Genomic DNA, 72089 nt, shown 5'->3' with positions numbered 1-72089 from the left:
ACTTATCAGAAGTTACCCTACATTTTTAATGACATTTGATAAAATATTACAGTTGCTGTGATTCCTTTCTGTGTCAATGAAAACATAATTCTTTCATACTTACTTTAGCTGTTCACTTCAACCACACTACTTTCACAGCCACAATAAAAGGCATCTCAAAATAAAGAATGATTCCTCCCCAATCATTCAATTGTAAAAGTCAGTCCTTGTCGTAAACATTTCACAGTAAAAGGCATAGACAAACAATGCCTCTAAATTTAAATAAAACTACTTGGCTCCACACCCAACCGGAAACATTGTTTTGATCTGACTCCATTTGTTCTAACCCTCTGGTGGAGACACTGACAATAGCGAATTATCTCGATTATGAAAAATTGGATGTCGTCTGATCAGACTATTTAAACTAAAAACAATTAGTTCGGAGGGAAATTTACTAGCCTAAGGCTAGCAGCGACTACCGCTGATTTTGAGTCCTGTATTATTCTGTAATTCTACTCTTATTTCTCATTATGTAAAAACAAACACTTTGAAGAACGCCAAATTCGGTTATCCAAGTAAAACTACTAGCAATGCTGATCATCATGTACTCAAATCAAGAAGGTTGTGGATTATAACACACACTCTCTCTCACACACACACAGACACAGACACACACACACAAACATATATATATATATATATATATATATATATATATATATATATATATATATATATATATATATATATATATATATATCCTATAATTCCAACATATTAAATATTATGACCAACCAGCTGCTTATATGCCCATAAAAGATCTGCAAGGTGGATTAGCCAGTTTTTGCAAATTGTTTGGTTTGTACTAATGTTAAGTGGATGTGTAAGGTTGATTTTGACTACATTCAGTTCATTTACATCAGATTTTTCGTATCGATTGGTATTTTTATTTCAAATTATCACATGATTAATATCTAACACTTTTTTGCATATGAACTTCTTGTTCTCATTTTCTAGTGTTATACAACCATAATGAAACTGCTAGAAGCAGTGGAAAACAGCCAGATAATACTTCCAACCGATACTGAACACAAGGGGGTAGAAGATAAATGGTCAAAAGATAACAGGCCAGGTGACAACTCTGGTACAGATATAAATAGTAAAGGATGACTTTTATCACCTGAAATGAAGTTCACTTGGGGGATATAAATGGTAAGGGATGACTTTTAGCACTGAAATGAAGTTCACATGGGGGATATAAATGGTAAGGGATGACTTTTATCACCTGAAATGAAGTTCACTTGGGGGATATAAATGGTAAGGGATGACTTTTAGCACCTGAAATGAAGTCCACTTGGGGGATATAAATGGTAAGGGATGACTTTTATCACCTGAAATGAAGTCCACTTGGGGGATATAAATGGTAAGGGATGACTTTTATCACCTGAAATGAAGTTCACATGGGGGATATAAATGGTAAGGGATTACTTTTATCACCTGAAATGAAGTTCACTTTGGGGATATAAATAGTAAGGGATGACTTTTAACACTGAAATGAAATTCACTTGGGGGATATAAATGGTAAGGGATGACTTTTATCACCTGAAATGAAGTTCACTTGGGGGATATAAATGGTAAGGGATGACTTTTAACACTGAAATGAAGTTCACTTGGGGGATATAAATGGTAAGGGATGACTTTTATCACCTGAAATGAAGTTCACTTGAGGGATATAAATGGTAAGGGATGACTTTTAACACCTGAAATGAAGTTCACTTGGGGGATATAAATGGTAAGGGATGACTTTTAACACTGAAATGAAATTCACTTGGGGGATATAAATGGTAAGGGATGACTTTTAACACTGAAATGAAGTTCACTTGGGGATATAAATGGTAAGGGATGACTTTTAGCACCTGAAATGAAGTTCACTTTGGGGATATAAATGGTAATGGATGACTTTTAACACTGAAATGAAGTTTACATGGGGGATATAAATGGTAAGCGATACCTTTTAGCACCTGAAATGAAGTTCACATGGGGGGATAAAATTGTAAGGGATGACTTTTAGCACCTGAAATAAAGTTCACATGGGGGATATAAATGGCAAGGGATACCTCTTAGCACTTGAATTAAAGTTCAGATGGGGGGGGGATATATGCATCATTGTGTTTCTACATGTACTAGTATGTCTGTTCAGGAATATTATACAGTGATTCATACAACACGTAATGTGTCACCGCAGCCTTCCGTGTACTGTAGAGGGATCATTTAGTGCCAAACTTGCCATGCCTTTGTATTGAATTCCTTTTCATTTTTATAGCTTTTGAAAAACACCCAATTTTATCCACATTTGTTTGGGAGTTTTAGGACAATATTACGCCAATTTCTAATACAAACGTTTTTATATTATATTTACTAATATATTTGGTTCATGTTTGACTTCAAATACATAATACATAAAAGTAACTAGGTTTCCAATGTAAAACTTTTGAAAAACTTCATATATATATATATATATATATATATATATATATATAGATAGATAGATATTGTGTAGAAGGTGAAACTGCTTCCCACCCACAGACGTCATCAGGCGAGAGTCCATCTTTCTACGGATACTTCGTCCCTTATCTCGGAACACCCTCCAGACCACTCCAGATGGCGCGGCTGCAGCAGTGAGCAAGTACTGCCCGTCTGTGTTGGCTGCCATATTTTGTCTTCGCGTATGATCCAGAGCCAACTAGACGCTTTCTCTGAGGTCCTGCCCAGTGCTGCCACGGCTGTCTTGAGTGCCCTTCCTTATATTCAATGCTCTTATTTTTTTATTTTTTTTTTATTTCTTTTTTGCTTGTTTTGTTTGTTTCGTGATTGCCTTTGACAACGATTTATTGACAGTCGAAGCTGTTTCGGCTAGTTTAAAACTTGTTTTGCACAGTTCGTTGTCATTTTTTTATAATTGTTTTGATTAATCCGTAACATACGCGATCCCTTGCTAGATCCAATGTATTTGAAAGTTTGAATGATGACAGTCACATGTACACAACTGAACATGAACAAAACAGAGCCTATATCACGATGTTACGGCGTGGAGAAAACAGAGCGGCTAAAAGATGATACCGTTTAATGGGTAATGAGATGACAAGACATTGTTAAAGATGTGGAGCGTAACCCACGCAACAAGTCAATGACCGTCACAAATTCACTACTAGACATTAACAAAATATAACCTATAATCATATCAGCTTATGACGTGAGAGAAAAATAAGTTTACAATAATAAACTCGTCATGGTAAAAGTGTGAGATAAACAATTCATTAGCCAAAGAACACCGACAAGTGGCGCGGGGAAGGTAATGCCAAAGAAAATGTACAGTTTGATGTGAAGGAGGAAGAAAAGCAAATGATAACATTTCTATAAAGGTTTTATATTATTCGTTGTTAATAAGCTTGGACTTGTTTTTACAGAGTTTTTTTTTAAAAAACTTGCGCAACAAATTTTAAGTGCACATACTTTAGAGGCATTTTATTTGCAATGGACAAATAATTGTACAGGTTTGAAACTGTGCCCCAAAACGCACAATGTATATTTGTATGCACATTAATTTGATTCTGTCTTTATTATGGATCAGAATTATAATGAAAATCCGGGAGAAACAATCGAGAACTTAAGAATGTAATACAGGATTTTACAAAATTACAGACTCTAATACATTGCCAGATTAACAGAAACAAAACTTAGTCAAAAACACAATGAATGCGAATTAATGCGTGTTTAGATGTATGAAAGCAACGTCAGGATGTCACTTATGAATAAAATTGTACCAATAACTGCGCGCTGAGATTCAACAATCTAAACAAATTCAAAATCATATGTAAAATAAAAAATGATCAATAATATCATTGTGATACAAGGCTGTGTTGGCAAAAAGATAAAACTAATCGATAACAGCTCTGTGGTGCAAGACAATGCTGACAAAAAGGCAAAAATGAGAGCATCTCTGTGATGCAAGTCAGTGCTGGCAAAAAGACACAGATGCAGAGTCATTTAAAGATTAATTTTAAGTGGTAACACTGTAAACAAAATAAAAGAAAACGGATATATTCAATAATGAAAATACCACTGAAATGGGCACAGAAATTATTAGAGTATTCTCACACCATTCCGTTTGTTTGTACCCCACCCACCCCGATCATTTAAAAACAGAATGCATCAAGGATATAAATATGCACAAAATTTAGTCATTCCATTCATTGATTTATAAGTTCTAACCTGATTGTATCAGGTAGTCCCAAACAATAAATATCTACTTGTTGGCGTTTCGAATCAAAAGGGTGTTTCTTGAACAACACGGTAGACATATTTGCTCTGGCCAGTCTATGTTTTCGAGCAACATATGTTATGTTCTTAATCATCCTTGAAAATCTCAGTAATTCCGTAAATTGATTTACATCTCTTTGAATACAAGTATACAAGAGTTCGGCCTATTTAGTTATTCCACTTGTTTTAGAAATATTAAAACTAGACACTGCAAATAGTGGACGCAGACGACAGTTATTATTGACATAGACTATTCTTGCAATTAGAAATGAACATCAGAATGATCTGTTTTCTTGCTTACATTGGGAACTTCCGTCTGCGTTGAAACGCCAATAATTCGGCGGTGTTGGGGTCCCCGTGGTGACAGTCAGGTTAGAAGTTAAACATTAGTAATAGTAAAGGGAATGAAATTACTAAGTGGTGTGCATTTTTTATATCCTTTATATAATCATGAACTATATTTATCCAGATTGTATTCTGATGGTCTATGTAGATTTTTTTTTTTTGGTGGGGGGAGTATTTAAAATTAACTCTACAGAGTAAAACGGAACTCTATGAAAATTATATTTGCATATGCTTGTTTCTTAAACCATTAAGGAAATTTTATCGTTCAATTTTTAAATCATTCAGGTAGATGTCATCATTTGAATTTTTAAACCATTCAGGTAAATGTCTTTATTATTTGAATTCTATCCGAAGGGCTGGTGATTATCTATGCACAATATCAAGCATTTCATTATCTCAGACACGAAGTGTTTGAAAGAACATTTCCATCGCCGGTTGCGTTCACCTCTGTTAATTAAGTTAATGGGTCAGTTTATACGAATACAATCTCTATGCTCAGATTGCTAATTGTATTTAATAGGCTGTTTTAGTTAAATGTTTTAAAACTAAATTATGATCTTTTTTTAGGTATGGTTCAGTGTCATTGAAAAATGGATTCAAATCACTCTTACCACCAATCGATCTGTACTCGTTGCAATTTCTCTTGTACGAATATCTAAGTCTTTTAGTGATGAGATTGCTTAAGGTTTGTTATTCATTCACCTTAATTCGTTTTGTCCTTAAAGGTATATTAGATGAACCTTCAATTTATTGTTTGCTTTCTTTAGAATCATTGAATCAAGTATGGAGGTGTTCATGAGTGATTTATTTAAACAAAATAATTTGCAATAAATATTTCAGTACTATCTGTTTAGAAATATGCGTGAAAGACAGGACGAATACAATTTAGATTTCTTGTCAGTTTCATGACAAAAGTTGAATCCAGTGAATAAAGTAATTTGAATTTATATCTGTCATTTATCGATTCAGAGTTTAAATGTGTTTCTCATGATGAGGCATTTAGTCCAAACACATGTCCATTTTTAGCAGGTGTTTGCTCTAAAAAGTACTTTTGTATTTATGTAAGTATTATTTAAGAGAATACCAACTCCTGAAGAATAAAATAAATGTGTGTTTGTGATGTTATGTTTTAAAATTTACCCTAAACTCAAGTTCTGTCAAATGGATGGCTGATAAGATTTTTTGCCGCATTTGATTTCTATAAATACTTTATTTCATCTGTAGAACTGTAATGATATTTCTGACGTTTCACTAAAAGTATGCTTTTTCTTGAGGTCTGGCCGTGTTCAGCTGCAAAATGAAATTAAATGTTGCTGCCATGTAATGGTAAAGTTTGAGATAGTTGATTTTCCTGAGAAGGTACATAACTCTGTTAGAATATTAATTCATTTGGCTGGTGTGAATTTAATTGAAAGGGGGTTTGTATTTGACATTATTTATGCTGCTTAAAATTTTCAATTATTTTTGTGCTCTAATAAGTTTACAATCAAAGACTATCACGTTGTCTTGAAAACCGGGTTTATTTTGTTTTACATAAAGTTGGAGTGTTCTTCCACCGTCGATGATAATTAATATAATGGTTAGTTGCAAATGAACATTCTTGTCCCCCTACAATGGAAAGTGGTGATTTAGAAATGTACAATAATTGTTCTCAGAATATTCTAGTACCCGTACACAAGTTGATAATAATTTCGAAAATATATAAGTGTGTTTGTTCTGTAACGTTCTCCCCACCCCCCTTCGCCCATCCCACAACCCACTACTTAGATATATTAGTGATGATATTGATTTTTTGGGGGATTATTGATATTACAAAAATGTGCCCCAAAAAGTCTTGGCCTATCAATAACTACTGACTTGATAAAGCCTTCTGTTCGTTATATGGCGATTTATGCAAAGGTGTGATTGGTACTTAAAAAGTTTAAAATATTTGTATTGACTTTCTTTTGTTTGTTTATTCTGCCGATCGATAGTCAAATTAACATTGTATAAAATTATCTTCAACTGAAAGACGGTACTCTATGTTTCCATCTACTCCATACAACATACCGGCGCATGAACCTACTTCATGACGGGCTTCCTGTAGGATTGCAGCAGCATCCAAATTTTGCCATGTCCTCCATACAGCCATGCTTTATCTCCAAGTGATTTTTTTTTTGAATCCCGTTTTCAAAGATATGCTGAGGTGAAGACGATTTGAAAGCCACCGGCATTTGGCAGTGCAAATTTTCTACAGTATGAACACCATACTTAAGGATTCGCACATAAAAAACGAAAAGCATCAAGGATATTACAATAATGTAAAAAAAACCCAGACATTTCATTCATCAATTTATCGCCGGGGCGTGGGGGGGGGGTCTTAACACTATCACTTTTTTGGCGTTTCAAACCAAACAAAAACTCTCTAAGTAAGACAAGCAGACAGCAAACTGCTCACTGTCTTTTTCTGGTTTCTAGAACATTTTCATTAAAAGCTATTGTCTTTGTCTAATATATGTAATATCTGGTTGTAAAAATATTTCTAAAACAAACTGAAGAAATAATACATACGAACTATTGATTACATGTAAGCGTAACTCCAGTTTACGGAATTGCTTATGATTATCAAAGACAGTGAACCATATTACATCTATTGCTTGAAAACATATACTCGAGCACGCGAATATGGCGACCGTGCTACTAAAGAACTCTGGTTTGATTCGAAATGCCAACAAGTTGACATGGCTACATTCAGATTAGAAATTATAAATTGATGAATATCATGACTAAGTTTTGTGCATTTTCTGAACCCAAAAATATTATTTAATCTCAGAGTTATAAAGTCTCCACGAATTGCAGAGATGCAAATTTTTTTTTAAAGATCCAGTAATCTGTCCCGTGATTTCAGGTTATTCAATGTTCTGTAATTATATACATCTATATCACGATCTTGAACTAAGTTCCAGTCTGCACAGATAACAGTGATAGGATTTTCATACTCCTTGGTAACTGACTCAGCTACATAGAAACATGATGGAGAATCTTCATTTGGACAAATCATATTTATAAATTTTATTTGGTGATTATCAGCTTATATATCAAGAGCAAATATATTTCCTTTGATATCCTTGAATCGTCTTGAAACTTTAAAATCTTTATTACAAGCGAAGATCTGCTTGTACCAAACTAAAGTAACATTTATATCCCCACTCCGTTTCAACATATGGTTCGATTGCTTCTGTGAAATGAGTATCTTGTAAACAATGTATGAAACATATTTTTTATATATAAAATTTAACACAACTTTTCGTTTTTGCCTATCTCCTATTCCCATTGAATTTAAAGATAAAATACTAACAATTTTGCTCAAGGATGAAGCAAATAGTACAATTCTTACAAATATATCCATATAGCATAACTTAGCAATAAAGAGCTACATACTGTGCAGAATCTCCTGAATGACCAAGAAAGAACAAGATTTTAAAATGTTTAAACATAAGAAGTGATGGAGAATTAAATTAAAACTCACATAGATTACAAGAAAAAACTGTCATAGTCAAGGTCCAAGCACGCTTCATTTTGGAAAGTGAAAGACGGTGAATTTATATATACATAAGCATATTGATTTGATTTATCCATCTAAGCAATAAATGTCTTCTATTAATAATATTTTACATATATTTCCTCTTCAAAGGATAAGCATGTTAATACATCAACACACTTCCTCTGTAAATGTACTTCATTTAATATACTTGCATCATTTATGCCCTATTAACTTTATACTTAAACGTTTTAAATTACTTAACTTTAATTAGCACGCTCAGAATTGATTGGAGGGTGAAAGTTCCTTTCCAAATTGTGACCGGCACGGTTGATATCCGCTACCAGTAATGTCAGGAACAAGCGGAGATCTGCTTGTTGGTCTACTAGGGTTGATAAATATTTTCCCAATACTGGCGCCCCCACCCCCTCTCCGCCCATCAACAAATAACCACTAAAATCTCACGAAGCTTTAAATGGACACATAAATGCAAATAGCATATACCTTATGTTTATTACTGTACATATTAACTACTGTAAATAACAATCGTCTGCAATAAAGTTTCCTATGGCTGAATTAGTGTCTAAAAACAGTTTTCCCATGGCTGAATTAGACAGCTTCATCGCAAACCATGGACGAAAATCAACTAAATGAGCTTGGTTGTCACCTGTGTCTTGCGACGATGACCAATGTGTAACAGGCTTATATCTACCAATATCAGGAAGCCAGTCCTAAACGAAATGCCAGAAAGAACACGTCATATAGTCAGTTTTAAATATGCAATTCATGAATTCAAACATGAACACATTTCATAAAATCCATTGTTTAAGTGAAAGTCGCGAATACAGGGATAATAACCTAGCGTTGTTAATTACCTTTAGCGGGGGGGGGGGGGGGGGGGAAGAGCACCTGAATTCGTAAGAAAAGCGTTACCTTAGTTTTGTTTGGGGCAAGTCACTGATTGGGCAACGAACTTTGAAAAACCAAATGGATGAATGGTTTGATGGATATATTTCTGATCTTATCGCCCTTACCAGCCGTTGTCAGTGTATTTAGTGGCAGTAGTATAGTGGGGTAAACCAGCAAGTTGTTCTCCACCTTTTTTTTTTTTTGACTGTCCGCCGCCAGTCAAACAACAAAAAAAAAAGGTGGAGAACAACTTGCTGGTCTATATAGTGGGGCTGTATACGGACAATAGAAATCCAGTCAAAAAGGTCATTTGGCTGTATACAGACAAGATTTATACGGACAAAAGGTTGGAATTGTATAGGGACAATAGGAATTGAGCAGGTGAGGTGACATCATGGTACTGGCCACTGGAAACAATGTTGCCAAGGGGCTGACCTCAATCGGACCAAACAGCGGGAGAAAAAAAAAACTAGAACGCTTGGCGGGGCGGGACTGGCGGGACATAGACAGATATAGCACATACAGACATAGATTGATGAACATCAAATACAAATGTGTTAAAGAGAATAAATATCTTTTCGAGGCATATGAGTGGTCCTAAAAAGGGCCTTTGGTTTTCTTGTTCTAATTTCTTCTTGTCCTCCACTAACTTCTTATTTTCTGTTTTACATTCTTCTTCTTTTTCTTTGTTTTCTTTCCCTTTGTTTGTTTGGTACTGATTTTTCATTGGTATTAAGGGCGTGCACTTCATGCTGTTTGTTTTGATGTCCGGTCGTGGCATGGGAAGAGAGGGTGGAAAGGCGGTTCCAAGGTCACAGGTTGGTACTCCTAGACTTCAGGGTATAGGGTCTAAATTGTCGTCCTAGACAATTTTGAAAATAAAACTGTGCTGTTTTGAGTTTAGAATTTAGCTTAGAAGAGGTATCTTAGGTGACAGTTTTTAGTCAAGTTTGCCTTGTGTGGATTGTCCTGATGGTCTTGGACTTTTGAGACCACCTTATATGTAGGATTCGCTTCTTACTGACGTACGTGTCTAAATTATTGTTGTTTTATTTGCAGCGTTGTGCTGCTGGGCCTGATGGTCGTTGGTGTTTATGACCACCCTATAGATGTTAATTTGAGGTCTTTCTTTCCTAAAGTTGTTTCTAGGTTTGCTACTTTGTGCAGCGGGCCTTGATGGTCTTAGGTGTTGGACCACCTTATATGCTTTAATTTTGGGGGCCTCCAGTTTCTCTTGGTATATATATATTACTGTCACCTTTGGCTAAAGTATTCTCAGAAGGTATTAGTGGTGTTACGTGCATGCTAGATTCTCAGGTATAGTTTAAAGAAAGGGAAAAAGGGGTGGTTAGATTGAATATATAAAAGAGAAATAAAGATAAGAAAATGTGTTTTTTTTTAATAAAACGAAATTTTGTATTTTTCCCACCTTCTCCGAAGGAAAAGGGTGGAAAACAACAAATTCCCCTTTTTCTTTTTTTTCTTTTTCTTTTTCTCCTCTTCTTATTTCTGTTCCTTGTTGCCTTATTTATCAGGTGTTATTTTATGTGGTTAGATTTGTTTGGTGTTATTTTCTTTTTAGGCTAAGTCTATTTGATTAAAACAGATATTTTTGCCGAGTACACGGGTCGCTAAGACATGTCAAAGACATCTGATCTTATTTTTTCCCTAAATTTGAGTTTCTTAGCCTGTATACTAGTTTTGTGATGTTTATTTTCAGGCTAAATATATTTGGATAAGAATCCTTTCACTTTACTCTCCGTGTGCACTTATTTTTGTTTATCCCGGTACTCGTAACCGTAATTTTTAGGACCACCACTAGCAAAACTTAGGATCTTGTCGTCGGCGGTGGGTTTCGTCCGTCTAGGCTCCTAAACGGTCTCCTTCGATGTCAGGGTGACGTTGACCCAGGCGATCGATGTAGATGCAACTGTCCGTGTCAAAGTACAGGACGCGATCTCCTAACAGTTCTAAAGCTTCGTACAATTTTAAACGAGCATAGGCTGACACGTAGGCTTCTACAAAGTCCATTTCTTCTTCGTAATTGACTAAAATCATGTGATCACGAAGGACGTCTACGTGTTTCATGTATTTGGGTCTGTGATCACGAAGGACGTCTACGTGTTTCATGTATTTGGGTTTGTGGTGAATCACTGGAAGTAACGGGAAGGTTCTGTCAAATACTCTGTCTTTGGCAAACACGGTTGTTGTGCCCTTTCGCCCCACAAGCAATTTAACATCACTTTGGCAAACGATCGTCTTCCTTCGTTTTTCTCCACGTGGTCTAAAGTGATGTCTTCCTGCTCACAGCATTTCTCTATGAATTTCATTTGGTCTTCGGGAGTGTGGCACCAGGAAGGATAGCAGCTGACTTCTTGTTTCAGTTTCAAAAAGGCATCCACGTAGTCTGCGAAAATGCTTTTCTGAGTCTCGTCGCTCTTGTGGTATTTTTATTGTTTTGTTATCTAGGTCCATAGCTTTAAACAATTCCACGCTGACCCACGTTCCCGTCAAGGGTGTGCTGACAAGGTCGGTCTTGGTTGCACCTTTCGGCACAAGTACGGCACAAGGGAAACATCAGTTTTCTTTGGCAATGGTGAGGTAAAACGGGATGGTACAAGTCCATGGACTTTGCACTTGATCAATCTTTTGTATTGTCGAATGTTGTCCAGATCGATGTGTTCTGTCAGCAATTGAGGGCGCCCTGTGATAAAGCGACAATATTTGCACACGTAAGGATACAGCGAACACACAGCCAAGCATTTTATTTCTTCTCATTTCTCCTCGTCAGTTCGGTACAGCAAACAGGTGGCATTTGTCAATCCTCCGTACAAACTATGCTGTGGGTTCAGTGGGTCCACCAACTTGTAACTTTCCACGATGCGTTTAAACTCGGGATCGGTTTTAAAACAGTGATCGTACTCGTGTTCCCACATTTCCACCACTTGGTATCCTTGCTGTTCTAACTTCAAGCGCCGCTGACAAGTGGCCTGGTACAAGTCTTCCATGGTCTGTTGTAAAAACTGATTTTTACTGTCACGTTCAGGGTAGCAGAGGCGACACCCGTGAAATAAGCAACCGTTAAACTCGTACACGATCTGATGGTCTTCTAAGTAGCAGCCATCCACCGGATGCGTTATGATGGTCTTTTCGCCTCTTCCATTGCGGGCATGTTGAATACATTTGTCTTCCTTGTCGCACAAGTTATGTAACCAGCGTATGGCTTTGACCGAGTATAGACGTTTGATAAAACTGGTCGTTTAAGGGCTTATTATAGCCAGGGTGTTTTCGGGCATGAATCGTAGGCGGTACACTAAGGAACGCGACTTGGTAATAGTGCAGGCTTCTTTGAAAGGATCGGCCCCTCCGTGTTCCATGAACAGTTCTAGAAATTGTCCACAGCAACGACGTAAAATGTCCACGTCGGAACGACAATACTTTAACATTTCTTCCTGAAAGTCTTAAGGGTCCGAGGCGTGAGCCTGGTACCAAGCGTAGAAAGCTACTCGTTGTTCGGTACGCATGTTGTCGGCGTCGTAGTAGTAAGTCTCAGGCAAATGGAGTAGAACGGCATGTTGATTGGCTGCGGTATTGAAAAGTGCGGAAAAATAGCCTTTGGTAATTGCCTTCATTCCAAACGTTTTAGGCATTCGGTTCAAATGTATGGCCAAGTAACTCATCGAATTTTTAAACTACACTAGTCCAACTTGCATGTAGATGAGTTTGGCTCCGTTCAAAGTCACTTTAGGACATTCGGTACTCTGCTCCATATAGTATCTCAAAAGAAACTGTCCATCGCATCCCGAGAAATTGTGAGCCATCACCGTGGCATGGAGATGGCAATATCCGTAACGTTGCATGTCCTCTTGGCTCACATCTCGTCGATGGGGTTTAAGATCCATTGGGCGAAATCGGCTAGCGTGTTCGGTCAACGAAATATTTTTCACCTCCTCCTGGAATCTTGCTGCAGTGAGGCCAATGACTAAAGATAGGTTCTTGGATGCACTTCTCGCACGCTCGGTGAGCCACGCAAAAATGAGGAATGTGAATGCCAGTCTCCTGCATGCATTCGAAATTCGAAAAAGATGAAATTCCCTTTCTTCTGGTCATCCTCTTCCTCTTGATGTTTGGAATGGTATTTTTGAATGTAGCATTGGTGTTCCAAGTCCACAATTTGGTGACAAATGTGACATCGTTTCTTTCCTGAACATACTTGTGCCTTTGCATTATTGGTTCGGATGCCTTGCCCACAAGTAGGGCACAATTTCAGGAATTGGCAAGCACTTTTCTGCTGTGAACCTTGCGTTTTCAGATGTTCTTGGTAATAGGTAGAGCTGACAAAAGTGCGCTGACAAGTTGGGCAATGCACTTGTTGTTGCCCTTCATCAATATAGGGTTAAGAGGCCAATATCCGTCACATTTCGATCCACAATGCTTGTGTTGCTCTCGATTGTTATAGCCATAGTCACATTTCTCACAGTAATAACTGTATCACAGGAATGGGGCAATACTGGTGATGGTACCAAAATGTTCATCGTGATGATAGACGTGAATGTATTTTCCGTCTGTGAAATCTTTGCCTCGAAACAACAGATGTCAGCGCACTTCTTGAGGGTGTACTTTCAAGGTGTAGCATGGAGCGAAGTCGTCTTGCAATTTTTGCACTACAGGAATGCCGCAGGGTGTGTCTTTGGATAGCCCCGCTTGCTATAACAGGAGTTTTGCGTCTCTTCGTTGTTTGGTTGGATTTTTGAATAGTTTTCCAAGCTCTTTTCCATTCTACCTGTCGTTTTTTGTCGGCATACGTTCGTCCCACCACAATGGCACAGGCTAAACACATCTTGTCTTGAGGGTTGTTAATTCGGACGAGGCTACGTTTGATGCTGCGAAGGTCGTCCACCAATAACACCTTTTTGCGTCCTGTCCCTTGGGGAAGAGAAACGTGGGTCACAAACAGAGTCGCTTTTCCATTTTTGATGCGAAACTTGTCGTTGGATTGTTGCAAGTGTTGAAGCTTGTCGACGACTTTGGAAGGTATCAGTTCTGGCGGGCTGCTAAACTCGATCCGAACGGGGGAGTTCAAACTGTCGTGATGAATGGAAAGCCTCAAGCGATCGTCTTCTTTGGCTTCACGTTGCCGTTTCAGTTTGGTTAACAAAGAATCCCACACCTCAGTGATGAACCCCTCTGCTTTCTCCAACGGTTCTTCGGACTTGAATCTTTAAACTTCACATGTAAGCTGTACGTGTAAGCCGTAGTTCTAAATTTTATAGAGGAACCCTTTTCCGTCTCTTGAGTGTGGTAGTACTTTTGATGAGTTAAAGATGGTGAAATTTGGTTGGGTGTAGACTCTCTAAGTCTGGATTCTGGTTCACTGATGTCATCTTTAAGATCGCTGGCATGAATTTGAGCCAAGACTTCAGCTACTGTGCGAGGCGATAAATCACTTTTCTGCCTCCTACTTTCTTCTCCTATCTCCACGAAATGATGCGATCGTTTCAACTTGACTGAAACACGTCAAATGACTTAATTTTAAACGCCATTGGTCCCTATATCCATGTCAGACCAGTGTCTTCCCTATATAAAGGGTCAATGTCTTCCCTCCCAGTACTCATTTCACTCTCAAACCTACCAGAATGATGGAAGAGCCCACACAGGTCGAACTTCTGATCAGAGCTTTGCGAGGTGTCATACGAAAGTTTTCTTAGACAAGCCGACGCACTTCTTCCCCTCCTTTTGAGATAAAAGTCAAGATACTTGCTATATATGTAAGAAGAAATGACATTGGACTAAAGAGTGTCCAGACCGTCAGAAAAGCAAGAAAGGTGTCAGAAGAGACAAAAGTCAAGATACCTGTTTCATTGTCAAGAGAAAGGATATTGGTCTTCAGAATGCTCTAAGCAGCAACAGGAGCAAGAGGAAGAGAGGGGATCAGAACAGGAAAAGAGCTACCCTCCCGAAAGGAAGAACCCAGGCACGTCCAGAAAGAGAAAAAAGAGAAGAAAAGAAGACGATGAGTAAGTGAGGAAGAAGAGGAGGAAAACCTATGAAAGTGAAGAAATTCAAAACACAAAGAGGGTGAAGTAAAGAAACAGAAGAAATCTATGAACTTTTTAAAGTGTTGTGTTGTGAACTGGATTGTAAAATTTGTACCAGAATAGACGAGACAGAAAGTTAAACGTCTCTTGGTTTTGATTTTTTAGAATATGGACCTATACTCACGCATTCATACACGTACATCATTGGGCAAAAAAGGTATTGTGAGTTTTAATTGATTTTGGCAAAATAAATGCTATCGAGAGAAGTGGGTGGCACTGAAAAGGAATGTTGAGTGTTGTTTGTTTTTTTAAAACTCAGGAACGGGAGGTAATCCGCTTTAACTGCCTTAAGCCTTTGCTAAGGCCTACTGTTGAACTTGCTCCTGTCGACGATTTGGTAGAAATCACTAGTGTTTGGTATCTCAGGCATAGCAGGTGTGTTGACGGGGTTGGACTGTTTGGCCCAGAAGGTCTTTTTCTCTTGGGCGCATTAAATAATAATTAAATACATTTCTTTCAGACTCCTTAACTCTGTCAAAATGGCTAAGAGTAGCGTCACCGCTTGACTTTCAATGTCATCCTTCTCTCCTTGAGATTGTTTCGTCTCTGATGCTTCTTCTTCATGTCGTTTCCTTCTTCTTGCTTCTTCTTCTTTATGATGTTGCTGTTGAAGGAGAAAAGTTTGTTCTGCTTCTTTCCTCTGCTGAAAAATTTCTCCAATTCTTCTTTCCTTCTCTTGTTACGTATATCTGATTTAATTCATATATATTTTAATGTAATTGTTTGTCAGTTTCAAATTTTTTATATTCTATTATATGCTATTATAATGTAAATGTATTCACTAGAGATGACACTTTTTCAGAAAATTATTTGACCTTGACTGTTAGTTTGTAAACACCAGGTGTTGATCTAAATTCTGATCTTGTTTCAGAACTTGTAACTACTTTCATAAACAAGTTCTTTTTTATTTTAAAATGATTGGTTGTTCCCAAGGTCATGATGGGACTACATGATTTAAGATGTAAACAAATATCTTTTAATTTTTATTTCTTGGAGTAAAATGATTGGTTTTCGTCATGGTCATTTTTGGTGTACGTGACATAAGCACAATCACGTGACCATACCCCCTTTCGATTTCGCAATTCCGGTTTTTCCATTACGCGCATTTGTTAGTTTTAATAGAGATGCTTTGAGAGAGATTTCTCAGTTTGGGGCTTTTTACACTGATGTCAGGTTATTTTGTTGTATCCAGACTGATAGTTCTAATTTTTTTCAGATCACTTGGATTTCAAAAGGATTAATTATTTTTTCTCTGGAAATATTTTTAGGAATACTCGCACAGAATTCTGGAAAGTCATTGCTTATACATTTAATTTGGATTTCCAACACCGGAGTGCCATTATTTGTATTTCTACAAGGAAAGATAAGCACAGTACTGACTACAGCATACGTCATCGTCATCCATCTTGGATTTTCCATCAGGATTTGAACTTGAAATTATTAGAACATTTATTACTAGGACTTTTGCAATTTAATTCGTGGATTATTCTTAGATTATTTTTGGATTTTATTCTTGAAACCGTAAGTTTTTCTTTTTTCACTTTTACAGAATTTTTCCAGGAAAATAAATTATGTGTTAAATTTTCAAATGCTTGTTGTTTTCACTCTTTCTGTGTTACTGTTTATTCGAGCCTAAACACGTAACACTCTGTTTAAAATCCTCGACGTGTAGTAAAGAAGAAGGTGGCAAAGGTGCTGCTACCGGAACAAATTCTTGCGAAAAAGAGAGAAAATCCACTAAATCGCAATTAAAATCGGTCTCTTCTGGAAGTAGGACTGTGTTGACGTTGGTAGCCGCTGCTATGCCATCGCTTCTCGTCTCCACGGCCGGTGCACATTCATCGTCTTCTTAGATTCCGTATCTATATAGGGAATGTGACGTCAGAGGCAGTTCTCTTCGGATTGGAAGACAGACTCCGCAATGAGACTAAATGTTGTAGCGCGTGTTAGGATTGGCGAAAAATCTCAATCCGTTTCGATCCACTCTTCCGCTATAAATAACCACGGTTCACTGCATTCCCTTCACCTGTTCTCGTCACAAGATGTGGACTAACGTTGAATCATGTGCTCTCGTATTGTCGATGCTGTTCCGTACGGACTTACCCATGTATGTCAGATCATCATGGACAATCATCCAGATCACCGATACGAGCTCTTGGAAAAGAAGAATCTATGTGGAGAGACAAGGCTGTCTGAAGAGAATCCTCATCTACGGTCCGGAAGTCAGAAGAAATTTGAGGAAGAGAAGAAGACCTATGCGATGCCCTCTATGTTAACAAAATGATGTGAACAACAAAAGGCCCTTTTCAGAACCACTCATATGCCTCTAAAATATATTTATTCTCTTTGCCATATATGTGTTTTGGTGTTCGTCAATCTATGTATGTTGTATGTGTTATATATAAATATGTTCCGCCCCGCCAAGCGTTCTAGGTTTTTTCCCCGCTATTTGATCCGATTGAGGCCAGCCCCTTGCAACATTGTTTCCAGTTGCCAGTACCACGACGTCAGCTCACTTGTTCCATTCCTATTGTCCCTATACAATTCCAACCTTTTGTCCGTATATAGTCCCAGCCTTTTGTCCGTATAAATCTTGTCCGTATACAGCCCCATGACCTTTTTGACTGGATTTTCCATTGTCCGTATACAGCCCCACTATACTACTAGTGGCACATTGTGTTAAATCAACCATCGTTGAATAAAATTACATAATCGGGGAATCTACAAGGCTATCTTCTTTGAAACCTTTTGTATAATCTATATATATCTCGTCATTCAGATGTTTGTATTGCTCCACTGAGTCAATAAAAAATTAACCCGAATCATATATAAATAGACTTCACGCATTTCAACAGCAATACAGACTGGCACCTATAGCTTCAAACTGAAGCAGTTCAAAAGCAGGTGCTAATAAGAGAATAGAACACAAGTGTATATTTACCGGTACATAGTGAACGTCATTTTAGAATCCTCCTTGTAAACAATGATGGAAGAAAATACGAATGAAAACTGTCAGCAATTTATCCAAGAATACGACTTGAAAACAACGCGAAAGGTTGATGATTTTACAGATCTGTCATCAACTGCATCCAACATGACACTCAGATCCAACAAATCTGTTTCAAAAGAGAACAATGATATCGCCATTAATCTGGATATCACAGATGGCCCTACGGAAAGGGAGGTTGTGTCAGACATCTCACGGCATTACAAAGACATTTTGGAAACACTAGGTGAAAATCCATCAAGGGAGGGTCTTTTGAAAACTCCAGAAAGGGCAGCGAAAGCTTTACTCTTCTTCACTAAAGGATATAAAGCGAACATCAGAGGTATTGTAAAATACGAACAGACACACAAACAAACAGAGATACTTAATACTTAAATCTACCTTTTTAGTTATCGATGAACATGAATGAAGCTAAATAATTTTCTTTTTTTATATTAAAAACTACGATCTATCCGGTTTCAATGCAGTTTTAATTCTGTCACTATTCAATCAGACTCTAATACCCGTGTCAGTCCAAAGTTTTAACGTTTTCTTATGCATGTCCTCCTTTCATTAACTAAGGTTTTTATAATGTCTATTGTTCAGTGTAAACGCACCAGATGCAAAGTTTCCACTAAAAATATGAAGTAATAACCATATTATTACATCAGTAGTACCATTTTTGACGGTAATCACCACACAATTTTTTTGCAACGGACAAAGAACAGAAAAGTAGTAGCTCCTAAAAAAGAATATTTAAAACAAGATATTTGGTGGCCAATGGCTATTTTTTGGCTGGATAATGGGAACACGGATGGTAGATCAAACATTAGATAAGTAACGTAAACAAAGGATTCCTATTATAATTTATTCACATGAAAGACAATATAAATACAGTATACATATAAATACTACATACATACATACATACATACATACATACATACATACATACATGCATGCATGCATACATACATACATACATACATACATACATACATACATACATGCATGCATGCATGCATGCATGCATGCATACATACATACATACATACGTACGTACATACATACATACATACATGATATCCAGTGTCTATTAATTTACTGTCAATCACAAATTTTGAGAGATTTAGGCAGGAAACTATATTTGCAAAATTAATTTTCGTTAAAAGTAATAAAGTAAAGCACTGAGGATAAGTTACTCATACAAAAAAATTGATTTTACTAATAACCTGAACTGACTTATTCTCAAACATTGAATGACGCTAAAATGCACAATTATTACCCGTTGTTGAATTAAGTTTTCGAATCAGTCAAAACTTTTAAACTAAACGTGTTTTAAATAGTAAAAGTGCCATATTAGCTGCTTGACGCCACAAAATTTAGGCCACAATGTCACACAAAAGTCATAGAGGTCACAAGAGTTTAATATGTATAGATTACTGTCCTCTTTACCTTGTCTAAATCACTGACTTTAAACCGGGTTACAGTGTTCTTCTCCCGGATCCATCCGATTCTGAAATTTGTCAAACCCTGTGTAACAGTTTGGGTTAGAAAAATCCATTCATCATATATCCCGTAATTGTGACAAGTATTACATGGGATACAATGCCCGAATATATGTTAAAGAAATTATACACATTTCCTTTTATTCAGATTAAAGTTGTTTGTCCTTTGTGGACAAGTATATTTAATATTAAGGATTACAGTTGCATGCTTTGCAATACATTAGCAATAAAATGAATACAGCGTTACCTCTTGAAAATTGCATTGCATTGGGATGATGTGGGTGTTGTTGTGCATTCATCTGAAGACTGTGTAATCGAATTTTTTGATTTCTTATTTTGGAACGTGGTAGGACGGAAAATAGGGCAGGGGTTGCATCAGATTGGAATATTTTGTTGTCACACATCTGCCAACCATCGCATTAAATGCTTTAGGTTTGTATCTCTAGTGGTGTGAAACTCGTCACTTCTGTAACATGACGCCAATCATTTATGTAAGAAGTCTCAGTCCCAATCAACACTTAATTAACGTGGTACAGTCCCATTCTACACGTCTTCTGCACTATGGCACAGTCCCATTCCACTCATCTGTAACGTCATACAGTTATATTCCACACTTTTGTAATATGGCACATCCCCATTCGACAATTTTGTTGCAGGGCACAGTACCATGCTGTCCTTTGAAGTTCAATCTCATAACTATATCAAGTTGTTTACCTTCATGCTATGTTACACATCATAGATACACTAATGGACCCGTGCATTCAAGTATGAACATATGGTATCATGTAATTTCTGATGTGTGATGTGATTTTGATTTTTAAAGTAGATTTAACAATTTTTCAGTCATATTGCTACGATGTCTGCAATGTGCCAGTTTAAAGTGATGTCTAGCACGGGGACATCATGCCGCAGTCACATTATCTTGACACCAGTCCGACCAGTCCTAACACTAACCTCTTATGGCTGAACGCCAAGCGAGGCACGTGTTAGTACCATTTTTGTAAGTCTCTGGTATGGCTCGGCCGGGGATCGAACCCACGACCTCCCACATCAGAGGCGGACGCTCTAACCACTAGGCCACCGGAGCGGTGTGTAATTTCTGATTTATATGAGCAGATGGTATCAGATCTGTATAAACAGATGACATGTAATTTCTGATCTTTATAAAACACATAGTATCATATAATTTCTTATCTGAAGCGACCGCTACGGTGGCCTAGTGGTTAGAGCGTCTGCCTCGGATGCGGGAGGTCACGGGTTCGAAACCCGGCCAAGTCATACCAAAGACTTATTAAAGAAATCTACTAACATCTGCCTCGCTAGGCGATCAACATTAAGAGGTTAGTGTTAAGACTGGTTGGCCTGGTGTCAGGATAATGTGACTGGGTGGGACATCATGCTGCGTGTCTGCGGCATGATCCCCCAGTGCTCGACATCACTATAAACTGCCACACTGCCGACATCGTAGCGATATGACTGAAAAATTTGTTCAAGCTACGTTAAAAGTCCATATCACAAACGTTTAACTTGTTTTAAGGCTGAATCAACGTGATGTAAAGCATATTCGAAACATTTGACTTGTGTTAAGGCTGATTCAACGTGTTATTTCTTTAAAGAATGATTCAAGGTGTTGTAAAGCATATTCTAAATATTTGACTTCTTTTAAGACTGATTCGATGTGTTGTAAAGCATATTCGAAACATCTGACTTGTTTTAAGGTTGATTCAACGTGTTACTTCTTTAAAGAATGATTTAAGGTGTTGTAAAGCATATTCTAAGTATTTGTCTTTTTTAAGACTGATTCGATGTGTTGAAAAGCATATTCGAAATATTTGACTTGTTTTAAGGCTGATTCAACGTGTTGTAAAGCATATTTAAAATATCTGACTTGTTTTAAGACTGATTTAACGTGTTGTTAAGCATGTTCAGAAAATTTTACTTCTTTTAAGACTGATTCAACGTGTTGAAAAGCATATTCGAAATATTTTACTTGCATTTAAGGTGATTCAACGTGTTGTAAAGCATATTCGAAACAACTGACTTCTTTTAAGACTGATTCAACGTGTTGTAAAGTATATTCGAAATATTTTACTTGTTTTAAGGCTGACTGAGCGCGTTGTAAGGCACATTCAAAGTAATTTACTTCTTTTAAGACTGATTAAAAGTGTTGTAAATTATATTGGAAACATTTTACGTGCTTTAAGCTTCAATTTATAGAAAAAATATTGAGGATACTTTACTAAACAGGTGCAGCATTGCTTTCGGAAAAAATTAATAAGCAAGCATGGATTATCTTCCAGCTAAAACTAACCTTTTATGACAACGCTTGTTAATTATAGGAACAGATAACACAAACTAGTAATGAACGGAAAGTGCATGTGGTATGTGCCTAATTATTGCAATTATTGAATGTCTTCAACGGATATTTTACTTATTTTAAAATAATGTCAACTTATTTGTTTGTAGAAGCATCTGTCGTATAAGCAAACACAATAAACTATCCGATAGCTCAATCTCATTTCAGTGCTCACATTTTAGCTAATTTCGCCTAAGTTCAGGTGAGTTTACGGTGTGGTACCGCCTCTGGCGTGCATCGTCCATCGTCTGTCACCAATCACTGTACCAATTTATTTAAACCCAAATGGCGAACATAATACTGGCTTGAAGAGCTTTCATATTTGTACAAAACGACGAAGTCATCCAGTATGGCCGACGGTACTGAAATATTAGAACCTTAACAATTTATCAAAACGCACTCAACAGAATTTAATAGATGTCACACAATTTACTCAGGCATGAAAATTATTGACATATATATAATGGAATGCGGACCCGTTTCTAAAAATGGAATAATATTCATAATGCCTATATGATTTAATGTCCCCGTCGCTGAAAAATACAAAAACTTTTAAATTACTTCTTCTCATACCCGACTGAACAGACTTGAACATCCTGGATTAAAAGTGTTTCTAATTTTAACAAAAAAGATATCAATGTTCCATAAAATACTGCTAAGCTGCTAAAAGTATATTTTTTTCTCTCAACAAATTCTTTCCTAAAAACACTCATCGTAATTTCACCACATTTGATACTAAGCATCATGGCATATAAGGATTTAACACAATTTTGTACAAATAATGTGGATTCGTTGTCAAATGTTTTGCACTTCTTAAAAAGTAAAATCTTTTGAACGACTTCTACTCAAAAAGCACTCAACAGAATTTTACAGGCTTTGGTCGAAACCATTATGGCACGAAGGCACTTGACGTTTGTGTATACTGAGTGATTTGTGTTAAACGAATTTACATTTCAGAAAGTCTATAATATAGGATCATTATTCTCGATGGCTATATTCTGTTGATTTTTTATTTAGATGAAGTTGTTCTAGTTTTTTATTTTAGTAACAGCGGCTAAAATTCTTTGTACAAACACCAAGCCCCATTCGTGCCATGATGAATTTTACAGAATGAAACTTGAGAGAAGTTTGATATCCACATGAACCAATAAACATTTATGTGATCTTCCTTACCTTATATTTTTCTCAAATATATCATACAGAAGCTTGTATTGATACTCAATATTTGTTTTTCACCCTTCCTTAGATCTAATCTAGTTTGATTTAGCTTTATAGTTTGTAATATTATCTATTGCCTTAATTTCTTCAGATGTGTAATTTCTTATAATGCTGTCATTGTGTACATTGTTGTCATTTCTTACAATGCTATGTCACTGTGTACATTGTAATAATTTCTTACCATGCTGTCATTGTGTACACTGTAATCATTTCTTACCATGCTATGTAATTGTGTACACTGCAGTAATTTCTTACCATGCTTTGTCATTGTGTACACTGTGATCATTTCTTACCATGCTATGTCATTGTGTACACTGTAATCATTTCTTACCATGCTATGTCATTGTGTACACTGTAATCATTTCTTAACATGCTGTCATTATGTACACTGTAGTCATTTATTACCATGCTACGTCATTGCGTACATTGTAGTCATTTCTTAACATGCTACGTAATTGTGTGCATTGCAGTCATTTCTTAACATGCTACATCACTGCGTGCAGTGTAGTCATTTCTTACAATGATATGTCATTGTGTACACCGTAGTCATTTCTTAACATGCTATGTCAAAGTGTAAACAGTAGTCATTTCTTACCATATTGTCATTGTGTACACTGTAATCACTTCTTACCATGCTATGTCATTGTGTACACTGCAATCATTTCTTACCTTGCTGCCATTGTGTACACTGTAATCATTTCTTACCATATGTCATTATGTACACCGTAGTCATTTCTTAACATGCTATGTCAAAGTGTACACTGTAGTCATTTCTTACATGCTGTCATTGTGTACACTGTAATAATTTCTTACCATGCTGTCATTGTGTACACTGTAATCATTTCTTACCATGCTATGTCATTGTGTGCACTGTAACTGTAATCATTTCTTACCATGCTGTCATTGTGTACACTGTAGTAATTTCTTACCATGCTATGTCATTGTGTACGCTGTAGTAATTTCTTACCATGCTATGTCATTGTGTACACTGTAGTCATTTCTTACCATGCTATGTCATTGTGTACACTGTAGTCATTTCTTATCATGCTACGTCATTGCGTACATTGTAGTCATTTCTTACCATGCTACATCATTGAGTACATTGCAGTCATTTCTTACCATGAAATGTCTTTGCGAACAGTGTAGTAATTTCTTTCCATGCTACGTCATTGTATACACTGTAGTAATTCCTTACCATGGTACGTCATTGTGTACTCTGTAGTAATTTCTTACCATACTGTTTCATTGTGTACATTGTAGTCATTTCTTAACATGCTATGTCATTGTGTATATTAATTTCTTTCCATGCTACGTCATTGTGTACATTGTAGTCTTTTCTTAACATGCTATGTCATTGTGTATATTGTATTAATTTCTTACAATCCTATGTCATTGTGTACACTGTAGTCATTTCTCACCATGCTATGGCATTGTGTACACTGTAGTCATTTCTTATCATGCTACGTCATTGCGTACATTGTAGTCATTTCTTACCATGCTACGTCATTGAGTACATTGCAGTCATTTCTTAACATGCTACATCATTGTGTACACTGTAGTCATTTCTTAACATACTACGTCATTGTACATTGTAGTCGTTTCTTACCATGCTACGTCATTGTGTACACTGTAGTCATTTCTTATCATGCTACGTCATTGCGTACATTGTAGTCATTTCTTACCATGCTACGTCATTGTGTACATTGTGGTCATTTTTAACATGCTACGTCATTGCGTACATTGTAGTCATTTCTTACCATGCTATGTCACTGTGTACACTGTAGTCATTTCTTACCATGCTATGTTATTATGTACACTGTAGTAATTTCTTACCATGTTACGTCATTGTGTACACTGTAGTAATTTCTTACCATACTATTTCATTGTGTACATTGTAGTCATTTCTTAAAATGCTATGTCATTGTGTATATTGTAATAATTTCTTACAATGCTATGTCACTGTGTACACTGTAGTCATTTCTCACCATGCTACGTCATTGTGTACACTGTATTCATTTCTTGACATGCTATGTCATTGTGTACACTGTATTCATTTCTTGACATGCTATGTCATTGTGTACACAGTATTCATTTCTTGACATGCTACGTCATTGTGTACACTGTAGTCATTTCTTATCATACTACGTCATTGTGTACATTGTAGTTATTTCTTACAATGCTACGTCATTGTGTACATTGTAGTCATTTCTTGACATGCTATGTCATTGTGTACACTGTAGTAATTTCTTGACATGCTATGTCATTGTGTACATTGTAGTCATTTCTTGACATGCTATGTCATTGTGTACACTGTATTCATTTCTTGACATGCTATGTCATTGTGTACACTGTATTCATTTCTTGACATGCTATGTCATTGTGTACACTGTAGTCATTTCTTGACATGCTATGTCATTGTGTACACTGTATTCATTTCTTGACATGCTATGTCATTGTGTACACTGTATTCATTTCTTGACATGCTACGTCACTGTGTACACTGTAGTCATTTCTTATCATACTACGTCATTGTGTACATTGTAGTTATTTCTTACAATGCTACGTCATTGTGTACATTGTGGTCATTTCTTGACATGCTATGTCATTGTGTACACTGTAGTCATTTCTTGACATGCTATGTCATTGTGTACATTGTAGTCATTTCCTACCATGCTATGTCCAAGTGTACACTGTAGTCATTTCTTACAATGAGGTGTCCTTGTGTACACTGTAGTCATTTCTTACAATGCTGTCTCATTGTATCATTGGATACATTGTAGTCGCCTTACCAACTTATGTGTCCCATTTTAAATTGTTAATTTGGGATATTTTAAACATACTTTTCTCCTCAGGTATAGTATTTTCAGCTGGTTTCCAGCTGTTAAACGATTGCTCATATAATATGGTCATCAACATATTTTCAACTTGTTCATAAAACATAATCTCTCTATCCTCTCGATTCATTTTATAAAGAACTGTATCTCCAAAACGTTTGCTAGATTTTAAATATTTATTTGTTACAGTTAGGATGGTAGCTCCTTTCAGAATTGTTTTTGTTTTGCCCGTCAAACGTGCGGGATTTACCGCCATAATATTTTTCTTTTCTTTTAAGTTTGACTGATAAAATTATAGGTGACACATACATGTAATGAGACCATATTTTATAACGGATGTTATGTAACATTTGGTTTCGTCAAGCATGACGTATAGAGATACTGTAATACTAAAATATATATAAAAAATTCAAAGCTTATCAGCGTAATAGCTCAGTATAAATTTTTGCATTAGCCAATAAAAACTTATTCGGAACAATTCTCCATCAAAGACGACAAAACTAAAATAAAATTTCTAGCGCACTGCCCCAGTCAATTACATAAAAAAAAAATGAAATTTCAAATACCATGAAGTACAGCACGTATTTACAATGTATTCGATTCTTTCGATTCTACAGCTTTCATAAAGATGATAGGAAAGTTTCACATGATTTACATGAAACCAACACTGTCAGCATCATGAGATAAGGTGTATGGCCTACAAGTTTTAATGGGATAAATGTGTGGCCAAAACGAGTTGCATAACAATTTAACATCTAAGGGAAACAAATCTTGAACAAAGAAATCATGTGTTGTTTTAGAAAACATGTTGTCTTACGATTACAAGTAATGAGGATAACAATGGAAAGCATCATCAGCCATGATAGCAAGAACGGTTGAACAGTGCAGTACGAGGAAGAAAAAGCTATTTATTTGATCTGCTAACACACACACACACACACACACACACACACACACACACACACATATGAAAAAGAAGAATCTTACATGTAAAAAAGAGTTTATTTCGAATAAATAAATTTTTATTTTAAATATGAAATCATTTCTTCACGTATTTTTAATGCTCCCTTGCTTATGTTTTATGTTTTATTTTTATACATATGTCAAAATATAATTTTATGCTGCAACGGCTTGCCACTATTAGTTTTGGCTATACAAATGTTTTGGGATAATATGTTGGGGAAGCAGTGAAGACATAATATCTGCAGAATTTACTCTTGGTTCATCACAAACACAAGCCTTCGATTTTATTTATTATTTATATGCATGAAAGAAGAGAAAAGACTTAATTTAGATTAAAATTAATAACCTCTACTCATAACATAACACTGTTGGCCAAACTTAAGAAATACTTCACTCCTGATGTCATGCTCCTATATTTAAACGCGTATATTCAGCCAGTGATAGAGCATTGCCTTAATGTATGGGGAAACTGCTCCAGACAAGACCTTGAGAAAATGTTAAAATTCCCCAAAAAGGGTAACACGTGTATTTCTATATAAAACTTTTAATGCACCTTCGGGACCACTGTTAAAAATTAAATAGGTTGAAAAATAAGAAAATAATTGATTCCAGGAAATCTGCAATGTACCACAATATCTACAAGACATTTTAAACATATACAATCTATTTATGTCCTATGCTCTGCAGAATCTGGAAGTCGCTTGTTTCCAAAACATTGAATTGTCTCTAAAACAGTATGCCCTTAAATTTAAAAAAAAAAAAAAAAAATCCAAACAAAATAATCAAGTTCTCTTTTTGCTTTTATAAATGAATGCTTTGATTATGCGATAAATGAAAAATAATAATTATTTTTCATATTGTATTAAATAACCTATAAACTGTACATAAGTAAATTGTAGAGAATACCCCAAGCGCGAATAGTTTTTTTACTAACGGAGTTGCCTTCTAGAAATTAAGCAATATTATTTATACTATTATTATTACTATTATTATTATTATTACCTCAAACTTTTCCCCAAAAAACTGCAATATTTCACTCCCGTCCTCTCTTGGTATTGGTGTTATTAAAGTAATGGAAATGCTCTTCTCAGCTCTTGTTTCATTCAAACTCACTTCTCGTATGGTTTGTGAGATCTCCACTAAACGAGGGTTTGGTAAAAGGAAATCAATCCTAGTAACGCCAAAAGGAGTCTGTCCCAAAACTTTGAAAGGTGAATTGACTGGATTGGTTTCTTTAAGGAGTCATAATCAATCTTTACATAAGTATCTCTGTCACCCAAGTTTAGCTGCCCATATGCCCTTTGACTTGCTTTATTTGGTAATTCAACAAAGTCAAACTTTAATTGATAGAGTTAGAACTGAACACTTTATGGTTGGTGTTTTGTATATTCATGGAAATATTTGCTTAACAATGAAATGAAACATATGTCTTTTTTGCTGGAGTGCAAATAACTACCTAAATGCAATTTCAGAAATACTGAATGATGCCATATTTGACGAGGACCATGATGAGATGGTGATTGTCAAGGATATAGAAATGTTCTCCCTGTGTGAACACCATCTAATGCCATTTATTGGAAAAGTAAGTTCATAAATGTTCTCATTGTGTGAACACCATCTAGTACCATTTATTGGAAAGGTAAGTTCATAAATGTTCTCATTGTGTGAACACCATCTAATGGCATTTATTGGAAAGGTAAGTTCATAAATGTTCTCATTGTGTGAACACCATCTAATGCCATTTATTGGAAAGGTAATTTCATAAAGAAATATTCTCATTGTGTGAACACCATCTAATGGCATTTATTGGAAAGGTAAGTTCATAAATGTTCTCATTGTGTGAACACCATCTAGTGCCATTTATTGGAAAGGTAATTTCATAAAGAAATATTCTCATTGTGTGAACACCATCTAATGGCATTTATTGGAAAGGTAAGTTCATAAATGTTCTCATTGTGCGAACACCATCTAGTGCCATTTATTGGAAAGGTAATTTCATAAAGAAATATTCTCATTGTGTGAACACCATCTAATGCCATTTATTGGAAAGGTAAGTTCATAAATGTTCTCATTGTGTGAACACCATCTAATGGCATTTATTGGAAAAGTAAGTTCATAAATGTTCTCATTGTGTGAACACCATCTAGTGCCATTTATTGGAAAAGTAAGTACATAAATGTTCTCATTGTGTGAACACCATCTAGTGCCATTTATTGGAAAGGTAATTTCGTAAAGAAATATTCTCATTGTGTGAACACCATCTAATGGCATTTATTGGAAAGGTAATTTCATAAAGAAATATTCTCATTGTGTGAACACCATCTAATGGCATTTATTGGAAAGGTAATTTCATAAAGAAATATTCTCACTGTGTGAACACCATCTAATGCCATTTATTGGAAAGGTGTGTTCATAAATGTTCTCATTGTGTGAACACCATCTAGTGCCATTTATTGGAAAAGTAAGTACATACAAAATTTCTCTATAAGAACTGTCTTTAGATGTCATTATTATAGAATGCAACTGGAGCGTTTGTGAAAACTATCTACCTTGATTTTTATGACTGGTAAAAGTAATTCATTTAAAGTAGTTACAGAAGTGCTTCACTTTCAACACTGAATTTATTTACATTGGTTCAGTTTATCAATTGTTGTGGGCTTCTGAGTGCCATTTATTGGAAAGGTAAGTTCATAGATGTTCTCATTGTATGAATACCATCTAATTTTATTTATTGGAAAGGTAAGTTCATAAATGTTCTCATTGTGTGAACACCATCTATTACCATTTATTGGAAAATTAACTTCATTAAGAAATGTTCTTTATATGAAACACTATCTAGTGGTTATCATAGGATGTACACACGTTGACTGTAAACAACTTGAAATATAGTTTCCATCATTTGTTAAGTAAATACATTTTGCATTGCTTTGCAGTGCTCCCACTATTTTTCTTCCACTCACCCACCCTCACCTCACCCCACCCTCGTCTTTAACCACCTCAGTTACCATCTCTATATTTCAATGCACCAATAGATTTGCCTTTTAATTATTCCTTTCATTCGCTGCCCTGTCTTTCCGCATGAGCAATGGACCAATGACAATTAAATAACGATCACATCTCAAACAACCGCCATGCTTGTTAGTCAGAATGATTTATTTAGTGATCTACAATTATCAAAAGTTATTAGTATTATTTAAACTTGGTTTCTACTAGCGTAGAGAAACCAATAGTGCACGAAACCATGCTTATCGCTAGTCACTGTTTCTACTAAAAACCCCTAAGATCATTCTCAATAAGCCTGTGTAACTTTATGCAATCTATAAATATCACCGTGAGTACAAATATATTTAAAGCTTGAGTAACAACTTTTTTTCTATAAATATGTAAGACGTCTAATTTTATTTAAATTCATGTAATTGAACTATGTATCATGTTGTACTGATCCACTGGATAAATGTACATGTAACTGTTTATGTATCTGCCTATCTATATATCTATCTATCATTATTTTCATGTTTGTACGAAACTTGTCGGGTAATTGGGGGAGCACTGTATTCTTTGAAATATGCTCTTTTACAGTATATTAAACTCGTTCAGTGCCTTATGTGAGAAAATACATCAATATAATATATTAAACGCGTTCAGAGCCTTATGTGAGAAAATACATCAATACAATTTATTAAAATCGCTCAGTGCCTTTGTGCGGGAAAGGACATACAAAATAGTATATGTCTGTAAAAAACATATGTTGTATATCATTAGTCAAATTATACAGTAAGCCATTCTCTCTGTGTTTGAACACCATCGTTTGCATTTCCTTGGAAATGTGAGGTGGTATTGAGATTCTGCCATTTTGAGCACATGTTTCCCTAAAGGAAATATATACATGTTCTTCTGTTCTGAACACAGTATGATAATTATCATTCCACCAACAAAGTAAGCAATGTACTTGGTTAAGGATAAGTATTCCAGTGACAAAGTTGGCAGTATCTATTGGGGGTAAGTATTCCACTGATAAATATAACACTGTTTTTTTGGGGTAAGTATTCCACTGACAAAGTTAGGAGTGTCTTTTTGGGGGGGCGGGGGTAAGTATTCCACTGACAAAGCTAGCAATGTCTTTTTGGGGTAAGTATTCCACTGACAAAGTTAGGAGTGTCTTGTGGGGGTAACTATTCCACTTACAAAGCTAACAATGTCTTTTTAGAGTAAATATTCCACTGACGGAGTAAGCAGTGTCTTTTAGGGGTAAGTATTCCACATACAAAGTTAGCAATGTATTTGCGTTTAGGCTAAGTATTCCACTGGCAAACTTAGTAATGCATTTGCGTTTAGGGTAAGTTTGAGATTTGCACAGTTTAATCCTGCTTAAAAATTTAAAAAACTAAAAAGAATTTGTTATAAATATTATGCAAATTTCGAAATGAATCTAGGCTAAAAAAAATCATGTTATTTTCAACTGCCGTGTTTGTCTGTATTGTAATCTAGTGTCTTTTTTGTTTCTTCTGTATTTGTTTTACGGTGGTACTGAAATTTAAATTTTTTCAGACTGTTAAGTATTTTTTTCAGATATATGGAAGGTCTGCTATTGTAAATAGCATTGCATTTAAACAGACTATTGCTTTAAACGAGTAAACTAGACAGGCTTTTTACTATCGTGCTGCGATCTAATTATTTGTGAAACCCTGATTATATATATATATATATATATATATATATATATATATATATATATATATATATATATATATATATATATACGTGTGTGTGTGTGAGCAATTACATACTGAGGATTACCATTCAGAGCGAAAATTCGAGGACCGACATTTTAATATTCAAAATTGAAATAATGAAATTAATAGTTTACAAACATTCTGACACATTGATTAATACAAAATAATATTATCTTACTTAGGTGTCCATAGGGTACCTGCCTAATAAGAAGGTACTGGGATTAAGTAAACTAGCAAGGTAAAGTCTGCCTGCCTGTCTTGATTCATTAGTAATTTGCATAGTAAGTTACTTGAATATATATCTAATGTAAGTCAGTTTGTCATCTTATTTTGTTAGACGTGGATCACAGCTAACGTGCGGGCAGATAAATCAGGCCTTAGAAAGCATTCAAAAATTTTAAACAAATTTATTTGATTGCTGATGTTATCTGCCTCTTCCTTCCTTTTCATCTCCGTAGATCAGTAAACATCCAAGACGTCATTTGTGGACAAATACAGGCACATGATCTCGCTAGATCTAAGCTTGTTACGTTCGTCATGTTTACTAATATTTTTGTTTTGTGTCCCAAAATAATAAAAGGAATTAATCCTCAAGAAATGTTTCCTTTTCTGACTATCATACTCCAATCTGTTTAGTTTATGATACATTTTAATTTAGATATGCGTCAAAAGTTGAACAAGGTACATTTCATTTCTACTCAGCAGGCAAGATGTAAAACCACAATCAATATAGACATGTAATGAAATAAATTCCCTAATTATATAGACGTTTAAGCTTAAATAAAATATTTATTCGGTCCTTTTTTTTACCTATTTCCTTTAATGGTTTTGATAAGCATTAGGGTAAACAATGTCAGAGAATACTTTTGAAAATATTCAATTTGAAAATATACACAACCCTATGTTGATCATTGGTTATTAGAAAGCTAGACGGGTTAGCACAGTATGGCCTAATCTCATGTGCTGTATGCTATAAATAGGTTATTGGTAGATTGTTCAATACTTGTAAAACAGGTACTAACAGCTTCCTCGCTTGGCGCTCAGCATTAAGAGGTTATTGTTAGGACTGGTCGGCCTGGTGTCAGGATGATGTAGCTGGGTCTGTGGCATGATGCCCCGTGATGCTAGATGATGCTACGTGTCTGCGGCATGATGCCCCAGTGCTAGACATCACTATAAACTGCCACACTGCAGACATCATAGCGATATGACTGAAAAATGGTTAAAGCTACGTTAAAAATCCAAATCACACACACACTTGTAAAACAACGATGTGGCCTAACGAAACAACTACAGATGAATGAATTAACTAATAATTATTCCGCTTGGTTATATCACGGATTACTTGACAGCACAGCTTTGATTACGTAGCTATATAACCGCTCGTACATTTTGATGTAACATCTCTTGATAATTGCATTGTGTACCTCATATGTTATGTTGAGTCAGAGAATATAAGAATGATCCATTTTATTGGTAGAAAACGCTATCAGAATTCCACATACAACTTTATTCCTATTTAAATATGTATGAACATGAAATTTCTATGTGTGATTTATGATTATATGTACGAGTTTGTGATTTTTGGAGAAAAGAGCGATCATTCAGTTAACCTTTGTTTCGTAAACAGGCAATGCAGTTCGAATTAACAAACAGGGAAAACAATTTTTTTTTAAAATTATTATATATACCTGACATTACATTTTACAAATTCAATATACTCAAAGTACATATCAGCTTTGAATTATTAAATATGTGGAAAGCAATATTTTCCGGTCAAAAAAAGTCCGAATACCACTCTTTTTACAAAAAATATAACGCCATTAAAATTTAAATGAAAATATCATCACAAATTTTCTGATTACAATGAGTTGTTTCATGTTAGGCCACATTTCTTGATTTCTTTTGTCAATGGTTTTCCTCTGTGTCTCTTTGGGCTGACCCTTCTATCGTCTCTCGTCGGAGGTCCAGCGGAGGGATGTCATATGATGTGCATCAAGTGGCATTGGACATACATTCCCCAACAATCGCTATCTTCCTGTCTTCACATTCTGGACAAAATATGTTGATTTTGACATTTTGATGAATAACGTCATTATAGATCCTGCATGGCTAGAGGATGGCAAGAATTTTCCTTAGACGCTTGTTTTGGAAGATTGCAAGTTTTTGTGCTGTTCCTAATGCAAGCTTCCAGCATTCAAAGCCGAACAGAGTACTCCACGTTACTGATTCGGCAAATTCTCAGCTTGGGCGTGATCCCCAAGTTGTTTGGACTTCCATTTGCATTGCAGCGTACAGAAGTTGTTTGGACTTCCATTTGCATTGCAGCGTACAGAAGTTGTTTGGACTTACGTTGGTATTTCACCATACTGAAGGATTGATTTTCTTTGCTCGTTCTGGTTGCCGCTTCTCTCTCCAAGTCTCCGTTTGTGGGCACTTTGCTTTCAAAGTATATGAATTCAATTACTTCCTATATTGGTTCATTGTTCACATTGATATAATCGCCGGTTTTATGTTTCATCCTCTGTTGGTTCTGTTGCTGTTTACTTTCAGTCCTATCTTTATGGCTGTCTCAGTACCCATACACAGAGGTAAAACGCTGTGAATAATAATTAAATACAAGGCATGTAATATCAGATATGTTCGATACAAACATCTTGAAATCTTTTTGAACGAAACAAAGACTTACTTTTTTATTTTCATTTCATTTCAGAATTGTAGACGAATTTAGCAGAAGATTACAAGGTAACCATCTGTGGATTCTTCTTTAGAAAACTGTACCTTATATGTTATGTTTACAATGGTATACGTTGAAACCATCTTCAGAATATTTCTTCAAAAAAACTGGACGTTATGTCTTACGTGTACAATATTACCTGTATAATTCAGCTTCGGAATATGCCTTTAGAAGACTGGATATTATATGTTACATGTACAGTGGTATCAGTAGTACCATCTTGTGAATATTCCTTTAGAAGACTGGACATTATGTCTTACATGTACAATTGTACCTGTAGTAACCATCCTATGAATATTCCTTTAGAAGACTAGACATTATGTCTTACATATACAATGGTACCTGTAGTAACCATCCTATGAATATTCCTTTAGAAGACTGGACATTATGTCTTACATATACAATGGTACCTGTAGTAACCATCCTATGAATATTCCTTTAGAAGACTGGACATTATGTCTTACATGTACAATGGTATCAGTAGTAACCATCCTATGAATATTCCTTTAGAAGACTAGACATTATGTCTTACATATACAATGGTACCTGTAGTAACCATCCTATGAATATTCCTTTAGAAGACTAGACATTATGTCTTACATGTACAATGGTATCAGTAGTAACCATCCTATGAATATTCCTTTAGAAGACTAGACATTATGTCTTACATATACAATGGTACCTGTATTAACCATCCTATGAATATTCCTTTAGACGACTGGACCTTATATGTTACATGTACAATGGTACCTCTATTAAGGGACACCTTGTTAAGAAGGAAAACTAGTTGTAATTGACAGTTTCAATAACTTACAGTAGTAATTTTGTGTCTTTCACAGAATACCTGTAAATCGTATCAAATTTAGATGCATGTTTAAAAATGTACGTTAAAAAAGAAACAAAATACAAAGCAATAAAACAAAGATAAAAGGGGGTCCTACTAATTACCTATTAGGTGGTAGACAAACATACAACCGGTCAAAGAACCTGGTAGTCCGGCTTGAAAATTCAGTAGTTCAGCGAATAAAAATAAGACAATCTAAAAGTGCTAATGTTATTATTTTTATTTAAAGATTGTTCATTGCCTTACAATGTTTTATTTAAAATTATTAATATCTGTAACTTATTAGTGTTGAAAAAATATAGAACTAATGATATAACATAGCAGCTCAATGGGCTACCTGACTTCATTATAGTAGCCCAGATGAAACATTCTGGTGTCCCAATAGGCTACCTGACTTCATTATGGTAGCCCGGATGAAACATTCTGGTGTCCCAATAGGCTACCTGACTTCATTATGTTAGCCCGGATGAAACATTCTGGTGTCCCAATAGGCTACCTGACTTCATTATGGTAGCCAAGATGAAACATGCTGGTGTCCCATTAGGCTACCTGACTCCAATATACGGTTGCCCATATGTAGCATTCTGGTGGCCAAATAGGCTACCTGACTTCATTATACGGTAGCCCATATGTAGCATTCTGGTGGCCAAGTAGGCTACCTGACTTCATTATACGACAGCCGATATGTAGCATTCTGGTGGCCAAATAGGCTACCTGACTTCATTATACGACAGCCCATATGTAGCATTCTGGTGGCCAAATAGGCTACCTGACTTCATTATACGACAGCCCATATGTAGCATTCTGGTGGCCAAATAGGCTACCTGACTTCATTATACGGTAGCCCATATGTAGCATTCTGGTGGCCAAATAGGCTACCTGACTTCATTATACGGTAGCCCATATGTAGCATCCTGGTGGCCCTTTGGCCTTCAAGCATAACAAGCATATAAGACCCTGAAATGAAAAGCAATGATATTTATCTTAGATAAGGTTATTTTTCACCTGACTGGTTATTTTAGAGAAAAATATTCATACGTACATGCATAAATAATGTAATAAGGCTTTCTTAACCCATCCTGATCAAGTATACCTACATATGATTGATCTGAATATGTCCGTTCACTTGCCCTTACAAATATATTCTCATGTAAATATATTTGTAATAATATTGCATAATGTTATTTGATTCCAGAAAGCGTGCAAAATAACGGTATCCGTTTTGAATTCCCGACATATACATTTGATAATTGATTGTTGTTGTTGTTGTGCTAGGGTTTAACGCCATTTTTCAGCACAGGATAGGCTATACATGGCGGCCAGTATAACTGGTGGAGGAAGAACTCTGGAAAACCTAGGGAAGAACCACCGACCCACAAGAAGCTACTGGCAGCCTTTCCCACGTACCCACGCTAGCCAAGCCTTGGACTCGAACCCATGCAGACAGATGTGAGATGGCAGTGATCCGGAACGGTGAGCGCTTTAGACCACTCGGCCACTCGGGGCCCCTTGATAATCGATAATAACATGGTAAGAACATCAACACTCGTCCTGTAATCAATTATTATGATTCTTGTGAGGGATAATTGAAATTTATCATCTTGACCACTGCACCATTGCTTTAACATTTTTTCAGTGCAGGAGAAATTAACAAAGCAGATTGCAGTGGCCATAACAGAAGCCATCCAGCCCAATGGTGTTGGGGTTGTCATAGAAGCTACGTATGTAGATTTATCACGAGGCACTCGTCTTTTGTGGTCCAATGAGGGCATGCACTTAGAATACAAAACTGTTATCTTTTTCAAATGGTCTGGTAAATATAGAAGAAAAAAGATGCAGTCTAGCTCTCTCAGTAAAACATCGATTACTTGAACTCTTGACAATACAAAGACATGAATAGAAATTATTTAATAGAAATTAATCCAAAAGCAAACATGTCTCTCTGATATTCAAGCTTATTCAACATGACGACATTAAACTGTTTTGATAAAATACAAAAACACAGACAGCATGCTAAATCCAATTCGATGATTTGTCAGATGATATCCAGATCAGCCGTCATTAGATCATTCCTGCCAATGCTATTTTGCATGAAAGCAATATTACCATGCTTAAATAGACAATATTTTTACAGCAAATCTCCAAAACAATGTCATAAAACCAAAAGGAATGTATGTTTTAGGATTTATTTTTTCTAATGGATCAATTAAACAAAGACTTAGATTATGCTCATCAATTACACAATAACTAGATTAAGCTCATCAGTTACACAAAGACTTAAATTATGCTCATTACACAAATACTAGATTATGCTCATCGTTACACAATGACTAAATTATGCTCCTCCTTACACAAATACTTAAATTATGCTCATCAGTTACACAAATACTAGATTATGCTCATCAATTACACAAATACTTGATTATGCTCATCAATTACACAAATAATATATTATGCTCATTACACAAAGACTAGATTATGCTCATCGTTACACAGACAGATTATGCTCACCGTTACACAGACTTAGATTATGCTCATCAATTACACAAATACTAGATTATGCTCATCAATTACACCAAAGACTTAGATTATGCTCATTACACAGACTAGATTATGCTCATCAGTTAAACAAATACTAAATTATGCTCGTCAATTACACAAAGATTTTTCAAACTTTGTACAGATGATGAATTATAACAAACATCATGACTTTAGAATTTTAAAATTTGCACGAATGACGAATTATAACAATCATCTGGAGGTAAGGAACTTTAAATTTTGTACAGATGATGTTAAACCTGCCATAAAATTTGACAGCTGTTACAAAAATTATAAACACTTTTACATAACTTCTCGAAAACCACTCAAGAGAATTTTATCACATTTGACAGAAATCATCTTGGCATAAAGGGGTTTAAATATAAAATTTTTAAACGCAATGCGCCTTGCTTATCATATATGACCGCCATTACAAAAGCTATAAAACCATTTAAACGACTTAGAACTTGACAAAATGTAATAGAAAGCGTGTTGGTGTAGAGGTATTTAAAGTTTGTACATACAATACCAATTTTTCGTTAAATATAGCCACCGATATAAAAAAAAAGAAAACACCTGAATGACCTCTTTTTAAAAAACCAATCAAAAGAATTTGACCTAATTTGAAAGAACATATTTTGGCACAAATCCCCTTTGTATTTGAAAAATAATGCCGATTTGCCAACAAATATGAGTAGTGTAGTGTGTTAACTAGGGGACAATGGGAATTGACATGGCAGACCCCCTGGACTTGTATAGGGACAAAACTTATAGGGACAATGGGAAAATACATTACAGACCCCATTGGGCCTGTATAGGGACAAAGTACACTGAGACATGTATAGGGACAATGGGAAAATGCATTACAGACCCCTTGGGCCTGTATAGGGACAAAGTACACTGAGACATGTATAGGGACAATGGGAAATGCATTACAGACCCCTTGGGCCTGTATAGGGACAAGGAAAAGAAACCTACATTATACTTATACAACATTTATAAAAACAAAATTTGGGTGGAGGCAAGAAAATCATTTCTTTTCGAGGCCTATGAGCAGCCCTGAAAAGGGCCTTTGGATTTATGTTAACATTATTCCGTTAACATAGAGGGCATGGCATAGGTCTTCTTCTTTTCCTCAAACTTTGTCTGACTTCTGGTCCGTAAATCAGAACCCTCTTCAAACAGCCTTGTCTCTCCACATAAATTCTTCTTTTCCAAACGCTTGTATTCGTCATCCTGACAATGGTCCACAATGATCTGACATACATGTATAAGTCCGTACGGAACAGCATTTGAAGATACGAGAGTAGAGGATTCTACGTTGGTCCACATCTTGTGACGAGAACAGGTGAAGGAATGCAGCGAACTGCGGTTATTTATAGGGAAGGGAGGATCGAAACGATTGAGATCAATCACCAATCCAAACACCCGATACAAAATTCAGTCACAACACGGAGTTAATCGTCCAATCTGAAGAGAGCAGTCTGTGACGTCACAGTCCCTATTCAAAGGCGCTAGCGTCTGTGTGCAGTCAATCTATGCGACAGTTTTCAAACATGACAGAAACTAAGAAGACGATGAATTGGGGTACACCGGCTGTGGAGACGAAAAGCGATGGAATAGCATCGACTATCATCGAATGATTATAAAACTGAAGCCATTCTGATCACAACACAAAGACTTTCTCATTCACATCCTTTACCTCAAACAATAAATATCAGCAACACCAACATTACATTCGCACAATCAGTATGAAACCTAGGTGTTACTCTGGACAGTACTCTCACATTGCACCAATATGTCATGAAGATATGCAAGGCTGCATATCTTGAGCTGAGACCCATCAGCTCAATTCGCAAATATCTTTCAGTTGACGCCACTAAAACACTTGTGTGTTCGTTAGTACTTTCAAGACTTGACTATTGTAACTCAATTCTGTCTGGTTCATCTCAATATCTGCTCCAGAAACTTCAAAAAGTTCAAAACACAGCTGCTCGGATCATACTTAGAGTACCACGATCAGAGCACACCTCCCCACTGCTCTGTACCCTACACTGGCTATCCATTCGATCCAGCATCAAACACAAAATTTTCTCTGTGCTACGTTTCACTGTCGGACTCTAGTCCAACATACCTATCCGACCTCACCCATGTGTAAACACCAGCAAGATACTTACGCTCCTCTTCTGACAATCGTATACTCATTATTCCCACTATGAAAACAAAGTCATATGGACAGTGTTCTTTTGCATACCAGGGCCCAGCAACGTGGAATGAATTACCCACTGAACTCAGACACAAAGACACAGTGATCACATTCAAGAGTGGTCTCAAAACTCACTTATTTCGACTGCAAGAACAAACTTAAAGACCTAATAATGATTCCTACCTTAAATATTCTCAGCATGTTTTTTTTATGTTTTCTAATTTCATGGTGTTTGTTTGTTTATCTTATAGGTGTTGTCTAATGTTGTAAAACGCTTAGAGCTTCTAAAGATTAGACGCTATACAAAGTCCTCATTATTATTATTATTATTATTATTATTACCCAAGTCAACACAGACCTACTTCCAGAAGAGGTTAATTTTAATTAGGGTTTTGTCGATTTTCTTTCGCAAGAATTTGTTCTGGAACCAGTACCTTCGCCACCTTCTCCTTCTTTACCACACGTGGAGAATTTTAAACAGAGACAGAAAGAAGAATTGGAGAAAATTTTACAGCAGCAAAAGGAAGCAAAACAAGCTTTTCTCCTTCAGCAACAACAGCAAGAAGAAGAGGCAAGAAGGAAACGACAGGAAGAACAAGCAGCTAAGAAACAAGGTAGTAAAAGTCAAACGGTCACGGTACTTTTAGACATTTTAGCAGCGTTAAGAAGTCTGAAACAAATGTGTCAGACTTCTGTATTACGACCGAAGAGAAAAAGACCTTCCCGAGCTAAACAACCCAACCCTGTGACTACGCCTGCCGTACCACCCTTAGTGATTTCTACCAAGTCATCATCGACAGGAGGCAGTTCAGAAGAGGCCTTGGCCGTTGCAAAGGCTTAAGGCAGTTAAAGTTGATTGGTTCCCATTCCTAAGTTTCTTGTTTAAACAAACAAATACCCAAAGGTCCTTTTCAGGGTCACCCATTTCTCTCGAAAAGATAGTATTTCAATTGCCAACATCAATTAAAACTCAAAAAGCCCTTTTTTTACCCATCATGTACGTGTGTGAGTGCGTGAGTGTAGGTTCTTATTCTAAATATCAAAACCAAGAGACACTTACGTTTTATACCTGGTCTATTAAGGTACAAATTTTACAATCCAATTCACAACACAACACTTTAAAAAGTTCATAAGGTTCTTCTGTGTCTGTCTTCATTCTCTCTGTTTTTTGAATTTCTTCACTTTCACACTTTTTTCTTCCACTTCTTCCTCACTTTCTCCCCTTCTTCTTTTCTTCTCATTTTTTCTTTCTTTCTGCACGTGTCTGGGTTCTTCCTTGGGGGAGGCTACCTCTTCTTCCTCTTCATAATCACTCTCTTCTTCTTCTTCTTGCTCCTTTTTGTTTCTTAGGGCAATCTGAAGACCAATGTCCTTTTTCTTGACAATGATAACAGGTATCTTGACTTTTGTCTCTTCTAGCACCTGTTTTACTTTTTTGACGGTCTGGACACTCTGAAGACCAGTGCCGTTTCTTCTTACAGATATAGCAAGTATCTTGACTTTTACCTCGAAAGGATGGAGAGTAGTCCGTCGGCTTGTCTGAAGAAAATTTTCTGATGACACATCGCAAAGCTCTGATCAAAAGTTCGATCTGCCATGGATATAAAGTGGTCAATGGTGTTTAAAACGTAGTCATTTGACTTTTTGTAGACAAGATGAAACGATCACATCAATTCCTGAAGAAAGAAGAAAGTAAAAGGCAGAAACATGATTTATCGCCTCGTACAGTAGCTGAAGTTTTATCACAAATTCATGCCAGTGATTTTGAAGATGACATGAGTGAACCAGAATCCAGACCCAGAGAGTTTTCACCTAACCAAAGTTCACCAGTAAACCCTGAAAATTATTATCACGTTCGAGAGACGGAAAAGATGTCCTCTAGAAAATTTAGAACTACGGCTTACACCTACACGGTGAAGTTTAAAGATTTCAAGACCGACGTACCACTGGAGAAAGCAGAAGAGTTCATCACCGAGGTGTGGGATTCTTTGTTAACCACACTGAAACGACAATGTGAAGCCAAAGAAGACGATCGCTTGAGACTTTCCATTCATCACGACAGCTTGAAATCCCCTGTTTGGATCGAGTTTATCAACCCAGCAGAATTGACACCTTCCAAAGTAATGGACAAGATACAACACGTGCAACAATCCAATGACCAATTTCACATCACAAATGGAAAAGCGACACTGTTTATGACTCACGTGTCTCTTTCTCAAGGGACAGGACGCAAAAATGTATTATTGGTGGACAACCTTCGTAGCATCATGCGTAGCCTCGTCCAAATTAACAATCCTCAAGACCAGATGTGTTTAACGCGTGCCATCGTGGTGGGACGAACGCATGCCGACAAGAACGACGCGGTAGGATGGAAAAGGGTCTGGGAAAACATTCGAAAATCGGACCGAGCCAAACAGCAAAATGAAGCAGAACTCCTGTTACAACAAGCTGGTCTGTCCAAAGGCACACCCTGTGGAATTCCTGAAATGCAAAAATTGCAAGATGTCCAAGCTCCACGCTACACCTTGAAAGTGCACCCTCAAGAAGTGCACGCGTCTCTGTTGTTTCCAGGCAAAGATCTTATGGATGGAAGATACATTCACGTATATCATCACGATGAACATTTCGATGCCATTACCAGTATCACCGCATTCTTGGGATACGGTTATTACTGTGAGAAATGTGACTATGGCTATAACAATCGAGAGCAACACAAGCATTGTGGATCGAAATGTGACGGATATTGGCCTCTTAACCCTGTATTGATGAAGGGCAACTACGAGTACATTGCCCAACTTGTCAGCGCACCTTTGTCAGCTCTACCTATTACCAAGATCTGAAAACGCAAGGTTCACAGCAGAACTGTGCTTGTCAACTACTGAGATTGTGTTCTACGTGTGGACAAGGCATACTTAACAATAATGCCAAGCCACACACGTATGTCCAGGAAAGAAACGATGTCACATTTGTCACCAAATCGTGGACTTGGAACATCAATGCTACATTCAAAAATACCAACCCCATCAGGAAGATGATGACCTCAAGAAGAAAGGCAATTTCATCTTTTTCGATTTCGAATGCATGTAAGAGACCGGTATTCACATTCCTAATTTCTGCGTGGCTCACCGAGCGTGGAAAAAGTGCATCCAAGAACCTATATTTAGTCATTGCCCTCACTGCAGCAAGATTCCTGGAGGACGTGAAAAAATCTGTCCGGGGCCGAACACGCTGGCCAATTTTGCCCGATGGATCTTAGACCCCATCGACAAGACGTGGAGCCAAGAGGACATCGAACGTTATGGAGATTGTCATCGCCATGCCATAGTCATGGCTCACAATTTCTCTGGATACGATGGACAGTTTCGTCTCAGATACTATACGAAAAATGGCACCGAACGTCCTAAAGTGACTTTGAACAGAGCCAATATCATTTCCATGCAAGTGGGACAAGTACAGTTTAAAGATTCGATGAGTTACTTGGCCATGCCTTTGAGTCGAATGCCTAAAACGTTTGGAATGACAGAAATGGCCAAAGGCTACTTTCCACACTTTTTCAATACCGAAGCCAATCAACATGCTGTTCTACAACAAAGAGAAGCTTTCTACGCATGGTACCAGGCTCACAACTCAGACCCTTTCGACATTCAGGAAGAAATGTTAAAGTATTGTCGTTACGAAGTGGACATTTTACGGCTTTGCTGTGGAAAATGTCGAGAACTATTCATAGAACACGGAGGGGTCGATCCTTTGAGAGAAGCCTGCACCATTGCCAAAGCATGTTCCTTAGTGTACCGTCAACGATTCATGCCCAAAAACACCCTGGCTGTCATTAGCCCTCAAACGACCAACTTTGTCAAACGTCAATAATCGGTCAAAGCCCTACGCTGGTTACATTACTTATGTGACAAGGAAGACAAATGGATTCAGCATGCCCGCAACGGAGGAGGCGAAAAGACCATCGGAACGTATTCGGTAGATTGCTGAGACTTAGAAAACCCCAAGATCGTGTAAGAGTTTAACGGTTGCTTATTTCACGGATGTCCCGTCTGTTATCCTGAATGTGGCACTAAAATCAGTTTTTACAACGAACCATGGAAGACTTGTACCAGACCACTTGTCAGTGACGCTTGAAGTTAGAACAGCAAGGATATCAAGTAGTGGAAATGTGGGAACACGAGTACGATCACCGTTTTAAAACCGATCCCGAGTTTAAACGCATCGTGGAAAGTTACCAGTTCATGGACCCCCTGAACCCGAGGGATAGTTTGTACGGAGGACGGACAAATGCCACCTGTTTGCTGTACCACGCTAATGAAGAGAAAGGAGAAGAAATCAAATACCTGGACGTGTGTTCACTATATCCCTACGTGTGCAAATATTGTCGCTTTCCTACTGGGCACCCACAGTTGCTGACGAAACACATCGACCTGGACCACATTCGACAATACGAAGGCTTCATCAAGTGTAAAGGTTTGCCTACAACGGACTTGTTCCATCCCGTGTTACCCCACCATTGCCAAGGCAAACTAATGTTTCCATTGTGCCGTACTTATGCCGAAACGCGTAACCAAGACCAACCTTGTCAGCACACCCAGGAAGAACGTGCCTTGACGGGAACGTGGGTCAGCGTGGAATTGTTCAAAGCTCTGGACATGGGATACCAACTGTTAGACGTGTACGAAATTTACCACTTTCCCAAGACACAGAAATACCACAAGTGTGACCAAATTCAGAAAGGCATTTTCGCAGACTACGTGGATGCCTTTTAAAACTGAAACAAGAAGTCAGCGGCTAACCTTCTTTGTGTCACACTCCCGAAGACCAAAAGACATTCAAAGAGAAATACTGGGAACAAGAAGGTATCACTTTAGACCACATCGAGAAAAACGAAGGCAGGTGATCGTTTGCTAAAGTGATGTTAAATTGCTTGTGGGGCGAAATGGCACAACGACCGTGTTTACCTAAGACGGAATATTTGACAGAACGTTCCCGGTACTTCCAGATGATTCACGACAAAACCAAATACATGAAACACGCGGACGTCGTTCGTGAGGATTTGATCTTAGTCAATTACGAAGAAGATCTAGACTTTGTACAACCCGACGAATTTGGAAATGTCATCGTTGCGGCTTACGTGACAGCCCATGCTCGCTTAAAATTGTACGAAGCTTTAGAACTGCTATGGGATCGCGTCCTGTACTTTGTCACGGACAGTTGCATTTACATCGATCGCCCGGGTCAGCAACACCCTGACATTGAAGGAGACCGTTTAGGAGCCTGGAGAGACGAGCACCCCGACGGGAAGATTTTAAGTTTCGTTAGTGGCGGTCCTACAAATTACGGTTACGAATACCGGGACAACCAAGGAGAAATGCACACGAAGTGTAAAGTGAAAGGATTGACTCTCAATTATCGCACCAGTCGAGTGGTGAACTTTGGGGTATTGAAAGAACCCTTGCAGTCTGGAGAGGATGGAAACTTTAAAGTGACCACCTACCAACCGAACAAGACTGTACGTTTACCCACTCATCAAATCGTCAGTCGACCCTTGGAAAAAGTCTATCAAATCGTGTACCAGAAGCGAGTGCGTCTTCCCAATCACTTCACTTTGCCGTATGGACATGTCGGTATAAAAAATTGGTTGTAAGAGGATAGCCACCAACAAGAAGGATGACTTCGCCAGAATCGAGTGAGAAACCCAGTGAGAACTCCAAGTTCAAACCCTACCATTTTCCGGTCTTCTTACCTGACTATTGTGATTGTGCCCGTCGATTGGAAACGTTTCAAAAATGGCCCACGGATAGGGAAGGATTTAGCTAGAATAGGATTTGTCTACTTGGGACCTGAGACTGGATTGGGATACGAAGTACTTTTCAGTTGCGGCCTGAAGTTACGAATGGATGTAGGTATCTATAAAGATTCAATTATTCTGGAACATACTCGATAGCCTCCGCACTGTCCTTACCTTTATATGGCCTTTCCACCCATTACACTACGGTACAGTTATGACGGTACCTTAGAGAAGGTAGTACCGTTGTCCAGAAAGAAAAAAGGAAGACTTCCAAAACTAGACATGAAAAAGGAACGATGTACAAGCTCTTTGCGACTAGTATAAAAAGGGACAATGTGCAAGATCAATAGTTCATTGTGACTATCAAGACCAAGCGAACAAATTGAATACCTTCAGAGAAACACAAAACAAGTTCAGACAGGCACAATTCAAGTTCGGTGATTCTCAAGTGGAGTGCGATGCTGCGTCTTGCATTGAGAGCGATGCAGTAAAGCATCATGGGAACTTTGTTCTCACTATTACTACCACTACACCTATCATGGAAAGTGATGCTGTACGTGTCAAACCTGACGGATGCGAAATCGATGCCACTCGTCGTCGTGGACTCTTTACTGGTTGTCACTGTGGATGTCAACCTTCACGTCTACCACCCTACGGATGTCATCCAGCCCTGAGCAAACTGCTGTCGATGTCACCGTACCCTCATCGAAACGAATTTGTGAAAGACAAATATCCGTTCTCTGTGCGTTTGCCTGAATACTGAAACTTTGAAAATCGTTTTCAGTCGTTCAAAGGAAAATGGCCTAAATATCTGGGAGGACCGACCCCCGAAGAATTAGCCAGAACTGGATTTTTCTACTTGGGCGAAGGGGAGAAAGTCAAGTGCTTCAGTTGCGGTGTGTCACTTGACTAGTGGGAGCAAGATTCGGCCTACCTGGAACATGCTCGATGGTCTCCAAATTGTCACTATTTACCTTTAGTGGGACGATATCAGTAATACCTGAATGGATACTTTACAAGAGTATATTCGTGGCTTGCCTGTGGAATTGAGAGAACGCATTTACCGAGAACTGGTCAAAATACAAGTGAAACGTAAGGAACAATTGCATCCGTTACGTCACCGGTGTTTAAACCACTGGTACCTGAATGCTATAAGACTACTGATTCATGAGAAAGTGTTCCAGTGGTCAGACCTTGTTAAACACTTCGAGGCCGAGAAGGATCGGCATGTTCATGATTTTTGTTACTTCGAGATACACCTACTGCAACGAATTCCAGAAGAAGAGTTGGAGGATTACCAAAATCTTTTACGCAACATCAGCTTAGTGGAAGAGGAAACTTTTGAACGAACTCTGAACTGTAGGTTAGTGCTTGGAGCATTTAGATTCCCTACTGGAGAACGATTATCTCTGGGCAGAAAGTACATTTATTGCTTCCGAAAAAAAGAGGGTATAAAAACAGGCTGCCATGCCACGGCTTTTATCAAAAGTGATTCAACAGATTCCGTGGAAGGAAATCAATGACACTATTCAAACAGTGGAAGATTACCAACACTTATTACGACAACTGTGTCCATTCAATTTGGGTCAGCGTGTGGTGTGTGTCTTACTGACTTGTTTTTTGGGAATTCGTTTACCAGCCGATTCCTTCTGCACTCTTTCCGAACAATACTTACCACCCAATAAAACATGAAAGTGGTGCCTTTAGATGGTCACGAGAGACTCATTTTGCTCAAAGCTTTGCGTTTTCATCTAGATACTTCTCGTAGTCTACGGGAAAAACAGATTCGTCAACTTTTGGGTACCGAAGAGGTGTATGACGATGTGTGTGTAGCTTTTGACTTACACCCCCATTGGACAGATGTACGTGACTGGAAAAATTGGGGTTTTGAAGCTTGGACACAAGAAGTAGCTCATTATGCTCGAGAGTTGGGATCCTCCATTTCAATGTTCTAGGGAAAAAAATCACTTTTCAACCTGTGTTAGTGACTGCCAGAAGAACCCGTCACCGAGGACAATCACTTCCTTCAGGACAGGACTGTTGTGGACATTCCCGAAAAACCCTTTCGGGAGGACACTTGTGTGACATTACCCCATGTAGAGTCTGTAAGAACATTACGCATTGTCCCTAGGATATCTTGGTTACCCAAAACATTGTTGAACAGAAACTTGTTTCTATTCTACTTTGATCGTTTTGATGTGCATTTTATTGTTGTACTTAACCCTTTGGCTTTTATGTATTTTAGTCTTTCGTGTTTATTTTTAAAACATCAATAAACGTGTCCTGAAGAAGTATAAAAACTCTTGTCTTGTCTGTCTTCGTGTCACAAGTGACATTCCTTGCACTATGGCTACCTCTGCTGTCTCTGCTCCCTCTTCATCCACTTTCAAAGTCATCGACGAACACTTAGATCGTGCCAGTTGGGAGGCTTTGTATCTTCGCCATCCCTTTAACATGCTCATTGCTGGACCTAGCGGTTCAGGCAAAACCGAATTTGTCAAACGTTTGATCGAACATAAACATCATTTGATCGATCGTCCACCTCAACGAATCGTGTGGTGTTAGAAAGAGTGGCAATCGGCGTACAGCATCTTGCGAGAAAGTCAAGGCGATTCCATCGTGTTTGTGGAAGGCATTTCTAACGAAGACGACGGAATCGTATCTGACCCCCGTCATTTTCGACGACATGTTAGGAGAAGACGAAGAAGAAATTAAACTTTGGTTTACGCGCAAAGGGCATCATCCTAATGCCAATGTCATTTACATTACTCAAAATTTGTTTCAACAAAGTAAACACCGTCGCACCATCAGTCAAAATGCTCATTACGTGGTTTTGTTTAAAAGCCCTCGAGATAAATCGCAAGTGCAAGTCTTAGCCAAACAGTTAGGAACGCCTTGGCTGACTCAGGCGTACGACGATGCCACTTAAACTACACACGCGTATTTACTCGTCGATTTGAAACCCACTACCCCCGATGATTTGCGATTTCGTACCCATTTGTTTCACCACTGGTGTCATGACGGAGGGCCTCTCCTGTACATGTCTCCGTCCTCGATTTAACCAAAAAAATCTATAAAAACCTCTGACACTTTTCGTCTGTCTCACACAGCGTCAACATGACGTCCCTTCATTATCATCTTCCCGTCAAATTGATTCTGCCTTGTATGGCATCAATCGCGAAAAAATCCATAAATACGTGCTCGTGTCTTGGAAGCCAGTCTCAAAGAAGTCATACGATGGTTTACGGTGACAGCACGTCAATTACTGCAAGGCATCATTTAGATCCCTCATCAAACCAAACGCTTTTTGGATAAAAACAAAGTAGCCTTGACCCAACTGGCCGATCCCCGCGTCGACACTCAAACCAAAAAGCAAATCAGTTTGAAACCTGATGGGAGAGGTACTCTAGGAGGTGTCATCATTCGCTCCCTCTTAAAATGGGATCCTAATGCTCCCAAAGTTCTCCTCAAGAAAAGCCAGTTCCAAAAAAGCCAAACGAAGCCCCAAGAAGAAAAAGAGCAACGGTGTCAAGACCAGGTTACAACCCCAGAAAAAGAAAAGCGAAAGAAAAAGAAACAGAAAAGTTCGCAGAAAAAGAAAAGCCCACAAAAAACATCTTCTATTCGCAAGAGAGGCACTTCAGCCAGGACGCAACCTTACATTCGCAAACCACGACCTGCAACGACGGTGACCGCGTCTCCGGTAGCCTCAGGTTAATCCACTTCTCCGTTGATGACACCATGGAAGCCCGTGTCTCCAAGAACTTCTCCTCCAGTGGTGACACCCTCCTCCTCTTTAGCTGCAGTGGCAGCTGCTCACAAAGTACCTGCTCCCAAATCAAAGTCCAAGAGAGATCGGCATGTTACAGAGTTTACTGGATTTGTCCAAGCAAGAACTGACTCGATTTATTCCGTTGCTAACCCCTCCACGACGTGTGATGCCTGTCATCAAGTTGATACGACGTAAAGACAATCAGTGGCGACGCGTTCCAGTATAAAAAAGGTCTGAGACAAAGCATGGGCATCAGTGTTTTTGTGCTCCTGAAGACCCAAAGATGTCACCCCCCAGAAAACGTACCTCTTCTAAACCCAAAGGAAAGAAAAGGAAAGGACTGCCTCCTCGTTTAGTCAAACATGGGGAAATGTTGTCTGTCCTGTCCAAAGCTTCTCCACCCATGCGAAAAAAACTCATTCAAACAGCCTCCAAAGATGTCATCGATACCGTGTGCGAATGTTGTTTGAATGTCTTGGAAGGTACGATACCTTTGTCGAAACACCAGAAACAATGCTTATGCAAACATCGTCACGTTCTTCGCCAAATGGTTCAAAAGAAAATCCCCATTCGTCAAAAGAAGAAGATGCTGATCCAACGTGGAGGACTTTTGTCACTATTGTTAGGACCTTTGCTGATTGGAGTATTGGGAACCATGCTGGGAGGACTCGTGGGGGCAAGATAAAACGGACCTCTGGAGTCCCAAGATCTCAGACGTGACCATCGACATCGAATGGAAGGACGAAAAATGGCTTTAGTACCTTACAAACGATGGATGGAATACCATCGTTGGCAAGAACAACGAACCCCACATTTGCCTCCCAATCCCAATTTGACCGAGATGTCCCAGTTACAACATGAATTGTAGTCGTTGATGGATCGCCACGATTTATCCGAAACAGAAAAGTCGCAAAAGTACGGTCAACTCTTGCAACTACTGCAACTCTTTCACCAGAAATCTTTAGACGAAACAGCTCTACCCACTCTGAAAGATTTTAAGGTCTTGATGAAAAGTTCATCACCCACACCACCACCACCACTACCACTACCATCCCCAGTGGTCATGAAAGACGTCACCCCAAGAAAGCCTGAGGAAGAAGAGATACGAGAAGTTTTTCAAACACCGTCAACAGCTCCCATTTCTAGCAAAATTGCAGCGTCCTTGTTGACCCCTTCTCCCACACTCCAACAAGAAGAAATGAAAGCTTGGGTTAAAAAGATGATGTCCACTCCTCCACAGAAGTGAAAAAGAAGGAAGGGAACTAGAAGTAAAATAAGAAAAGAAGCCCAAAGCCATTCCATTACCACCTCCGCCACTACCTTCGACTTCTACTCCCGTGGCCCATCGGACACGTAAATCCGTTTCCAAACCACCCTTTCGCCCCGTCCAAAGTAGCATCAGCGAAGAGTGGGTGACTTATTAACAACCCAAAAAAATGGAGAAGGTGTTAGCCAACATTTACTACGATCCATCCCATCCTGCAGGTTACGGAGGAGTTCATTAATTGTATCGTGCTGCCAAAACTCGACTGAAAAGTCTCCGTTTATCTCAAGTGCAACGATGGTTCCAAGAACAAACTACCTATACTTTACACAAATCCATTCGACGAAAGTTTTCCAGAAGTCGCACCTAAGTGGAAGGCATAGATCATCAATGGCAAGCTGATTTAGCCGATGTCTCTCATTTGGCCACCTACAATCGCGGCTACAAATATTTGTTTTGTGTCATCGATGTCTTTTCCAAATTTGCCTGGGTCGTACCATTGACTTCCAAATCGAGCAGCGAGTTAGTGCAAGCCCTGCAAGAGGTGTTGAAAGAAAGCGGTCGTCACCTTCTTCGATGGCAAACTGACATAGGTACCGAATTTCTGAACCAAGCGTTCCAAAAAGAATTAAAGAAACGTGACATTCATTTTTTTACCACCGAAAATCCCGAAACCAAAGCCAGCATCGTGGAACGTTTACAACGCACTTTGAAAGAACGCATGTGGAAATATTTTACGCATCACCACACTCTCAAGTACATCGACATCTTACCGCACCTGTTTCAAGCGTACAACCAATCTTACCATCGAAGCATTGGACGTGCCCCTCAAGATGTGACTCCCGACAACGAAGTGCTGATTTCTGATCGCCTGTTTGGCACGTCCCCGACGGTGGCTGCCCCCAAGAAAAGTGGAGTGTTGGCCGTAGGAGATTGGGTGCGCATTGGCAAAACCAACCTTACTTTTGACAAAGGTTACTTACCTAACTGGACGACCGAATTGTTTCGTGTCACTGGACGAGTGCATAGCCGTCATCATGCCGTCTATAAATAGGAAGATATCAACGGAGAAGTGTTAAAAGGAACGTTTTACTTACCCGAGTTACAACGTGTCACCAAAAAAGAAGACGACGTGTACGACATCGAAAGCATTCTCGAACGCAGAACCCGTAAAGTGGGCAAACGACGTGTCAAAGAAGTCAAAGTACGTTGGAAAGGATATCCTGTCAGTTTTGATTCTTGGATCGACGCATCGCTACCACTGCAGTGACCACTCCTTCACCCACATCTTCTCTGCAAGATCTATAGAAACAACCCTTGTGGGTGTGGTGTGGAGAACGTGTGCCTAAAACGCAAATCGTCTTTTTCTGCCAAATCTTTGTAGTGTATTGTGACATCGGCGCGGCCATCGCCAATTTGAGTTTGTAACCAACAAGGAGACAAACAATTGTGGACCATTTTATTGAGCAGTTGCATCGGTTACCTTCTTCCCAATCCATCCCTGAAATTCTACTCGAACGGGAACAACGGGAATCTTGCGTCCAGTGTCAGTCACCACTCCAACAACAACAACAAGTCCATTTTGGCGGAGACACTCCTCTGACTTCCAATAACCTCTCGGACAGCCACAGAACACTGGGATTATGAACAACAGTAATCAATTTTACTTAACCTCACCCAGTGACAGTTCCATGGAAGTGTTTCCCAATACCACTTTGTGCTGTTACACGGCCAAATTACCTCAGGCCATCCATTTAGATCACGAAGCTCATTGGGAAGTGGCTTTGGTGGAAATCATTCACACGACACAAGTCTTCAATGTCCTTCCAAATAAAAACAAATTTGAGGTCGAAGTTCATGACGAGCAAATGCAAAAGTACTTGGATACCAATGTAAAATATGATAATAAAACACCTAACACAAAAACTCAAAAGTCGACCTATCACTTGTTCATTCCCCCAGGTTATTATTTTAGTGGACACCATTTGGTGAGCACCATTGCTTCCAGGTTTAATAGCGTGTTTCTTAAAGCCCTGGAGAGTGTCAGAAAAAGTGTCACCCTTGAGTACCATAAAGTACCTCGTCGCCTCCTGATGAAATTTCCTGAGGGGAGGAAAGTGTTGTCCATTTTATTTTGTCCTGAATTGTTTGACATGTTGGGCGGAGACATGGAGATGGGGATGGCAATAATCAAGAAAAACAAATTCCCAGTCATTTCCGAGAACGATTCTTTTGTCAAGTTATTTCGTTCCCCAGTAGAACTGAACCAAGGACTGAGTTTGATTTTTGTGTATTCCGATGTGGTAGAGTATAACGTGGTGTGACACACCTCCGTACCGTTACTGCGTGTCATTCCTTTCAAAGTGGATTCTATAACGAACGCTGACGAGGAAGGTGGAAACACTTATCACGTTCACCGCGAATTTGTACATCCTCACTATTTGCTCGTCAGCAAGTCTTATTTTGACACTGTCAACATTGCTGTAAAAGGAGATCTGGGCCACAATATTCCATTCACCAAAGGGAAAGTCATGGTGAAACGCCATTTTCGAAAACGGTTCTCTAACGACTTGTAAGTCATGTATCCAGTGTACCGAGGCGTCGCTCGACAGCGAGGACACGGTTTAGGAGATATGTTGAAATCAGCCTTTCGTTCGGTGGTCCCCGTGTTGAAACCGATGGTGACACGAGGATTGCACGCCTTGAAAGATGCGGCATTGACACACAGTAAAGAATTTTTCCAAAATGTCATCATCGACAAACAAAACCCTAAAGAAGCATTCTTGAGAGCAGGCAAACATATCTTGCTGCAAACGGGAAAAATATTTTATTGGGGCCGACGAGAAACACCTATAAATGCCTTGAATGATACCGAGTCAGGCATTCCCGCTTCCCTGAAGCCACAGCTAGGACAAGGCAGAAAGAGACGACGAAGAAAACACCCCTTCACAAGACGTCACACTTCTAAAGCAAGAAAGACTAAGAAAAGAAGAACCGTTCGAGGCTTAGACGTTTTTGATTATTAAATCATAGAGAAAAAAAATGATGCACCGAGAGTCTTGCGCCTGTTCCAAGTCGTAACTGGATTTGTTTGCCATGCCACCCACTCTGATGACGATGCAAGAATCCCAATGGATCAAATTTCACCAAGTCTCCTCTTTGAGGGATTCAGCTCCCATTGAGTTTGAAATCAAAGGACAGCCCGAAGATTACATCGATCTGTATAGAAGTTACTTGTACTTGAAAGTGAAAGTGATCGAACCGCATAACACTGACCTAGACAATGATGATGTAGTAGCTCCCGTCAATAATTTCATGCATTCCTTATTTAGCGAAGTGGATTTGTACTTGAATAACAAACTGGTCAGTAGCAGCATGGATACTTACCCTTACCGAGTGTACCTGGAAAATCTCTTGACGTACGGAAAAGAGGCCAAGAACACTCATCTGGATCCTTGCGTGGTATGAAAACCTGATAGCGACTAAGTTCAACAGCATTACGATTGCTGGGGATGATCAAAATTCATCGGGATTTGTAGAAAGACGAACGAACCTTGCTAGAAGCCGTAGTTTAGAACTGATGGATCGCTTGCATTTGGACATGTGGTTGCAAGAGAAGTATTTGCTGAACGGTGTGGATGTTCACCTGAGACTCAATCGCAGTAGTACCGATTTCCATTTGATGGCTGCTGCTGATGCCACTTACAAAACCAAACTCGAAGAAGCCAGGCTCTACGTGCGTCGTGTGGAATTGTTGCCTAAATTGGGAAACGACATCAGTCACACTTTGAGCAGAACGACCACCAAGTTTCGGATATGTCGTGTGGAAGTGAAAACCTTCACCATTGCTATTGCCATTCTTGGCATCGTCAACAATTCAGCCTTCAACGGAGCCTACAATGAAAATCCTTTCCAGTTTCAACATTACAATGTGTCCATGATTGAAGTCAGTCGCGATGGCAAGACCTTGTGTACCAGGCCTTTCGAACTTAAGTTTGGTAACGAGAAGAATTACTTGAGGTCGTACTTGTCCCTGTACGAAACTATCGGACAGTTAGGAACCAACACCAGTCACGGCATATCGTACGAGGATTATGCAGGAGGATACGCTTTGTGGGGTTTTGATTTCACTCCAGACCAAGGCAGCGACGAGGGACATTTCCACCCTATAAATTCCGGCCATATTCGAGTGGAGCTTCAGTTTACTAATCCTCTACCTGAGACGGTGAACGTCATCCTGTATGCTGAATTCGACAATACCCTAGAAATCAACAGTTTGAGAGAAGTCATTTTAGACTATTAAAAGCTATGGAAGACTGTTATCCCTCTTTACATAGTGGAAAATCTTTGGACATAGAATGTGAGGAACCTGTGGAAGTAGAATCCCAAGACAAAGACGAAAAGGACCTAGTGATAAAGTCGAGATGGCCAGAACAAGAACAACATTTAGTCTCCTGTTTTACCAAACTCTTGGCCGAAAAAATTACGGAATTGATCAAGAATGATTGCTATGGATGTCAAAACGATCATCCCAGTCAAATTCAACACGATAAATGTCTGATGCTTAGTCAAGAAGAAAAATTTGACGAGTATCTGAAAGAAGTTAGAGTGACATCTCGGAAGAAGCCGTGTTGTATCAGTGGTAGAAAGACTTGCGTGAACATTCTTGCCCTCCATTATCAACTCTAGAGATCAATCGCATCGAAGCTCTCTTGGCTCAGAGTGCATAGACAAAACGAAGAAACGGTTACTTGTCAGACAAATGCAAAGAGAAAGTCAGAATCGAATTGATCACTTATCATTACCTGTGAAGAAAAAACAACGCAAAAAATGGATACCTGGAAACTTTATTACCTTTTGAACCACAGTTCGTACACTGCTTCTTGGAATCCTGTCGTGTGTGCAAAAGATGAACTACCTCATCGCAAACCTCAAGACCATCAAGCTTATGTGATAAACACGGACGACATTCATCTCTCAGGAAGGATGTGTGGAGTATTTTGATTCGTATGGATTGCCCCCTTTGGAAGACGATATCGTTGACTTTATGAGAAGAAATGCTCAGAAAACACGATTCAATAATGTGAAAGTACAAGGCACAGATTCATTGGTGTGTGGACAATATTGTGTGTATTTTCTGCATCAACGCAGTCTGGGATATTCTTTAGAACATTTAATGACTTATTTTGATCGTCATTCTTCTAGAAACGATGAGAAAGTAGATCGATGGTTTTATGACCATTATGGTTATCTTTTGTCTTTAGCTAGGAAACGTAGTGTAAATCAATGGCCCAATGACTTCCAACAGTGGAAATCTCAATTCAATTCACAACGTTGTCAACCTTGTCCGAAATAGATAGTTAATTGAAAAAAATGTCTATTGTTGAATTGAATTGTTAATTTTAAAAAAATTGTTAATTGTGAGTTATTTGAATAAAAATGTTGTGTTTTGAAAAAAATGTGTATGTCATTTGTTTGCCATTGGTATCATGAACCATGCTCTTTGACTTCTCTCTATCCCTAAAAACGAACGAATTTAGCGTTCCGACTCGAAACCGTGTAGGGATGTTTTCGTTCGCTTCCGCGCTTTAACCATAAAAGCGGGGTAGTTTCCAGTCTGACCATCCATTGTTGAACTCATCCTCCTACGAAGATGTGCTCAAGACTAGCCAAGCTGAACGAAGCCTACGTGAATTTGCATCGGGTCATGACAACTCTGATACCGAGACCTCAAGAGATAGACAATGTTAAAATGTTGAAAGTCACTGAAGACCTGATAAAAGAGCTCTTCAGAGAGGAAATCAAGGAGAAAGAAGAATGGACGGAGAAGTACAGACTTCAGAATCAGCAAAGAGAGCAGCAGCAACAAGAGTAGCAGGAACCAGATAGAGGTTATGTTGACTGCCGTGTCGACACCAAAGAGTTCTCCTCTCTCCGAAGAAGCAGACCCTATCCTGTGGGAAAGCCTGTCGCCAGACGAGGTCGCAATCTTAGATCATAAAAGATTGCCATAGCTCCTCGTTCACAAAAAAAACAGCCCTTTTCAGGGCTACCCAATACTCTAGAAAAGAAATAATCATTAAAGTGCCAATGGTATGTTAGTCAGTTAGAAAAAAAAACAGAAGTGCGTCTATAAACACATTATTCCTTTATCTTGGTTAGAAAGTGTAACTCTAAGTCCTTCGTTTCCATCGCTTGTCAAAAATGTTAAATGACTAATTATCAGTAAAAAGTGAGTGTTTCTTTTAGGTCCCCGCGTTTTTAGTGATACTATAGGTAATGTAAGTTTTGGGTGAAGACCATCAGATACAGCAGTGCAAAGCTGGAATGCGAACAACACTATTAGACCACTAAGACCCTAACACCAATACCAATCAAGGTGGTCTCAAATATCCAAGACCATCAGGGCCCGCTACACAAGGTGGCGACATCAAAACCCATGGCTGTCAACCTGGGTATCTATCTTTAACCAACTCTAAACAGCACAGAGTTATCCTCCAAATTATGCAGGACGACACTCTTAGAAACTATACCCTGGAGCTTAGAAACGCCAAACTGTGCCATGAACCGCCTCCCGATCCATAAGCCTTTTCCTCCTCTGCCACGATCGGACATCAAACATCACGCGTGCAGTGCAAGCCCCCATAACAATATACACGAGTGCACGTTGGGTCCAATCCCACTCGTCTAAATCAGCAAAGCAATGCAACCTAAGCAATGAGTGCGTGCTGGGTCCAATCCCACTCACCTCGGCCATACATCCAGATCGCTAGGAACTAATTAGTACCTCGATCTGATGGCCCAATTAATAAGTGTTCCATGAACACATAAAAGCTTGGGGGATGTGGCTCTCCTTCCTTCCCCCAGGAGTAATTAAATAGCACGCTGTGCGTGCATAAAACAGTGATACATGCTCCATTGGAGCGAAAATCAGTTTAATCCAACTAAGTAAGTAACTAAGAAGTTTTGGGTGGAATTGGATGTTTTCCTTAACGTCCGTGCTTAACATATTTGTAGGAAACACTCGTCAGTCTGGCTACCCATTGTCAACGAGACAACTTAAAGAAGATGAGTAGCAGAATCGCCAAACTGATCGAACTTCAAATGCATTTGGAATATGCGCGAAGACTCTTGGATGAGCTTGCCATGGAGGCGATAGCAGCGGAAGCCAGAATAGAGGAGGAAGAGGAGAAGAGGAAAAAGAAAGAGGAGGAGGAAAACAAGAGAACCATTTTGCCTCACCTTATCATGAGACAAAAAGGTGAAGTAAAGCCCATGGTAAGGACTCCTCCACGTGTAGCACCAGCACCAGCAAGACAGCCACAACCACAGCCACAGCCACAACAACAACAACCAGTAGAGCGCCCACTGGAGGCAATGAGACCAGTTCATCTTCGAGTGTGGCAAAGAAGGCAAAGAAGGCAGAGGGAACAACAAGTGTTCACTATTCCTCAAACGGAGGAGTGGGATAGTGAAGCCACTCAACCTGCCTGTGCGCTCCCAGCCACAAGGGTGAATTGGGAAGGAGACTGGAGCAGACGATGCGTTTGCGGTGCTCGGCCTGGAAGATGCAGGCATTAACCAGGTGGATTTGAAGTTTTAAAAAAACCAGCCCTTTTCAGGGCTAACCAAAGCTCTAGAAAAGAGACTATTCAAGTTGACAATTATATGAGTGTAGAGTAGTGTGATTATAAACACTCACTCCTTTAATAATGTGGTTATATATATGTGTGTGTGTGTTTGTGTGTGTGTTTGTATGAGGTCACGTACGTTTGTGTGGATAGTAGATTATTGGGTTTTGTAAGCGCTCACGTACGTTTGTGTAGATAGTAGAGTGTGTGGTTTTTTAACCTTCCCTTCTGTGTGAATGGCATGTTTGTGTTTTGTTTTTGCTCCTTCCCGTGTGTGTATAGTATATTTGGGTTTGATTTTGCTCCTTCGCGTGTGTGGATAGTATATTTAGGTTATGTTTTTGCTTCTTCGCATGTGTGGATAGTAGATTTGGGGTTTGATTTAGCTTATTGGCGTGTGTGGATAGTATAGAAAGGGTTTGTTTTTTTTCCTTCCCGTGTGTGGATAGTAGATTTGTGGTTAGTTTTTTGCTTCTTCGCGTGTGTGGATAGTATATTTGTAGTTAGTTATGGCACATTTCCGTGTGTGGATAGTATATTTTAGGTTTGTTTTGCTCCTTCCCGTGTGTGGATAGTATATTTGGGTTTGCTTTGCTTCTTCGCGTGTGTGGATAGTATAATTGTGGTTAGTTATTTATCGCCTCACCTGTGTGTGGATAGTAGATAATATGAGAGAAAAATAGGGGATGTTTTCCTTCACGTCCGTGCTTTACAAATAAAAACTCAAAGCGTTCGTCATTCGCTCCATTCTACGGAAGAACCGAAAGAACAAGATGGCAGAAGCTTCAGACCTATTCAACAACTTGAAGGAGAGTTACTATTGGATGATAGATGCTGAATATGTAGTGGAAAGAATTGAAAGAAAATGGAGGATAAGAAACAGCCTGGACTTTGCTAACAAACTAAAAGTAGCCAGGGAGAAGATAGAGGAGATAATAGAAAAAGAAGTGAAGAAGTTGAGAGGGTTGATTAATCCACCCTATGTCAGAGTGGGAACGTTAAAACAGGCTTTGGATAACGTTATTGAAGTAAGGTGTTTTTTTGGGAAGGTATGGTGCAATGGTCAGCGTGGCCATTTGTCGAAAGGGGTCTGGACAACCTCAAGAAAGCTGAAGAATTATGAGAAAGGTGATGAAGGTATAAGTCAAGAAGATCAAAGAAAAATGGAGTAAAGAAAGAAAGGACAAGAAAAACTTAAAGAAGAAAGAGGCCTTTGACCAACTGAATAACAATTGGATCAGGATACAAGAGAAATTTAGAGCCATGGGCCATCCCGAATGGATGCCAGAGACAGAGATAAAGAAGAAGAAGAAAGGAATGATGGAGAAAGTCAGAAGATGGTTGAAGAATTTAAGAAAATAGAAGAACCCAAAGGTCCTTTTCAGGGCCACTCATAGGCCTCGAAAAGAAATGACTTTCTTGCCTCCCCCCAAAATTGTTTTTTAAAAATGTTGTATAAGTATAATGTAAGTTTCTTTCCTTTGTCCCTATACAGGCCCAAGGGGTCTGTAATGCATTTCCCATTGTCCCTATACATGTCTCAGTGTAATTTGTCCCTATACAGGCCCAAGGGGATCTGTAATGTATTTTCCCATTGTCCCTATAAGTTTTGTCCCTATACAAGTCCAGGGGGGTCTGCCATGTTAATTCTCATTGTCCCCCAGTTAACCCACTACACTACTAATATGCGCATCGTTACTAAAGATAGAATAAATTTAAACGACTTCTCCTAAGCTCCTAAAAATAATCTGGTCAAACGAGACAGAAAGTATCCTGGTTTCTAGGGCTTTCAGCCATGTCCAAATGATTACGATCTGAGCACGAAATATGGTTGCAGCTACTAAAAATAAAAAATTATTGAAATAAGTTCTTCTCAAACCCACCAAAACGAATTTAACCAATGTTCACAGAGAGTATCCTGAGATGAAGAGCTTTTAATTTTTTAACAAATGATGCCAATCTACTCTTAAATATGGCTACTGTTACTAAAAATATACAAACTTTTAATAACTTCTAAATAACACTTGACAGATTTTGACCAAATCTGTCAGAGAACATCCTAGCATGATGGTTTTACGAATAATGTTGACCCGTCATTAAATATGGCTGCTGTTACTTCAATAGAAAAGGAAACTTTTATTCAGCTTGATCTAAAATAATTGCTCAACGTGACATGACCAAGTTTAACAGAAAGCGTCCTGGCATAAACACCTTTAAATACTGTAGAAATTGTGTTGATGTGCCATCAGATAGGGATAAAGATACAAAACCTTTAGGAACCTGAAATCATGTTTTTTTTTTTAAATGAAATACGCAGTCAACATCATCGGAAGAGATTTCAACAGAAAGCATCCCACTGAACCATATTTCTTGGCCAACTGTTCTTGCATTTTTTGGTTATTAGGTACATATCAGCATGATGAGTATCTTAGGCTCACTTGGGTCTTTTGTTCTATGCCACTGACACTGTTGTTTCTGAATGAATAGAGAACGTGTTTCCCAGTAAATCAAATTTGTCTTTCGTCCACTGCAGCCTGATGTCTCTACATAACGTGTCCAGAGGAATCCTTAATGAATATATTTAAGCAACTTTTGATTTACAAGATTATATATTTTGATCGGATATTCTAGCAATATTTTTAAAAAATTGTTTTACCTTAACGACCCATCTAATAAGATTTCCATATCATCTGCACAATTAGTAAAATATATGTATGATCACTGACCATAACTCCCTTTATATCTCTATTTTTTTACCCGTGATTTGTTCTTTTTAGCAACAAACAATTGACGTACTTCCATCTTATATGTATTTTAACTGTTGCTTCAATATGGAGAAAATATGCAACAAACGTTGTTCTGCATCGATGCTGATAATAAACGCATTCCTAGTAGAATATTTTTCAGAACTCTATAATTTAGTTTATTAAGACCATATATTCATTGCGGTTCATCATTGGTTGCATTTGTTCTTTTTTTTTACCCTTCTTTATTTCTTTCGTGAGGAGTATTTGATATCTTTCGGAAATATGATAACTGAAAATCACGACTTAATAACAGAAAGTTCAGATCGATAAGTGTGTTTTGTTGAACAGTATCGAAAACTTCAGTGAGTTGACATGGAAAAGAAAGAAATCCAAGCGATCCTGCTTCAAAGGTGTTCTCTTTCACCATGTAAATCTCTTGACATCAAGGTCCACTACCATGCATGGATCGACAAAATGTTCTCTTTCCTTTATATCTGGGTTGTTTCTGTTGCTTTTGACTTACTTATATAAAATAATCTTGTTTATCCAAACTGATATCTTAGGTCTAATTCCAGCTAGCACAGAGAATATGACGATCCTAATTAAGGTCGGAATATATACCCTTGGATCCTATTTCAGAACGAAAGGAAATCGCTGTTTGGACTTGATTTGCAAGACATATTTTGTCTTGATGTTCCAGATGGAAAAATCCACTCTCCCGCATTACAGTTGTTTTCTTTTGTCATTTTATTTTATGTAAGTAAATGGTGATAAATAGAAATAAGAGTCAAATGTCGTTTATCTTAATGTTCCCAGCAATTTACCGTATTATGCTCGAAGATTCCGTCATTACTCCTCAATAAAATCATGGCCAATGCTATGGTTAAAGAAAGGAAAGAAAGAAGGAGGAAAAGTGCTAGCTGCTTCACGTACGGACATATATTTCTAGTTTATTACAGTTACGCGCTGTATTCATTTATCTCCATTATATTCAGTTTATAAAGATATGACAAACTAAGGTAGCAAGGTTAAACAAAAATAAATTATCTAACATTTCATGCTCAATTATCAGACATCACATACATCAATTATCTGACATTAAATGTCAATTACATACATAAGTTACCTGACGTGTGTGTGAAATGTTTATAATATCACGTATAAGGACTGCAACATAAATCATCTTGCATTTTTGTGTAGTATATAAACAATATTTATAATATACAACAGGTAGACACACCATTTATAATATACAACAGGTAGACACACCATTTATAAGATACAACAGGTAGACACACCATTTATAATATACAACAGGTAGACACACCATTTATAAGATACAACAGGTAGACACACCATTTATAATATACAACAGGTAGACACACCATTTATAATATACAACAGGTAGACACACCATTTATAATATACAACAGGTAGACACACCATTTATAAGATACAACAGGTAGACACACCATTTATAATATACAACAGGTAGACACACCATTTATAATATACAACAGGTAGACACACCATTTATAATATACAACAGGTAGACACACCATTTATAAGATACAACAGGTAGACACACCATTTATAATATACAACAGGTAGACACACCATTTATAAGATACAACAGGTAGACACACCATTTATAATATACAACAGGTAGACACACCATTTATAATATACAACAGGTAGACACACCATTTATAATATACAACAGGTAGACACACCATTTATAAGATACAACAGGTAGACACACCATTTATAAGATACAACAGGTAGACACACCATTTATAATATACAACAGGTAGACACACCATTTATAATATACAACAGGTAGACACACCATTTATAAGATACAACAGGTAGACACACCATTTATAAGATACAACAGGTAGACACACCATTTATAATATACAACAGGTAGACACACCATTTATAATATACAACAGGTAGACACACCATTTATAATATACAACAGGTAGACACACCATTTATAAGATACAACAGGTAGACACACCATTTATAAGATACAACAGGTAGACACACCATTTATAATATACAACAGGTAGACACACCATTTATAAGATCAACAGGTAGACACACCATTTATAATATACAACAGGTAGACACACCATTTATAAGATACAACAGGTAGACACACCATTTATAATATACAACAGGTAGACACACCATTTATAATATACAACAGGTAGACACACAATTTATAAGATACAACAGGTAGACACACCATTTATAATATACAACAGGTAGACAGACCATTTATAAGATACAACAGGTAGACACACCATTTATAATATACAACAAGTAGACACACCATTTATAAGATACAACAGGTAGACACACCATTTATAAGATACAACAGGTAGACACACCATTTATAAGATCAACAGGTAGACACACCATTTATAATATACAACAGGTAGACACACCATTTATAAGATACAACAGGTAGACACACCATTTATAATATACAACAGGTAGACACACCATTTATAATATACAACAGGTAGACACACCATTTATAAGATACAACAGGTAGACACACCATTTATAAGATACAACAGGTAGACACACCATTTATAATATACAACAGGTAGACACACCATTTATAATATACAACAGGTAGACACACCAGTTATAATATACAACAGGTAGACACACCATTTATAAGATCAACAGGTAGACACACCATTTATAATATACAACAGGTAGACACACCATTTATAATATACAACAGGTAGACACACCATTTATAATATACAACAGGTAGACACACCATTTATAAGATACAACAGGTAGACACACCATTTATAATATACAACAGGTAGACACACCATTTATAATATACAACAGGTAGACACAAAATTTATAAGATCAACAGGTAGACACACCATTTATAAGATCAACAGGTAGACACACCATTTATAATATACAACAGGTAGACACACCATTTATAATATACAACAGGTAGACACACCATTTATAAGATACAACAGGTAGACACACCATTTATAATATACAACAGGTAGACACACCATTTATAAGATACAACAGGTAGACACACCATTTATAATATACAACAGGTAGACACACCATTTATAAGATACAACAGGTAGACACACCATTTATAAGATACAACAGGTAGACACACCATTTATAAGATACAACAGGTAGACACACCATTTATAAGATACAACAGGTAGACACACCATTTATAAGATACAACAGGTAGACACACCATTTATAAGATACAACAGGTAGACACACCATTTATAATATACAACAGGTAGACACACCATTTATAATATACAACAGGTAGACACACCATTTATAAGATACAACAGGTAGACACACCATTTATAAGATACAACAGGTAGACACACCATTTATAAGATACAACAGGTAGACACACCATTTATAATATACAACAGGTAGACACACCATTTATAATATACAACAGGTAGACACACCATTTATAAGATACAACAGGTAGACACACCATTTATAATATACAACAGGTAGACACACCATTTATAAGATACAACAGGTAGACACACCATTTATAAGATACAACAGGTAGACACACCATTTATAAGATACAACAGGTAGACACACCATTTATAAGATCAACAGGTAGACACACCATTTATAATATACAACAGGTAGACACACCATTTATAAGATCAACAGGTAGACACACCATTTATAATATACAACAGGTAGACACACCATTTATAAGATACAACAGGTAGACACACCATTTATAATATACAACAGGTAGACACACCATTTATAAGATACAACAGGTAGACACACCATTTATAATATACAACAGGTAGACACACCATTTATAAGATACAACAGGTAGACACACCATTTATAAGATACAACAGGTAGACACACCATTTATAAGATACAACAGGTAGACACACCATTTATAAGATACAACAGGTAGACACACCATTTATAAGATACAACAGGTAGACACACCATTTATAAGATACAACAGGTAGACACACCATTTATAATATACAACAGGTAGACACACCATTTATAAGATACAACAGGTAGACACACCATTTATAATATACAACAGGTAGACACACCATTTATAAGATCAACAGGTAGACACACCATTTATAAGATCAACAGGTAGACACACCATTTATAAGATCAACAGGTAGACACACCATTTATAATATACAACAGGTAGACACACCATTTATAATATACAACAGGTAGACACACCATTTATAATATACAACAGGTAGACACACCATTTATAACATACAACAGGTAGACACACCATTTATAATATACAACAGGTAGACACACCATTTATAATATACAACAGGTAGACACACCATTTATAAGATCAACAGGTAGACACACCATTTATAATATACAACAGGTAGACACACCATTTATAATATACAACAGGTAGACACACCATTTATAAGATACAACAGGTAGACACACCATTTATAAGATACAACAGGTAGACACACCATTTATAAGATCAACAGGTAGACACACCATTTATAATATACAACAGGTAGACACACCATTTATAATATACAACAGGTAGACACACCATTTATAAGATACAACAGGTAGACACACCATTTATAAGATCAACAAGTAGACACAAAATTTATAAGATACAACAGGTATACACACCATTTAACCGTTTATAAGAAACAACAGGTAGACACAACATTTATAAGGTACAAGAGGTAGGCACAACCTTTATAACATGCAACAGATAGACACAACATTTATAAGATACAACAGGTATACACAACATTTATAAGATACAAGAGATAGACATGCCATTTATAAGATACAAGAGATAGACATGCCATTTATAAGAAACTAGAGGTAGACACCATTTATAAGATACAAGAGGTAGACAAACCATTATAAGATACAAGAGATAGACATGCCATTTATAAGAAACTAGAGGTAGACACCATTTATAAGATACAAGAGGTAGACAAACCATTATAAGATACAAGAGATAGACATGCCATTTATAAGAAACTAGAGGTAGACACACCATTTATAAGATACAAGAGGTAGACAAACCATTTATAAGATACAAGAGGTAGACAAACCATTTATAAGGTACAACAAGTAGACACACCATATAAAAATACAAGAGGTAGACACACCATTTACAAGATACAAGAGGTAGACACACCGTTTACAAAATACAAGAGGTAGACACACCGTTTATAACCTACTAAAGGTAAACACACCATTTATAACATACTTGAGGTAGATACACTATTTATAAGATACTAGAGGAAGACACAACTTTTAAAAAGATAATACAGGTAGACACGACTTTTATAAGATACAATAGGAAGACACGCCATTTACAAGATACAACAGGTATACACACCATTTATACGATAATAGAGGAAGACACAACTTCTTTAAGATACTACAATAAGACACTACTTTTCTAAGATATAACAGGAAGACACACCATTTATAAGATACAAGAGGTAGACACACCATTTATAAGACACAAAAGGTAGACACACCATTTATAAGATACAAGAGGTTGACACGTCATTTATAAGACACCAGAGGAAGACACAACTTTTATAAGATACAACAGGTAGAAACTGCATTTACAAGATGCAATAGAGAGACGCAACATTTATAAGATAAACAGGTAGACACCACGTCTGGTGAATATTATTAATTCTCTATAATTAATTATATATACCTTGATTTCTTTCATAGGAATCCGGAATGACTGTGTAGACAGATGAGAATTAAGTACTAGGTCGTCATGCGAATATGTCTGCTACACACGAGTGCATATTACACCGATTAAATAGCATCAATTTTTGGTGATGTGTGCTTGGTCGTGAGGGAATATGGGTTCGTGTGTGCAGGCAAGGCGATGGGTACCGTTTAACCAAGGACCTGGGTTCGAAAAATCTCCGTAGAGTTAAAAAAATCTCTAACCTGTATGATAGTAACTTATATATATATATATATATATATATATATATATATATATATATATATATATATATATATATATATATATATATATATATATATATCAACATAAGAAATGAGTTCCGAACTGTTCATAAAACAGGTTAAAGTTTTCGAATTTTCGAAACGCAAAAACTAAAAAACTATTTGTACACACTAAGACCCAAGACTCTGTTCTAACGGTTCTATTATTTTTGTTGTGGAGGAGACCAAATTTTTATGCTCGAGTTGTAATACTTTATGACAAATGTCACGTATTTTTAAAATTCACTAACTTTAGTGGACACAGTGCCATTGGCTCTTACAACTCATGACCCATATCAGAAGTCCATAATAAGAAAATTAAGTTTTAAGCTCAAATTTTCAAAATTGTGCAAAAGGTACAGAGAAACTGCAATCTTTCTTTGTTAATTTTGCCTCTGAATACTTCTGAAAATCTGCGTGTATACATCTACATTATTTGTGTAATTGACATGAATAATCTACATTCTTTGTGTAATTGACATGAATAATCTACATTCTTTGTGTAATTGACATGAATAATCTACATTCTTTGTGTAATTGACATGAATAATCTACATTCTTTGTGTAATTGACTAGCATCAACAAAACTGTGACAGAAGAAAACAATACAGGTAAAACATAATGACGATAAAAAAAATCTTGTTTAGCAGTCATTACCATTTACCATTCCCTAGTAACAAAATTGCGAGAGAAGAAATAACGTTAAAACATAATGTAGATAGAATATTTTAAATTGTGACAGAAGAAAGAAAGAAATACAGATAAAACATAATGACAATAGAATAAACAAAACTATGACAGAAGAAATAAATACAGATAAAACATAATGACGATAGAATCAACAAAACTAGGACAGAAGAAATATATTCAGGTAAGACATAATGAAGATAAAAGTCTTGTCTAGTAGCCATCATTATTTACCATTCCGCTGTAAACCTCGTTCCCGATAGCAGGTTTGTTGGGGTGCATATTATTTGATTGAAATCAAGATGTTTAAAATGAAATAAACAACAAAAAAGCATACTTAATGTTGCAAACATAACGTTCCAAACTAAAATTGATACAAATCTGGCAGGTGATAAAAATTTAAAATGAAAAAGCCCCAAGGCATCGCTAGTTTATCAATGGATGTAATTTGTTAAAATGTGAGATTTTGAGCAATATTACGCAAATCGGTACGATGTAAAAACATTTAAACTAGCTTCTGTCAGTAAATATAGCTTGTGTGCGTGTCTACGTATTTATAAATCCGTACTTACAAACCGATTAATGATACAGTTATATTACTGTCAGATTATACCGTTTTAATGGAAGGGTGGTAAGGTCAGCGGATACTTGTTTCCATTACTGTCAGATCATGCCTTTTTTTAAATGAAGGGATGGCAAAGATCAGAAGACACTGTTTCCAATTATTACAGCATATTTTCAGATATAAATTGATTAGAGTTGTCCTGTAAATATGCTATAATGCAGTGTCTTCTGACCTATCACCTACACACATTTTTAAACAGTCGGGCTATTTAAAGAATTTTTTGTACTTTTCTTTCAATATGGATTAAGATGAAATGCACTTCTTGTTAGTATATTATGAGACCTCTGTCAATGTTAGGAGACTGGCAAATTGACAGCATCTGTATTTTGTGTTTAAGGAAGTCCAGACTGCCTTACCGCCAGTCATGTATTATTATATAATAACTGCCATTTTCAAATATTGACCGTAATTTCAGTTTTATTTAGACATTTCTTCTACCAGCACACATTCTGGATTAGTATATATGTAGATTACTATAATACTACTCTTGTTTACCTTGTAAGACATAATTCGCCTAATCCTTTTCTCTTTCCCTGTCTTCTGGCAGATGATCGGCATAATAAACTGAGTTCGAACATTCCACGCCCCTTCTCTAATGTATTAAAGACCCCGATGAAATAGTGGCGTTCTTGTTTTATCCTTAAAACACCATTCGGGTGTATTTGGTGAAGGCTTTTCTATATAATAATAATCTGCCGTTTCTTGTTACAGACACATGTGTATGGTGATGCGTGGTGTGAAGTTGAATACTTGCACAGCTACATGTACAATGTTGGGTATGTTCCGAGAGGACCCTAAAACAAGGGAGGAATTTCTCACTTTAATACGATCCGCTTAAGTTTTTCGAGTACAAATAATGTAGTATTTCACTTAAAGTGAGTCATACAGGTCTGTATATGAGTTTGTAAAGGTCACTTTGTAAAGTACGAAAGACTAATTTCGCTGACAGATAATAATGATAACGGATAAAGGATATTGCTGTGTAGGTGTGCGTCCATTTGCTGCACTCGAATCAATAGTTGTAACTGTTACACTCTTCTAGACTGAGATAACTTACATTTATTTCCTCTTTGGCTTAATGTGTTATAAGCTCAGTCACCACTCGTGTTAATCTGTCATTACTATATTATTCTAGCTAGCCAGGTACTCGACTAGCCCATGACAATGTACAGTTTTTCAAAGTACTTGACTAGCCCATGACAGTGAGCGGTTAGCCAAATACTCAACTTGCCCATGACGGTGAGTGGTTAGCCAAATACTCGACTGGACCATGACATTGAGCGGTTAGTCAGCACTTATTCTAGCTAGCCAGATACTCGACTGACCCATGAAAACAAACGATTAGTAAAGAAGCAGCTGTTTTATGTATCTTAAAATTATTTTCATTTTACACCTTCTATCAGATGGTCACTGCCAGCTCCTCTTATTAGGTTACCCAATGATTATAATTATCTACATCGAATGCAATACAGGGCATGTATCACATCATGATTATAATTATCTACATCTGATGCAATACAGGGCATGTATCATTACGTTATGATTACAATTATCTATATATAATGCAATATAGGGCATGTATCATTACGTTATGATTATAACTATCTACTTCGAATGCAATACAGTGCATGTATCATTACGTTATGATTACATTTATCTATATATAATGCAATATAGGGCATGTATCATTACGTTATGATTATAACTGTCTACATCGAATGTAATACAGGGCATGTATCATTACGTTATGATTATAATTATCTACATCGAATGCAATACAGGGCATGTATCATTACATTATGATTATAATTATCTATATCTGATGCAATGCAGGGCATGTATCATTACGTTATGATTATAATTTTCTACATCGAATGTAATACAGGACATGTATCATTACGTTATGATTATAACTATCTACTTCGAATGCAATACAGGGCATGTATCATTACGTTATGATTACATTTATCTATATATAATGCAATATAGGGCATGTATCATTACGTTATGATTATAACTGTCTACATCGAATGCAATACAGGGCATATATCATTACGTTATGATTATAATTATCTACATCGAGTGCAATACAGGACATGTATCATCACGTTATGATTATAATTATCTACATCGAATTTAATACAGGACATGTATCATTACATTATGATTATAATTATATACATCGAATGCAATACAGGACATGTATCATTACGTTATGATTATAATTATCTACATCGAATGCAATACATGGCATATATCATTATGCATGATTATGATTATCTATATCAAATACAATACAGGGCATGTATCATTACGTAATGATTATAAATAACTATATATGATGCAGTACATGGCATGTATCATTACGTCATGATTATAATTATCTACATCGAATGCAATACATGGCATGAATCATTATGTTATGATTATAATTATCTACATCGAATGCAATACATGGCATGTATCATTACGTTATGATTATAATTATTTATATCTGATGCAATACAGGGCATGAATCATTATGCATGATTATGATTATCTATATCTAATGCAATACCGGGCATGTATCATTATGTTATGATTAAAATTATCTACATCGAATGCAATACATTGCATGTATGATAACGTTATGATTATAATTATCTACATCGAATGCAATACAGGGCATGAATCATTACGTTATAATTACAGTTTTCTATGATGCAATACAGGGCATGTATCATAACCTCATGATTAAAGTTATCTATAGCTGATGCAATCAAGGGTATGTATCATTACGTCCTTAATTCAATTATCTACATCGGATGCAATATAGGTCTTCTATCAATACGACTTGATTTAAATTATCTACATCGGATGCAATATAGATCGTGTATCATTACGTCATGATTTCAATTATCTACATCGGATGCAATATAGATCGTGTATCATTACGTCATGATTTCAATTATCTACATCGGATGCAATATAGATCGTGTATCATTACGTCATGATTTCAATTGTCTACATCGGATGCAATATAGATCGTGTATCATTACGTCATGATTTCAATTGTCTACATCGGATGCAATATAGATCGTGTATCATTACGTCATGATTTAAATTATCTACATCGGATGCAATATAGATCGTGTATCATTACGTCATGATTTAAATTATCTACATCGGATGCAATATAGATCGTGTATCATTACGTCATGATTTCAATTGTCTACATCGGATGCTTATGTCCAACACATGAATGTTTATCGATAATATTAAAACAAAGAGATATTCAAAAGATTTTGACGCTAATCAAAAACATTTCTCAGTCTGACCAAGTAACTAATATGGAATCCAAACACGACACAGAAAATGGTATCAATCTATTTGCTAAGAGCGCAGGGAACAAGAAGCTTTCCCAAAA

The 72089-nt window shown here is 37.4% G+C and overlaps 1 protein-coding gene across 1 annotated transcript; it reads left to right on the top strand.

Moving 5' to 3' along the window:
- Positions 1 to 18077: 18077 nt before the first annotated feature.
- Positions 18078 to 71460, top strand: LOC149804467 (GTP cyclohydrolase 1-like). Its single transcript, XM_089932701.1, has 6 exons — positions 18078 to 18500; positions 28509 to 28618; positions 31952 to 32007; positions 34483 to 34514; positions 36987 to 37071; positions 69395 to 71460. The coding sequence occupies exons 1-6, from the start codon at positions 18155 to 18157 to the stop codon at positions 69519 to 69521; spliced, it is 756 nt and encodes a 251-aa protein (XP_089788827.1). The 5' UTR covers positions 18078 to 18154; the 3' UTR covers positions 69522 to 71460.
- The last annotated feature ends 629 nt before the right edge of the window (positions 71461 to 72089 follow it).

Source organism: Sinohyriopsis cumingii, chromosome 2, assembly GCF_028554795.1.
Source record: "Sinohyriopsis cumingii isolate HCF-2022 chromosome 2, ASM2855479v2, whole genome shotgun sequence".
Taxonomy (NCBI): domain Eukaryota; kingdom Metazoa; phylum Mollusca; class Bivalvia; order Unionida; family Unionidae; genus Sinohyriopsis; species Sinohyriopsis cumingii.
This window is presented reverse-complemented; position numbering and strand designations above follow the sequence as displayed.

What these genes read in the sequence shown, in the direction of transcription:
- LOC149804467 (XM_089932701.1), top strand. Translation starts at nt 18,155, where the DNA reads ATGATGGAAGAAAATACGAATGAAAACTGTCAGCAATTTATCCAAGAA. An exon ending in TAATGCCATTTATTGGAAAA is followed by an intron (nt 28,619 to 31,951) that starts GTAAGTTCATAA and finishes TATCTTACTTAG; the next exon opens with GTGTCCATAGGGTACCTGCC. An exon ending in GGGGTTGTCATAGAAGCTAC is followed by an intron (nt 37,072 to 69,394) that starts GTATGTAGATTT and finishes TTCTTGTTACAG; the next exon opens with ACACATGTGTATGGTGATGC.